This window comes from Apteryx mantelli, chromosome 1 (assembly GCF_036417845.1).
Source record: "Apteryx mantelli isolate bAptMan1 chromosome 1, bAptMan1.hap1, whole genome shotgun sequence".
Taxonomy (NCBI): domain Eukaryota; kingdom Metazoa; phylum Chordata; class Aves; order Apterygiformes; family Apterygidae; genus Apteryx; species Apteryx mantelli.
The window spans coordinates 160,571,884-160,640,369 of record NC_089978.1 but is presented as its reverse complement, the minus strand read 5'-3'; the positions used below and the strand labels follow the sequence as shown (position 1 = coordinate 160,640,369).

The window sequence follows — 68,486 nt, the reverse complement described above, 5'->3', positions numbered from 1 at the left end:
GGGTAACACAGTCATCTCCTGCCAGTGACCCACACCTCAAGTGCCTTCTACCCTCAGCACCTGCAGCTACTTAGCTTGTGCCACCAGGCACATTTGGCACACTGGTGGCGCGTTAGCCTGTGCCACTAGGACATTTGGGGTGGTCGTAGGTTCCACCTATCCATCACTTAAAAACAAGGGATGCTGTGTATAATATCTGGCGCAACAATATTCCCATCATATCATCAGCAATCAAAAGTAGCTGTTTATAACAGTGAAAAGAGAAAGCTATATGCTTCTTTGTGTTTATACAGACCTGTTTTTGCTTGTTTAAGAAACAGGTGTGGGAGTGAATCCAGTTATAATGTGCGAAACTCTCTACAGCTTCTCTGTTTAAACTCTAAACTGATTATTCTCTGAGGCTACATTGTTAACTGGAACAGCAGCCATGCAAGGAAGGTAAACTGTTTGGCTGGCCAAAGCTTGCATGATCAAATAATTAATCAGCCTCGAAGGCAAAATTGTGTTTCCAGGAACCCTGCTTCTTTGGGATTAGATTTGGGAGTGGAAAAGGTCAGACTGAGCTACCAGCTCTAATAACTCACTATCCCTTTTTCTGTCATTTTTATTTAATTTGCAACAAGAAAAATAAGCTTCTGTCTAGAGCAAGGTAAAGGAGTTTTCTCTTTCTTGTTAAGGCCCATAGGGCAAAATCCTGATGTACTTACTTAAACCTCCAGTAGCTATTTTTGGTTTAGTTTTGGTTTGGTTTCTAGCAGACATCTGCCTGCAGTACAAAATTCCCCCCCTTGCTGATAACAAATTTATTAGCTCTCTGGAGAGAATCACCAGGCTGGATGGTCAGGACCCACTAACTTACCATTCAACACAGTTCTGATCAAGATACCGCTTGTACAGAGATCTGATGAAGCTTCTACTGCTGCTGACAAATGACAGGATTTATAACATGTAAAAGAGGAATTAATCCCTTTGTGATATTTGGGATCTGGAGAATGGGTGCAGTGGGGAAGAGCTCTAAAGCATTTGATCCACCCCTGTGGAGATTAAAGGCCATGTTGGTGATACAGTAAGCCCCTGTTCCACATACCACACTTATGTGATTAGTTTCTCTAAATTTCCTTGGGATGCCAGACTCCGATGACGACTTAGACAGATGTACAGTGCAGAGCCTGTTAAATACAGTAACTAAGCTCCATTTCAGATATCCTCAGCTTCTTTGAAAGCAGAGATACAAATGGGAGAAAACCCTGAAAACCCCCCAGCACACAAACTCATTATGGATTTTCCTTCTGTTCAAGTGACACCTTCCATCTCTTCCCAGCACAGCTACTCCATCATCACCTGCTAGTGGCTGATGGCATTTCTGACACTTATAAACAATTGTAATATGCCTGCCCCAAAAAAGGGAGCTCCCTCCGCCCCAGGCCCTGTTACTAAGAATTTGAATACGATTTTTTTTTTGTCCTAACTTCATAAAAAACTTATTATTCCTTGCAGCACTTCTAAGCTCAATAGACAAAACAGACGAAGACAACACAGGGTTTGGGGGCTTGTGGAGAGAGGATCCTCCTCAAAGTCACCTACCAGGTCAGTGGCTGGGCTGAGAGAAAAGCTCAGCGCAGTCTCCCATTACAACACACACACACACACACACACACACACAACCTTCAGCCATGCACCAGGATTCCAGACTGTTACTGATATGGACACCTCAGGAATAAGTACTGTCTGCCCCTCGCAGAGGATGCCTGTATCGCCTTTAAGGCACCCCCCAAAGAAGCTGGCGTGCAGTGAGCAAGATGGTGAATTACAGTGCATAACATGAACTCCCTATGTGGCTGTGCTTCACCTGCGGGAAGAGTGAGGTAACCTACCTCCCACTCAGGATGCACCCAGTGCCTGCACAGGACATGAGGCAGAGCAAAGAGGATGCTGCAGATCCACAGCTTAGCTTTCCTGGACACTGGTTTTCCCCAAAAGACAAGCCCCAGACGCCACTGTTGCTGACACGAGTCCAGCAAAACCCTGAGCTCAACCCTCAGAGCTTGTGGGGATCTGTGGCCCCAAATGTCCTCCCCTCTATGTATTGACAGGCACAGCTCATAATCTCCCTCACTCTTTCTTTGTTTGTCCCTTAAATGCATATGTCAATGGTTAAGGGGGACAAGCTGGGGTGTAAGAAAAATACTTTAATCCTACAGCTTTAGGTGTGGTCCAACTAAATAGCAGGGTTCTGTACATCAGGTACACAGGGCATCAGGACAACTGAATATAATTTCACAACTGAATATAATTCACAGTGCTAAGCTTAGTTCTCACTAGTACTCTCAGTTCTTCCTTTCCCTGAACAAAGAAATCTTTCCAGTTTGCTTGTTTTCTAAACAAAAAATAAAAACTAAGAGGAGGACTATTTCTAAGCTCTCTATTCACTCCTAGTTGTTTACAGGTATGCTGCTGGGACAGCAAAGTCTGGTTTTAGTGACTGGTTGCACTATGAAACTTCCCAAAGACAGGTCTCAATTTTGCCAAGAAAAACTTTCCTGTACCAAATAAATTTCCACAGTGAAGGTACAAGGAGGAATGGAAATTTTAGGAGTATACTTAAGAAATAGGCATGCACTGCACACTTTCAATTACAGGCTCTGAACAGGCCTTGGAAAAAATATATTGAAAAGAAAAGTATAGCTAACCAGAGTGCCATCATTTTTTAAACTTTGAGAATGGCAAGCAGATTGTGTCGTATCAGGAAGCACCTCTGAGGTTATATGTAAATGCCACATGCACACAGATTGACAAGATGTTTGCTGACAGTAAGCTCTTAGCTACCACTTTTCACTCTTTACAGTTTTAGCCAATATCACTGTCTTTGAAAAATGGAGAGAGAAAGACAAAGCGTACCTCTACAGTACAGCTGAGACTCCTTACCTCTTTAGCCATAGATCAGTAACTTTTCCACTTCCTCTACCTTGCAAGCTTCCTCACTAGCAACTCTCACTCCACTGTATTTAGGAGCAATTGGGAGCCAGGCTGCTAGCAGTGACCTTCCAGTACTTTTCAAAGAAATTTGGGGTTGGTATTTATATGAAAGAGATGGAAACATAGCGTCATCTCTGGCAGAATTTGTAGCTGTACAAATTTATCTGCATTTCTGCCACTCTGCACTGCTGAAACGGGTTGGACACACCTGAGAAGTGGAATGCTGTGAAAAGGTGATTCTTTTTTAATACCTTTAACTATCACTCAAAAAAAACCCCAAAAAAACACGGCAACCAAACCCAGATTGCCTCACAGAAAAATTTACCAATTCATAACAAACAGCAGGTCTTGATCACTGGCTAGAGCAAACTGGCCTAAGTTCACTCATTTGTTGACAGCTCAATGCATTGGTTACATAATGCATAAATCATTATATTTGTTCAGTCTAAATAAAATGATGAACAAAGGAACAACTATTTTCCTCTTTTCACAGATAGAGAATTGGTGCATCAAGACAGTGAGGACAGTGAGTTCATGGGGTGACAGGTCTATGCCATGCTACGAAACCCACTGGGCCTGGTCTTACTGACTTGGACGGAGCATGTGGTGAGTGCAGTTATAGTGCTGCTGGACATACACGTGTGTTTACTGCATGGGAAGATATAAATCCACTTTTTACAGTAAACATGATGCAGAGAGAACATTCCCAATGTTGGATGTGTCCCACCTTCTACCCCCGTATTGAGTGATGTGACCTCATGTGGGGCTCACGACACACCTCCTGTTTCAGGTCACATCATGGGTATGACCCACAGGCCAAACTGTGTGATTAACATTGTTGAGTTGGTAAATGCCTTTTGTGAGGGTCAAGCAGGAAATGCCATGTCACTGTTGAAAGTCTGGCACAAAACAGCATCTCAGAAACTTGTCAGGATGAGAAACCTGGTATTCCAGGATATCCAGGTCCGAGGCAAGACATCTGAGGTCCAAGGCAGAACATGACACAGGTTGGACAGCTCATGTGCCTGTGATCCCAGCTACTCAGACCACTGAGCCTGACAGATTGCTTGCACCTTGTTCTTGGCTGTAGCTAATCAGTGCTAATCGGGTGTCTGCACAACATCCGGCATCAGTACGGAGATCCCAAGGTCACCTACCTGCTTAAGAAAGAGCAAAAAGGTCTCTTCTGTCTTGGCCCACTGACAGAGCCACAGAGAAGCATCCGTCCTCTGAAAGGAGGTACAGAAGCAGAGAAGTCTGGCAAGGCAGTATGTCAGAGGCAATGTTTTCCCTGTGATTTTTATGAGTCTCTGCAAGAAGGAAATTAGAAACTGAAGTCTATACTGTCTCTCATGTATAAATGTGTCCATAATGTGTATGTTGTGCTGTAGGTTAATGATGCAGTTCTCAGAGAAGATTAACTGCTGCTTCAGACAGCCATCAATTTTTTATGATTGCAAGACCATTTCCCTACTATAAATGAATGTTACACTCCCCAAGGGATGAGCTGTATTCAGCATCAGTCAGGTGTATAGGGTGGGAAGATGAGGGTAAAAAAAAGAAAGCCAAAGAGACAAGCTAGTTCCCCAGCTCCTGCACTAGGGAATAGATATATGACTTTCATCATTGCCACTTCTGAGCATCCTGAATCAGGCTAAATATGCAGACATGTGGACATCTGAGTGCCACGCAAGGCTACTGATGGGGCCGGTTCCCTCCATAATGATGCTATAAGCTGTCAATGCCCAATACCAGATAAAAGTGAACTCGCACAAGGTCAGCAAAGGTATCATCCTGCCTTAAGAGGCTGGGACATTGCTCTTGCCCGAGAAACATAGTTCAGAGAAAGCTTAATGCTGTAGTTGAGCCTTTTATCAAACACACCCAGGATTTGGGGCAGATCTCAAGACGCTGATTATAACTACATCAACAGACTAAAGGGATTCACCTTATCTATCTATCCATCCATTTTACATTATCTAAGAAAAGTGGGAAGAACTGTCCTTTGTAGGTGCCTCTGTCTCTTCCTCCCTTTCTTCCATCAACTGTAATAGGGAAACTGATGTCTAACACAGATCAGAAGGATACTTTTAGGTGTTTGAAGTTAGGGGACATGAATCCTCATCTGAAGTACAAGTCTTTCACCCAGTTACTCAACAGTTACAACAGGTGGAGCTGAAAGGATTCCAGCCCCCTTCACTCACAGTAGTCCACATTTTAACCTGATTGATAAAACCATCACCACTCAGTCTGAACGCTTCAGGTGGCCAAGCCAAAAGACCACAATGTCATCGTAACTATATCCTTTGATTGAGCTGTGCGCTGGCTTGTCCTCACATAGTTTGTTTTGACTCTGCGTAGAGCAGTAAGTTATGCCTATGGAAAGAATCTTATATCCTGATAACCATGTCCTTATTTGGTGTTTGGCTAATAAAATCAGACTGCATCAGCAGTCTGCATCTCACATTATTCCGCAGTTGCAAATGCAGTTGCGGTTGGATTTTGCCATTTGCAACTGTGTTGAAGATAGCATGTTGTTCTGTTGCAAGAACACAGGATGGAGGGTCCATATTGAACCCTTAAACCTGTAGCTGCCTTTTGTTACAAAACCCAGTGACCACTATTGAGTTTACCTTTCTGCTTCAATATCTGCATGGTGGGATATATCTGGATTATGTTCCAGTCCCCTAAGACAATTTGAAAATATTTCTTTAATAAAACAAGAATAGGCCTCTGATTACTTTGCACAGAAAATGTCATTTTCCAGACAGAAGTCAATGAGGACCTTTTCTGTTAGACCTGAGTTAGCAGAAGTATACATAAAAGTAAGCTGATGCATCTACTAGTACTGCATCCATTAAGCAGACTACTTAAATATTTATGAGGAGGGAAAATATTCCATTCCTTTAGTGCAAATATACCAGGTCTCCTAACCTTCTTTGTGAAATACTGTAAACATCAGAGGTTAATTTTTCGCTAAATCTTACAAACATACCTATGTAACTACTCTGAGTTGCCACAGAACATTTATTTGTAAGGCAGAATATCACTTAAAAGTGCCAGGCTTGACACATCAGAAGTATCTCCAGCAAACTGTAAATTATATAGATCCTGGACCAACTGTATAGGTTATTTCCCTGTCAATAAAACCCACAGACCAAATATTATCAATTATCTATAGGTAACAATATTGGCAATAGCTGTAACTTCAGTTCTTCAAAAGAGCCAGCCTGCATATCAGATAGCCTGGTATGAGACATTCATAGGAGACTTGATGCTTTTTGGGGCTGGTGGGCATCCACTGCCTCCCTGGACTTCTGAATCCCCACAACATGAAGGCGGCCAGGCCAGTCTTAACCACAAAGGGCAGAGACCACCATGGAGGAGCAGTGTGATTCATTGACTCTTTCTTAAACACCCCAGCAAGGAGGAGGGCAAGTCCATAACCAGCCAGGCCACTTTTGAAGAGCAAATATTTATCAGTGCTTATGCCAATATAGCCACAAAACTGGGTGAAAGAAGCAGTGGTAGCATGTTTCCCCCTGCATTTCTTAGCCATTTGGAGAACAGCAATCACCATCCTTTGAAAAGCTGAAAGGCTTGACAAAGTAATGTTTAAATGCAGGAAAGGTGCCAAGATAAGTGCAGGGACTCGAGCTCTCCATTCATATGCAGAGCAGGTATATTACAGGCTGTAGCAATGCAAACTTCAATTTATCTATTTCTGTGGTCCTGCCATCTCCAGAGTATGGCAGATCCCCTCAAGTGCTTTGAAAGAGCAGTAATATTTTTCTTCTCTCCCAGCCCATTGGCAATAAAATTTGATTAATTTCAATCTTGTTTGTCTGCTCTGTGTGCGTGTGTTTGTATATATAGAAACTTATGCACCTTTGCCCATCTTTTTACATGCACAGCACTGCTCCAGAAGGACACTGTACATCCACAAGCTCATAGGAATAAACAAACCTAATGTAAAATGAAGATATGTAAAAGCCCACAATTTCTCAACTGGCTCCCTTCCATCAACCTAGAGGGAAGGGAAAAACATCATTTCTTGTATAAAGATGACAAGTGTTACTTTCTCCTTTGCCTAATAAAAACAGGCAAATATACAATACAGGGAACTGGGACTGGAAAATGGTTTTGAACAAGCCAAAGACACATTAAACTGCACATGCCACACGAGAGGCAGAGCAATTGCATTGATAATTATTTTCATGTCTCCTAATTCTACCACAAGATACTCATTTCACTAGCTATTATACTAAAAAAATTGTTATGATGCAAGAAAAAGCGGGGAATGGCTTGTATATCCATAATGTGATCACTGCCAATATAACAGAGTATGAAAACAAATGAATGCATTTTCCCTCAAGTATCGCTGTAAAGAGCCTACATATCAAAACTATTTGACTTAGTCTTATGAGGAGAAAATCTATTTTTAAAGAAACAGAAGTAAGAGGCAGAAAAAGCAGAACAGAATAACTTTATGGTCATTTTTAGAGCAAAACAGAAGGCTCAGATGTGGATACCTGTCATATCACAGTGGCTGGTCTTTGTACAAGCAAAGGAAGAAACAGGAGAAATGTGTTTGATTTCTTCTTTGTTGTATTTTTAATTGAACTCCTTCTACTGTACTTTTTTTTCAGGCTATAAATATTAAATCTTGGCTGGGTACTCTTTGCTGGAGCATCTTGGCAAGCTCATGGTGATGTTGCATAAGCTTTTAACTCAAATGGCAGATCCTTTCCTCCCCCAGCTCAAGTTTCAGTGAAGGCGTTCTGAAATTTAGGTCCAGAGTTTGTCCCTTTTGGATGAGCCTGCCTTTGCTTCCCAGCAAGGAGCATAGGAGGTTTGGCCAAGGAAAGGCAGGAAACTGTAAGGTCAAAGGGGAAGAGGAAGAAGAAAATAGTGTGACTGATGCTCTTTTAAGCACTTTAGCCATTTGGAATTCTAAATATAGCAAGAATTAATGAGACAGAACTGTCCTTGAACATTAACATTGTCCTAAAGTTGTCAGTGTCCTATCACTGACCGTCACAAGGCAAGCTCCTGCACTCATCTTCATGTCGCCACACCTAATGTTGGTCTCCCTTCCAAACAGCCATGTTTAAACTTACTTTTGATGGAGCATGTTGATGTACCACCACGATGGACAGCCAGGTTGAACCCAGACAGCAGCTAACTGAGCCATCTATGGGTAACAGTGCAGGGACAGATGGCAGAAGCACATCATTGGTTCTTCTACATCAATTAAGGAAGGCCACAAAGATTTTTACCACCAGCTCATCATTTTTGCCAGCCACTTAGGTTCTCTACAAGTATGAGTCACTCCCGCAAGGGACATCTCCGCTTCCAATCTAGACAGTTTGTGAAGGGCTGAAAGCAAGCGAGGCTGTGGAGTGCTAGCCTTGGGGTGGTCACGTATGCCTGTGAGTCTGAATACTCCTAGGGCCAGAGGGCCGGCTTGGGGGCTCTGCTAACAAAGCAGCAAACAAAAACTTAAGTTAATTTACACTTAACCTCTTTTCTAACAGAGGAGAGGTATTAATGTGTCCATCTTTAAAAACAATCCATAGAATGGATTTTGAAAAAAGCCCAAGTGTCACAATTAACAATTCTATACAATTGCATGTAATGCATCCTGACTGATGCCAATCTAATGCACACATAAATGCCTTTATGTACCCAAAGGCCTCTTCTGCCTGATTTGGAGTAATAACTGAAGAATATCCTTGCAGGGGAGAAAGGGGCAATACTCTTGATGCTTCTTTCTCTAGAACCTCTCTCTGGTTAGTAGGTTTATTCAAAGCTCTCCATGCAAGGATTCAATGTGGCAGCTTTCAGCTCCAGTGAAAACAGTAACTACAGCAAATAAATTTCATGGTGAGTTCAGTCTTCAGTTATCTGCCTCATTACCATGCTTTCCATCTACTGTTCTCTGCAACACTGTAATACCGGGACAAGTCTGCAAGAAACAGGACCAGAAGGCAGTTCCTGTGTCACAGAGTCCAGTCCTTACCATAGCAGCCTAAATGCTCACGTGGTCCTGGTGAGAAAGCCTCTGCCCTGGTCTCTTACTAGAGATGAGATTCAGGATCTAAACATGGGTGTGGATTTTGCACCTGCGGATTCCAGAGCTGTTGTTTAGATTCAGATCCCACCAAGTTCAGGGAAAAGGGACATTCAGCTTAGAGATGGCCCAGCTCTATCTCTAGTTACACCTGTCCAATTTCTTTGCCTCCAGCTGGACTGGAGCAATTGTAGCATTTGGCCTGTTTCATCACTGAACACCATAACCCTGACACTGAGGAGATGAACAAACACGGCAAGGGGGCCAACACAAGGCACTGCTCAAATACCAACAGATACAATCTGTAGTGGTATCAAAAACACATCTGTCCCCAGGCAGGTATTAGGTGACGTTTTTAGTATCTAATTAATCTGAATCCTTTTCTTTTGACTCTAGATCTGTAATGGGAAGCAGGGCAGAGACAAGAGAGGTTGAAAAGGAAGACAGGGTCTCACCAGGGGTGGTCCGTGCTCTTGATTTGCAAAATCAGCTAGTATTCTCCATCTTTACAATCCAGTTGAGAGAGCACTCAGCATTAAAGATGGACTTTCGTATGTGTCACTACTGTGTAGTTATCACTGAGGAGAAAATGAAAGTACAATAATGAGCAACATACCCTGTAGCCTTGGAGCTAATTATGCATCTTTCTTCACAAAGTAAGTGGAAAACACATGAGCTTGGAAGATATCCATGGAGCATTTAAACATGCGCTTGTCAACATGTCACGAATACTGTGTTTTTACAGTTGAAAAGAAAACACAAAATGCCATCTGATTGAACTTCAGAATAATTAGCACGTCGTAGCACACAGCCATGACAAGTACCTGTCAACAGCTATCAGCACAGCAATGACATTTTTCACTCTGAATAATAATGTCATTTTCCACTTTTGAATAGTAATGCTATTTTTTTCTTTTGAAAAAAGTAGCATTATTTAAAACAAATACAAATATATCCTCCATAAAACAAGATTTCATTCTGCTAAGTTAACATTCAAACAGAATTATTTCACTGATTTTGTAAACAAAGCTCTAATTCCAAATGCAAAAGCAAACAGCTCTAATTCCACATGACTCCTAGAGGAAAAGGATGCTGCCTGTGGGAAGGTGCTTTCGTTAGCCAATGCCTATATATTCCCAGCATGCTTTATCTTTACGCCAAGATGTATAACCATGAATGCTCTGGACTTGTTGTACTAAGCTGGCTATTTCTTGTAGAAAACACACCAGTGTAAAAATATACCAGAGAATCAGGATACCATGGGTGATTTTCAGCAGTTTTCAGGCAAGTTAATAATGACAGCTCTGCTGAGCTCCTAGAATAGTCTGTTCAAAGAAATGTAAGAAAATGCCAAAAAATGGTCTGTGAAGTTTTATTAAAGTTATAAACTGCTCCACTGGTCTGTTTTCTGTAAACAAGTTGGTTATTAATAGGCATGATTTAAAATACATGTTGAATTGCACATAATGGCAAGTACAGTCTCACATTTTTTGGGCAGCTGCATACAATTTTATGCTTGTTGACTATGACTTTAATCAACAGGTCATATGAGCTTAGTCAATTTGGTCTTTAGGGCCCCTTAAAGGAAAAGATTGTCTCTTACTAGCAACAACAAACAATCATATAAAGACAAGTTTTCAAAGAAAGGCTGGAAGAAGACAACTTATGGTTAGCCTGGGGTACTGGCAGGGGTCAGATTCCCTATCTGATGAAGGTGAGATTGAAAATGATATGTTGATTTGCCTGGCTGAGGATGTGGTTTTCCCCCTTTTCAGCACACTACAGCCGCCTTCTCTTCCCACTCTGCCTGTGCTCTCAAAAGATTCATGTATCAGCACAGCAAGGCACCAAGCCAAGATACTTAAGCTAGCTTTGAGAACCTCAAACATGGGTAGTAGCAATGGCATAGCCATACTGGTTGAGCATACTGCCCGGGCTGAGAAGCAGGGGTAATTTCGAGGGAGCTTGGGTATTTCTGCATGACACTATGTTGTTTCTGCGTGACACTACGCTGTGACACACAGCTTTGCCTTATGTGAGAGGTAAATCAATTTGTGTAGCCATTTCTAACTTGGCATGTCGGCCCACCAGAGTGACAGCTTTTAATGCCAGCTGGAACTAGCTTGGTGCAATCACAACAAAAATCCTCTACTTATAATAACAGGATTAAGTAAGTGATCCATGGAGATGGTTCATCCACAGGCAGAGCACAGAAACCCACCTCCACTGAAATACGTGCCATTATATCACATTCCAGAGCAGTCACTTCCACCTCGGCTTCAGACCACCTGGGGTCAAATTTGTCTTGTCTTACTTTAGTCACCTCAAAGGCAGGTATCTATCTTAGGCAGCTTGTAGAGGCTTCCACTATAACCTGTGGAAAGATACCAGTATCTCTAGATAGCAAGACATCTCACCTGCCGTAGACACTTAACTTATATCTACAGCATCCAAATTGTGCAGAGAGCACAAGACAGCTTAGAAATTTGGACAGCCACCAGCACAATCATATGCCAAGCCCAACTTGGGTCTTGGCTGACACCATAATAGTAACATAAATAATACAAAAATCTGCACTGTGTTATAATTGTTCCCAACTCTGACTCATCTTAGTGTGAGAGAAGCCCCTCTCCCTCCAAACTTATACCACTAATGCTGTTGAAAGAAAAAGGCCGTTTTGCAATAGGAGAACTTGAAAGGCTCAGTAGGATATTCTACTAAATTAAATCTTGCCTTGAGTAGTTATCATCAGGTTTGATGATTAGAAATGGATGTGGATCAGGTGGACGAAGCTGGTACTCTGTGCCAAACTCTCACATCGTGTAAAATTCAGATACAATTTTATTTAAAATGTAACAACAAAGATCTTCAAGGACATGGCATGTCTTTCACTGTCTCTATCACCTGGAGCACTAATCCATAAATCTCTACACTTCCACCCACCACAAAGAAAAGGCCAAATGCTACCAAAAGACCACATCTGTCGAATTTTAGGCTCAAAAACAAGTATGAGATCACAAGGAAACAAGCTGCTGAAATTTCCAAGAATTCTCCACAAAACTGCAAGATCCAAAGAATTTCCATAGTGACTAAGTTGCTGTTGCGGTTGTCTGAACTGAAGTCTGCTGCCCTAGAACAGAGGTGGACAGTCCCACCTGCAGACAACGACATCTTCTCTTTGAAGCTATGGGACAGGGCCACCATCTCCTTAACTCCAGGTAAGCAAGAAAACTCCTACATGTCCCATGTTTTAGTGATGGAAGACTAACTCAGGAATGAGAACCTCTGCCCTAAAGCAGATGTGCTGATTACAGTTGGGTATTATCACATGCAATAGTGATTTCTATTTTGTTTTTGGTTTAGAGCACTGCAGATTTAGAGATTCACACCTTATGGAGTCAAAAAGTGCATGTGGAATGGCTTTCAAACAAACCAACTATTGAGCTGCTGGGCAGTGGAGACAGTCATTCTCACTCTAGATATCCTACCCACAATAATCTGGAGCTGCAAAGAACTTGGCAGTAGTGTTTGGGTTTAATTGTTTGTTTCATAACCATTATGAACTGGAAGTGAAGACACAGTACATCACCCTTAGAACTAAAATTATAAGAAAGAGGAGGCATTGGAATTCCACCAGCCACAGTAGTTATCACTTTTTCAGATATTAAGCATTGATTTTTGCCCTCTCTTGAGGTGAAATGGGCTGATCTGATCTATCAGATTAGTTCTGTCACCAAAAGGGGGTGAATCTATTCTCTCTTCCCACCCCATCACTTCCTCTGTATTCCTCATGTGACTGCTTGATGGCGATTTCAGTTCTCAGAAAATAACTTGGGGAGGCGATAAGAAGGGCAGAACACAGCCCCCCATTACCAAGTTGTATTTTTCATGTTTTTGATGCTTAACCTATTTCCCTTTGAGGTTTTTTTTTTCCTTCCTCTTTCAGGAATAATCCCCAGAAAGAAGGGGAGAAGGACTGAAGAGAAAATTCACCAGACTGAATAATAGGTGAATGCAGGACCAGCTGGGGAGAACCCTCTCTCCACAAAAGTGTGTCAGCAGTGAGCTCAGGATTTAACTAAGCTTGTGGTTTCCAGCACAAATCACCCTCCAGAGACCATTGTTATAATCTTTCTGTGTCCACCATGGTTGATGCAGGCAACCAGGACAGACACATGGGGGACTTCTCTGCAGCTGCACACAAGAGCATCTGCATGTAGAGGCAGTGTTACACACAACCCTCTTGGATGACAGGATAATGCCATTTCTGCATACCATTGCAGTCGACTCAACTCACCAATGCCACTGGAGGAGAACAGAATACTCTTTTAGCAACTATACAAATTGTGCCTTGCAACATCTGGGCAATATCAGAACGACTCCAAAATGGAAACAAACCACCTTGTACATAAACTGCAGGGCTAACAATAGCTTGCATAGAAAGCAAATCTTTCATAAATGCAAACACTTTAGTTTAAAACATTTCAGTCATTTTGTATTTAAAAGAAAAAGCAAGAGAGGCTTTGTCTATATTTTGCATTGCATGGATTTAATGAAAGATGTCATTTTAAACCAGTTTAGTTCAACTGTTCCAAAAATCCTGGGAGGATACTTAATTCAATTTTGGTATGATTTACAGTGGTTTAGTTTAAGTTCATCCCTTGTCATTTTGGGCTGCTTACTGAGAACCTGAAGGACATACTCTTGGCTCAGTGAGGACAGGCTGAAAGCTAAGTTCTCTGGCAGCAGTGCTGCAGCCCAGGAAGCTCCACGCCCTTCCAGAAAGCGCAATGTGGAGCCACCACTTGAAGGACAGAAATGTCTGAGCATACTGGAGGTGTCTCTGGGGAACAAGCCCAGGAAGAAAACTTTGCAGTTCAGCCATCCCATCACCCTCCTCCCAACTCATCCCTGGGAGCAGAGAGCACAGCACAACCTGGGAGTGGGAAGCTTTGAAGAAGGAAATGTTGGAGCCTGGAAAACACCAAGGAACTATAAATCCATTTTGGGAGGCTTGAACAAACCAGACCCCAAGAATAGGAACTCTAAGCATGAATTTGTTAAGAACCCATGTCAAAGGTCCCTTTAATTTGATATCCTGCCTCCCAGGACTAGATGATGCTTCCTGTAGGTTATCCTCCCAAGCTTCCAGCCCTCAGTGGTTTCAGGGCATCCTGCACCATAAGGTACAGCTAGAGCACTATTTTATTAACCTCCCACCCTGCGTGCATATGATTAATCTCTTTTTCAACATAGTTATATTTTTAGACTCTATAACATCCTGTGGCAGTGAGTTCCATTTAGTTGTGTAATGTGAGAAAACAACTTCCTTCTGTGTTTCTTTTTAAACTTGCTTCCTGCTAACTTGACTGTGTTAGCCATTGCTCTTGTATGATGAGAAATGGTGAATCATTGCTCCTTGTTTGCCTTTCCCACAACTTTCATGATTTTAGGACTGATAAAAATGTTTTCTAGGAGAACTCCCCTAGACAAGTCTAAAATGGCAAACACTTAATAAAAAAAACAAAGAAAAGAAAGAAGAAGATTAAAGCAAAAGTAAATATATGTCAACACTGACTTTTAAAGATCTGCAAGATTTAAATACAGGTTGGTACCATTCCTCTTGTTATAAGAAAATCAGTAGCGTCTCACATCTCCTGAATGCATCTCTTTTCTTCTAATTTGTAGGAAGCAGTATGTCTAAAACACAAGCACCACTTTAAGGTGTTTCATGGCAACTTCCCCACCAATTTTCTTTTCAGGTTGCTTTGATTTGCACCATAACTTTACCTTCAAAGATACTTCAGAAGCTACCCAGATGATGGTTCATGTATCTATTCAAGAGTGTCAACCTATTCAAGAGTCTAGCTCTTGCTTTGACACTCATTTTTCATTTTGATCCTCATAAATTGAAAGGCATGCATGCACATACATAGACTTATTTCCTCAGCCTCCCTTCTGTCTCCCAGCCAAGCAACTGTGCTTTAATTGGCCCAAGACATTAAAATGAGACCAACAGGTGTCTGAACACAAAGCCCACATCTATTTTCCATTGTTCTCTTTTAACATTGTGCCTGTCGGATTCATTAAAAAAAGCACATTTAATGAGGTTAGCAGCATTTCTGCTTTGCATCCTCTCCCCTGGCAGTAAGAGCTGTTCAGTGTGGTCTGGCGGGAAGATTATGTGCTGAGGTGGCCCAGTGAGGCCTCCCTCACCCTGGGCCAGCCCTGGGGCACCCTCTGCCCACCAGACTTCCTCGAGCAGCAGTCCCCGCGCCTGGCTGAGAACCCTCAGGAAGCACCATTCATCTTGGATGTGGCCACCTTGCTACCCTTCCTTGCTTTCAGTTGACTCTGCTCCAAAACATCCCTTTAAGGAGAGCTTCTTGCTGCGCACAGCCAACATGACACAGCCTAAGGACAGGAGGAGAGAGGCGTGGAGCAAGGCGAGAGGAAGGCAGCGGCCGTCACAGCCACCAGTTCCCAGCCCCACTCTCTAACGGTGTTAGAGAGTTGTTCACTCAAGGAAATAGGCCAGGGCACGTACTTGGGATAAAACCGTTGGATGGCCATGAGTCAACCAGCTTTAAAGGAGAAACTAATGGCAAAGTCTGAGGAATGATGGCTCCAGGGTAAGAAGGAACTAAAGTCTATTGCTCAAAGCAAGCGTTTTGAACTGAACACCAAATTCTCACTGTCAGCTCCATGGTGCTGCTCAGGAGCACAGGAACAAGGGGCAGAAACACAGGCTCTGCAGCCTGCAGACAGCCCTGGAAATGCGCGTGCCTGATCCCTCACAAAGTGCTGAGCCCACGGCACTTGCCAGCAGCCTCGCCAGGCCATCTTGGGGGTGCAGGCAGGGAGAAAATCCCCCTCTCAGTAGGCGGGCACCAGCCTGACCCGAGGGCAGCCGAATCTGCAAATCTTGCCAGTACCCTGGCAGGCGCAAAACACAAGTGATTTGTAAGCTGTAAAATCCAACTCCAACAAGACAATGTTCTTTTTAATTAGAGGAAATACTGCCCTCAGAAAAAGCAAAAATGTGTGCAGTCGGTACTATCTGTCTGCTACACAAAAGAAACCTCAAGGAATCTGGCTGATGCTATAAATGTGCAATAAGCAGCAATTTGGATGTGTGGTGTTGCAGTGACCAATGCAAGTTTAACAGTTAAATGCAAACTTAAGCTATTAATTTGAGGCCATTATTTTTAGCAGTCATGTAGCTAAGGGAGAAAAAGGCAAAGCCAAGAAAAACACAAACAAGGATGGTGCCAGTTCCCCCATATTCCCCTCTGCCACCTCAGTGCTGACCTGCTGTGACCTCAGCTGCACAGCACTTTGTCACAGCACTTCTGCACCGGAGGGGAAATGACTACAAGTCATGCGTATTTATTTTCAGACATGCTGCTGGTGGTGTGACAAGCAAGATTAGGAGCCTCCTCACATGAAACAGTTACACTGAAACACTAAGCAGCTTTCACTTATGTCACGCCATTTATCTGTCTGGGATCTTCCTTCCTTCCACCACATACTGACCCCTCAGTGCCATCAGAGGAAACATTTGCCTGGAGAGTCCTTGAGTCACCCCATCCCACAATCCACGAACACAGGAACGTAAGGGCACGCAAGTCCCAGGACTGGAAGAGTAGCTCATTTAAGACTGATTGCAATTCACTGTTTCTGTTTTGCCTGCGTCACGCTGCACGGCAAACGTGGTGTTCTCACCCTCGGTAGTATTGTCCAGCCAGTACTTTACACTGATGTGAAAAGGGAAGCCAAATCTTTAGGCTGAAAGTGTTACCACCTGTTTTTGAAAGCAAGCAATAGGCACAGCTTGATTTACTCTGTGTTTAACCTAGAGTAAAACTTGCTTGCAAGAAAAAAAGTGCTCACTGCTGCAGCAATAGATGACAGAAACAACAAGCTGGTCTTAATCAAGTGGGTTTGTGAGGACGTGTCCAGTTCAGCTCCTGTTAAAGGCAGCTGACACCAGTCCAAAGGCAGCAATGGACACTGGTCGGGGCCCGAAGTGTCCTGCTGCAGCCAGGGATAGGGTGAGCAGCAGAGGTCGCTCTGGCAGAGGGCAGTGGCCATGGTGCAGCTGTACTTTGGGATGTGGGACAGACACGGCTTGCAACACCTGCAGGCCATCCAGCACTATGGGGCAGGCTAGGCATCCCCAGCCATCCTGAGCAGGGCCAGCAGCTTTGCTAGGGGAAGGAAAGCACTCAGAGCTCTCTGTCCTGGTATGTATCCCCCTATGGGTCAGCTTAGTTCATCATTTTAAGAGGCAAAAATGCTATGGGAGAATGCTGTCAAACAAGTCTAAAAATAGGAAGATTTCACAGGGAAAGAGAGAGGGAAAAAGGGTGATTAAATCAAAAAGAAGTCCTATGTGCAAATTCAAATTCTGCACAACAGAACACGCGAGGAGCATTTGTCTTACCTTACTTTCCTCCAACATAAGAAAAACCCCAACCCACACCAGCTCTGAATTTGGCTGGAGCGTGGAGCAGGGCCAGAGGGGCAGCAGCTGGATGGGAGCCCCGGTGATGTGGCAGCCCCTGGGCCTGCAGGACTCACCCCTCTGTGGGTGACAGCTGCTGCTCCCTCCAGCATGACCCATCTGCCAACAGCATCTCACGTCCCGGGCACACAGCTCCTGCAGCAGGGTAACCCTGTACCTACCACGGGGGTGAGAAGGATCCATGCCAGGAGCCACAGACCATGCTTCTCACAGAGATGAGGCAACCATCAGTGGCTGGCCCTAGGCCAGTTTGCTTTCCGGTGCCTACCTTCCCCCACAACCAAATCAGCTTCCTCCTCACAGGCAACAGCACAGCTGCCGCATTTTACCATGCACTTCTGCAATGCCTTCACCTCTCTCCACGGCCTGAGGCAACACTTTCCCTGATGAACGCCCAGGCCCTCGCTCCTCGCCCACCTCTCCCCCTGGCAGCCCCCAAACCAGGAACACTGCACTGGCCCAACCAACGCCTCCAGGACCAAAATCTCTTTTCCCGTTTTGTGCATGCAGAAGGGAGACTAACAGTGCAGCAGATTCCTTGGTATCATCTCTTCTGGTTTTTATAGGTTTTTCTTCAGAGGTCTAATAGACCTTGGCAAGGGAGGAGTCTTGCACCAGCCTGCACAGAGGATAACTGCTGTGGGGAAGGGAGACACCCTCAGGGTCCATTTTGAGGGAGAGACAGAGGCAAGGTTTGAAAATAGAGCAGCATCAAGGCACTAAGATCACAGAAACCCACGGATGAAGACATGGGGATGATGCATGTGCCCAGCCTCAGCCCCACCTGCTTTACATCTCATCCCTGATCTCCTCACTGTCCCTGCTGCTCCACCTCTGACATCCTCCTTCCCACAGCCCAAAATCGTGCCTCCTTCCTAGGCCTGAGCTCCCACCACATTTCTTTCACCAACTGCCTCTTCTGACTCCCCCTCTTTTGCCAGAGGCCCAGCTTTTCTCCTCTTCCACCCCTTAGTGCATCCAAGCATTTATTTGCACTTTTTTTTTTTCCTAAAAAATAATTTGGTCACCTCTGTAGTCATGTTGTGTTCTCCCAAGGTCTAAAACAAGCTCCCTGAGAAAACAAAATTGTCACAAGATGTCTTTTTCCTCCTTCCTACAAAATGTTTATCAAGGACTGAATTCAAACAACTTCAACAGCCATCACCAATCCCTTCCTCCCACCTCCACCTCCCTTCTAGCTTTTTAACTTTTCTCAATACTGGTTTGTTTGGGTTTTTTTCAATTTTACTTCAGCAAAAGGGCCATGGAGGTGCCACAAGTAGATGCTGGGTAACAACTGAGCATTTGAGACGCAATCAGAGGCAGGGACTGAGCTCCAGTCTCATAGAAATTGGTAAATCTTACTGTTAAGAAAAGCTGTTTTCTTTGTTCATAAGGACAGGCTGAACCCCAGGAAGCCCTTTCTCAAATGATAACCATTCTGGACTATGGACCATGCCCAGTAGCTATCCCAAGGCATTGAATTTCATGGCAATGGGAAAAGGGGTATTGATTTCAGAGCACTCAGAAGAGTCAGTCTTCAGAGAGGAAGGGATCCTGAAACTTCACTTGTAGAGCTGCCACTTCACCACAAATATGGATTCATACCATATTTTGACCTGAAAGGTGTCTATCAAGTCTTACATAGAAGATTCAGTCATCTGGCACCTTCTCCACACCCTTGCATCGACACGACACACATTAGCAGCGCACAACCACAGCTTTTCTCTTACACAGCGATCCGTCAGCTGGCATGTGGCACCACAGAGCAAGGGCTGCGTCAGGGCGGCACGTCGTGGCTGGAGACACCATTGTTAACAGTGCAATGTCTTCCCAGACCAAGAGATCTCCAGCGCCCATGGCATCTTCATGAGATCCACCTTACCTGAAACTGCCCTGCCCCATCAGGGAAACTTCACAGTTGGAGTCTCCTGCGCTGGGACTCTGGGCAGGCAACAGGTCATGAAGGAGGGATGGCAGGATGCAAATTTGTATACAAGATTCATATGAAAGTTAGGATTGCCCCAATAGGTCACATCAAGGGGGAGAGGGATAAAAGGGGAGTGATCAGTTTGGGGGGGGGAAGGGAAAAAAAGGGTGGGGGAGAAAAACCTTAAAAACAGCAATTCTTGGAGCCGTCAGTGAACTCTAATTCCCTGCTGAAGTTTATGAAAATTGGTGATTGTCTGCATTTTCATCTGAAATATCTTAGAATTTTGACTTACACTCTGGTAAGAGTTCCAAGAAATGTTAATAATTAATAAAGAATAGAACATGGGATGAATATAAATGCTAGTTAATTTATTACATTTTCTAGTATATATTTCCAAAGCATACATGACCAAACGTATGCTTAATTTGATACAAACATTAAACACTTGGCTTTGGCATTTAAAACAGCCTTATGTGATGTTATCATATAATATATGTATCATCATGCAGAGATGATACTGAAATACACACCAGAAAATGTTTTTCTTCTGGGGGGAAAAAAGAAGAAACCTTAGGAAGAAAAAAAAAAAACACCACAATCTCACAGTTTTAAATTTAAAGTAAAAATAAAAGAAAAAACTACTAAATTATAAATAAGTCACTAGTTTAGAAAATGCACATTATTAATGAGGACATGACCCAAGAAACAGGACAGATATGTATATGGTCCAACCTTGCAAAGCCAAGCTCATACCTATCATAATTCCTACACTCCAGGGTCTGACTTTCTTACAGACATCTTTGAAAATACTGCTATCCCTGTGCTTAAGTATGAACAACTACATAGCTGAACAGCTCATGAAGCTGTACTCCTGTTTTTTCTGAAGCTATATATGGCAGCTAGTGCAAACACTGTTAAATATTAGTGGAAGTTGGATCCCTAATTCATTCTTTAAGTATGTCCTTTTTATATCTTTAACAGGCAAAAAATGCACACAAAAAAACCGCTAAACCCAGTTTTCAGCACAATACCTACCTTCAAAACTCAAAAGATTAAGCAATCACAGCTGGGTTTATCAAAGTGGCCTTTTCTGGCCTTAAAAAAAAAAAAAGTCTTCTTGCTATTACCTTATTTCTTTGCTTGGAAGATCCATCAAACTGAGCATCTGTTTGTGCAACGTTCCACATATTCAATGAACTGGCCAGAAAAGTAACACCACAGATTGTTCTGATAACATATAAAACATGTTTAAAAATCCTTCAGTTACGTATGAGTTATAAAAATAACTTAAAACACTATTATAGAAAACTCAGTAGTAAAAGATGAATTTGTTACTGGGTAGAAATTTAGGCATAAAGTCTTCTGCCCAGGGAGCTGGATAATTTAACTCTTATTCACACTGCAATACTGAACTCCCAAGAACCATTAGTAATCTGTAACCTCCTACTAAAACAGAGGGAAATGAAGAACCAGATCAAAAAGCAGGTTCATTTCCATTACAAAGAAGCACTTTACCATTTCTTGATAAATATATATGCAGTTTATCCAGCACAGGAGGAATATTCAAGAAAGTAAGTCTGTTTGTCATTTTTAATGGAAATCTGTTTAAAAAGTATTGTTTTCTTAATCAAATATAAAACAAAGCATACGTGGAACTGAATATAGCTTTAGGTCTTGTCTACCTAGAAGATTTTATTATTGTTTTTTGGGAGGTTGGGTGGGGTGTTTTTTGTTTGGTTGGTTGGTTTTTGACTGTACAACTCAACTAACCTGAAGGACTGCCTCCATGCTGCTGTGTTCGAAGTGGCCACTTCAGACCGGAAACAATGCAGCATATGATAGCTCATGTGAAAAGGAAGAATTTATTCAAATTGAATGAAGCTCTACAAAGTTCTTGGCAAAATAATTCTGTCAGTTCCAAAGTGGATTAATTATAATCACATAAGCTGCAAGATAAAGCTAAAAAGATCACATCTTTTTATATGCATGGTTGTGACTATCAGAAAAAAGCTTTTCTATATTAACAATGCCTTAAAAGTATTTTCCTGACTTATCAAGAAAAACATTTTCACAAATAAATATCTCTAAAATAAAAAATTGTGACAAAGTCAATTTGGAAGCCGAGAGAGATGCTATTCTAGATGGTACTAAACCTTTTTGCAAGGGTATTTTCTTCCTCATGATCAAACATGTAAATACAAGCTCCCATCCATAGGCATGCCTCACCTATGTGACTGTGATCTGATAAAAAGTTTGCTCATGAAGAGAACTTGCAATTGCAGCTTTATAACTTAGTACACAGAGGCACTATACAATTATCTGAACTTGCAGCAATACATTTGAATTAGGAAGCTCTTTGTACAGGTAACAAAAGAGGGAGGAAAAGAAAGTTATTGTGCAGCTGTGCTAACAGTTCTTCCATCACTGCCCACCAGGAAATGCTGGCTGCAGGCCGTGATTTCATGAAAGCATTCGGTTAAATGCCCTGCCAAGCAACAGCTCAACAGTCAATATTCCCATTGCATTGCTGATTGCCATCCAATCACCGCAAGTGACTGAACTCCCACAGTGCTCTTCTCCATAGGATAGTGGAGCGCTTTGGCTAAGATTTAAACATTTCTGCAGAGGTCTGATGATGATTTCTCTCAAAACATTCCTTCTGAATTGCACAAGTCAGCCACAGCGATGAAAGTCAGTCTCTGGCAATAATGACAATGGGGGTCTTTAACCTCAGCATCCAGCCTGAAGGGTATTTCCACCAGAACGCTTAGTCACAGAGAGTGTGGTAAATATCTTAAAAGAAAGAAACAAGAATATTTTTAGTATGTTAAAATGAGTCTTCTGCAAAATTAACTTGGGCATAATGCTTAAAACCACAGCCATTTCTTACTCAAAGTAATAAAATAATAAGTGAAAAACATGCATATAAAATCCTTGCCACTAAATAGCATACACACAAAAATACCCTTTGTTCTCTTAATTTGCCTTATGGTCTTCTTTTTGCAGTGGAGAAGAAACAATTAAGGGATGTCAGATGACTTTATACCACCTTTTGTCTTACTGCCGTTAAGTCTGCACAGCGCGAATGAGCTCAGCAATAACACTCTCTAGTCTACAACTAATGAGCATGCATCTTTATGGCTCAAAGATGACTTCTTCTTTGGGAAAGTGAGGTTAACCTCAGGCAACAGCATTTGAAGAGAACAAAAATTTTGCCTCTGTACCATTCCAGATATTACGGAAATGTGGAACTGATTGCTGATCTAGATACTATATCTGGTTTTTTTTTATCTTCTGGACAATAGCTAAGAAACGCTTGGCAAATCTAGTTCAAAAAGGTCCAATCTTTACTGTTTTCAACTTATATTAAAGAAAACATATGCGAGAATAATTACTGTAAAATTTATAAGTATCAAAATTCTAAAAGAAAAACAAATTCTACCAAACCTTGTTTAATATTAGAACTTTACGGTGCAAATGATTGCATTGTTTTGCACACATATAATATAGAAAAGAATACAGGAAATCAAAACCACTTCTGTCTAAATGGTTCAGTTGCAGTAATTAGCTATCATCAAAGGCATCTCTCAGGAAGAATAAACTTAGCACAGAATAAAGAATGTGCACATTTCAGTTCTGCAAAGAACACTGAAATATCTAAAGATAATGGGGATCTGAAAGCCCTACAGTCCTCTAAGTAAAAGCTTTACTACATTAAGGCTGCTAGCAGCTCTTTGGAGAACAACATCAATAAATGATATACCTCTTCCACTTTCTACAAGCATGTAAAGCATTGTGCACAAGTCAGGAAGACAAATACATGTCTAATGTATATGGCAGAGGAACAGAATATATTTAAACTATGGTGCATGGTTTGAGATAGCGTTTCTAACTCCAGCTCTGATCTACAGGCTGACAACATATGGGAATTTTCATTTTTCACTTTGAAGTAACAATAAAGATGAAAATGTACAAACTTTATCTGCTTCATTCTTGGCCCTATCACAAACTCCGGGCGTGCTAGCCAGTTCCAACGGCTGTGGGGACTGCACAGCTCCCTGACTCCAGTGAGCCAGCTGGGAGCCATTTGGTAATTATTGGAAACATGAATTTTTGACAGAACTTGTTAGTTATTCAAGTGAAGACAAAATCTTAGATCCAGTAACTGGAAAGCAGTCATTAGTTAACCCACAGAATCACCCCAGCTTTCAAAAAACACTTTTCCTTCATCATAGATGCTCAATTATACATGCCTGTATTACAAGCAGTGCAGTAGAGTCTGCGGTGAAAGGCAATTCTCTGTAAGGCTGAGGTCTTACCACTCTGCATTCACTGGTATTTGTATTTTTACCTTGCAAAAAATTCCATTTTGACTTCAGACTCTGCAGAATAAGATGCTGCTCAAATGAGGAAAGCAAACTTTGGCTCCAATTTGTAAGCAGAGAGAAATGGGAACCTCAGTCTTACAGTCCTCTTTAAGTTGAGTAATACTGTGTTTCACATGAAACTCTCTGTGAAATTAAATGGTCCTAATGCCAGTGAAGATGGCAGTACTTGACTTAACAATACTGTCACTTTCTTGTTGAGATCAAACTTCCTTTGCCTTAACCTTTTCATAGGCCTAAGATAAAAAAAGGTGATACTATCCATCATTCTATTCATCCAGATATGCACAGTACCTACAAATGCCAAATTTTTTTAAGTATTTTTTAAAATTAAAGACTACCATCCTCGCACTTCCATTTTTGTTGACTGTGTAAGAGATGAGATTAAGTAACAGTCATCAAAAAAACCTTTTGAATATTGGCACTAAAAACGATCACTGTTCCCCCAAGCTTTTAATTTGTGTATTCCTCCTGAGCCAGTTTCCTCCTCCTGCACCCAAATAAATATGATTAACTGAAATTATCTACCTAAATTATGTCTAATCATCATTCTATTCAGTTTCAATTTTAGCAGCTCAGATGTCCAGAATAAATTATGACTATCATCCTCTCTTCACACTGCATATGCTAATATCCTACTTGAGTTCCCAGGTTTGAATGCCTCACTCAGACTTTCACCTCTACAGGGCCTCCAATAAAATAAGAACTTGCTGCCCCCACTTCAAGGGCTTCAAGGGCTTCCAAGAACACCATTATAACATGATATTATAGAAAAAGGTAGAATCTTTACTGCAGATGATTTGAAGATGACTCACATTGATAGCAGTTCTTTATATTATGGAGCTCATGTTATATTGCTCACACTGTATCACTTTGGAAAAACAAAACAGAGAAGTGAACTTCACTTTTGCAGACTGGCATCCTGGTGCTATTCCACTTTGTAGCTAAAATATATGTGGGTTAAAAACAAGATTCTGTACAAAGACCTACTAACAGAGGTCACACAGTTTGCAGGGATCCTCAGCTAATATAAACTGGTCATAGCACCACTAAAATCAGTGGAGCATCTCTGATTTACACCAAAGAGGAGCTGTCCCTCACCCTCTAAAGGGAGCTCAGGTCTTCATTAAAGAGGAACAGCAAGACAAACACAAGAAGAAATGCTTGTGCTGTTTCTTGTGCTTCATTTCAAAAGTGAAGACAGAGAGTGGGTAAAGGAGAGATCTCTAAAAGGGCAGAATTTAATGGAAAAATCATCATGTAGCTGGTCCCATTCTACAGCACCAGTTTATAGGCCTATTTTGAGTAGCCTACTCCTATGAGCTAAAAAATAAGCTTTGACAATCAATTTAATATAAATAGTATTTGAAGCCTTTATAAATGGATTTTTGAGTGGAAGGAAAATTCTGTAGTCCCCAGTAGAGAGAGCACTGGATTAGGGGAGACTATAAACATTAAGCAAATTAATAAACTAAAAAAAATCCCAGGTAAAATCCTAGATTAAACCCAAATGTTAATTTTCCAATTATAAAAAAAAAAAATCACTTTTGTGCTTTTCCCCCAATCACTGCCCCTTCCCCATACACTTTAATAAAATTCTGGTATTCAGGTTTCCATCATCTTATCCCAGAATGTTACAAAAGCTGGGATATGAAGGTGACTTTCTATACCAACCTCTGCACAGACTGGATGAATTCCTATGGTGTTGTCCAATTGTGCTTTTGTCATTCCACATTTAATAGCGGCTGCAAACCCTTGGGTAACTTCTCCAGCATTTGGACCAAGGACATGGAAACCAATGACTCTCTCCTAAATAACAATCAAATTGAAACACACTCATGCATTCAGTTCTCTTTAGACAAGCTATAAGTTTTCTTTTTCTTTTCTTTTTTTTTTACTGAAAGTATGTAATTTCATCAGTCCCTGAAATATACCACAAATTAACATAACCACACAAATGTAAATTATCATTAGTGCCAAGAGAAGGGACACAGCAGGTATCATTTTGTCCTGTCTCTGCAAAGGAAAAAAATTCAACTAAGAACTTAAGAATCAGCTTTCTTACAAAGTTTTGTGCAGAAGTCATCTGTTTACAACAAGAGCATATAAATTTAGCACACGGTATGATCTATGCTTGATTATCACGTATGTCCAATTTGCAAACATGTATTTGAATTTTATTCAGGCAAGCTATTCCACTCATTTCAACAGACCGCTTGCCTAAGTAAAGATGGGCATGTGCACAGAGATTTGCAACATCGGGGCCCATGCTAGGTGGCTATACAATACATATCTATTGAAGAACTTTGTTCTATCAAAGAACAGTTTAATAGCTGCTCATGTAAAAAGGGTCATAAGCTAAAATTCTGGCTAACCAATGTGACAAGAGGTGCATTCTAAATAGACTGAAGACAGCTCTTTTTGCAGCACTCACTGTCACTGGGAGATATTATATCTAGAGATTGGCAAAACAAACTGAAAGATATCAAGTTACGATGAAGATATTATCACTTCATGCTTTACTTCTCTCACGTCTGTATTACTGTTCAACTGAAAAATATGTAAAACTGCAGCACATATCCTTACTGAATACTCAAGAGAATGAGTTGTGCTGACTTGACTTGCTTTTCTTAAAGAAAGCTTGTCTCATTTAGCAAATGCCAACTACCATGGTCCTCACTGGCTTTCACAGTATTAATCTGATTTTGCTGAGCACAGATCTAGCCCAGTCAGTATCAGAAGTTATCTGCTCTTCCTCCAAATGCATATAAGGAAGTATGGATACCGAGTACATTGTAAGGTTATTTTTCTTTCACTAAGCATGAGGACTGAGAATTACCTTACAGTTTAAAGAAGAAAATCTAAGGTTAAATAATAGCTAAAATGGAACTATCCTTACTTCCCTTTAAATGTGTGTACATATATAAAAATAAAAACAAAGAAATGAAACTGGGATAACTACGGTTTCCACTATTTAAATAGTTAGTGAACAAAGTTTTCATCCTGAATAATCTTCAGCTACACCTCTAGATGTTTAAATGCATTCCTAATTTTCAGGACAAGAAATGGAAACAAAATTAATGAAACACTTCAAAGCCCCATTAAGTCTTTCCATTTTCTTCAACTAACTCTGGGTTAGGAACATTAGCATGGCTTCTAAAATAGCTTCCACACTAGCGTAAACTCCTCCAGAAAAAGGAGATGGGCAAAATCAGGTTGGTAGACTTTACAAAATGTGTGACATGCTGATCAAAAAACTGCAGGAAGATAAATCAGTATCTGATGATAAAAGAAAACAGGTAAAACAGATCTAAAATTTTAATAGCACTGGTAGTTCTATGTCACTATCTTAACGAGAATACATTCTTATCAGCACAGTAATTATTCAAATCCAACACAGTTTTTATTAAACAGATGACAATCATTCAGAGAGGGACATACCAATTCTTCTAACCAATCTAATTTTGCTTTTGCTTCAGCAGGTACTATACATTTCCATAACCAGGAAGTTTTATCCTAGTTTTATCCTAGTCCAAGGATAATCCTGGCATTATCACTGCAAATGAGATTTGTGCAGGCAAGATAGATTAATCTTGTTAGGATGAACTCGAGAGTTTTATAGACGTGCATTTGTAGAGGTCACAAGATGTAATGGGTTCTGAGTAACCTTAATTTCAGAGCAAAGAATTCCCCAGAAAAGAACTGCCAGGTGTGGAGAGAGGGGAGTAAGATAAACAGATAAAAACTTTTCACATGTTTTATATGGGTTGATTCAATCACTTTTCAAAGTTAATGAACAGTCTTAATGATTTATAGTAATTATTTTACATATATGAAAAAATATCATATGTCAATGGCAGTTTCAGAATTTTGTATTTTACTAAGAGCCATTTTTCTATAAACAAAAATACTGGCTCATTATAAATACGCAAAATTTCAAAAAGGTAGAGAAATTTAAATTCACTTGTAATTTGTTAAAAGTATCCTATTTATAGCTGTGGTATCAGTGGCCCCTAACATGAACATGTAGCTGCTGTTTTCTCTGTAGGGAAAACACACACTTACATTATCTTGAATATTGCAAATTATCTTTGCGTAGCATTTGTTGTTGTCTCTGGATGGGACGGTCCATTCCAGTGGCCAGAAGTAACTATGGTACACCTGGAAATACAACTCAGAAGTTAAAAAAACATTAATAATTTCACAGCACAGCATATGAGCTTCCAAAAGCTGCCAGGTTATCCTAAATTTGCATCATCTACTTCCAAGGCAGAGCTTTACTACTGACTGCAATTGCAGCAGACTTAGGATGATGAGGCTTTTGAAATATCACACCTGTAAAAACGTTCACCAGTCATGACACAGCACAGGGATGAACCATTAACTAATATCTCTTCATTAGCAATCAGCATACACACAGAATTTGGAACACACAAAATCAAGGTGAGAATCTTTTCCCTTGATGGCAGCCAAATAAGGAAGCCACTATAAAATAAGCATTAGTGTCATCCAATAATTAAAAGAGAAGCCATAAGCATATCGCACATGCAGGCTGCAGTTCACCATGCCCTTGCTAAAGCAGACAAATAGAAGCTTCCCTCATGGAGAGTTGTATTGTCGCTGGGTCTACCTGGAATGAAGGGAAAACATTTCTTAGCACGCTAAAAGGAAAGAAATAGCCACAGCACCTTGGTTTAGGAGAGATCAGGGAACGCTTTTTCCAGGTTCTCTTGGATTATGTATCACTGCAAAATGGAAAGGAATGTATGGTACACCACATTTTCTGGCTGCACCAACCTGCATCACTGGACAGATTCCCAACTGAGGACAAGTCTGCCCATCCACCTGCATAGCACATATCAGAAAATGACTGGGTCTTTTAAGGAACAGTTATACCCAGAACTCCCTACAGCTCTCATTATAAACTAATCTCAAACTGCTTACTATCTGAGAGAATTTTTTAATTAATTGCAACTCCAGTAATAATATGTCCCTTCACAAATAAAGAGAAGACAGCTCACTTTTCCATATTAATAGGGTTACAAAGCATTTATAAACATTCTGTTACCCAACACTGAAATGTAGCAGGTCTGGATGACAAATGCTACTCAATAATGCTACCAAAGCGTACAAAACAAAAGAAAAAGCCAATACAGTGACATGATAAAGAGGTCAGAATAAACTAAATTAGGATTTAGCCAGAATATAAATGTTTCCAGATACTTTAAAGCACATTTTCAAAAATGACTTTGGAAATGGCAGATGCATTTTCCACAACAAGAGTCCAGTGCTTCACACGTAACAGCAAGAATTTGACTAAGTAACAAAAATTTGACTGTGCCCACTCTGTGGGCAGAACAGAATTTCGGCCCCTGCCCTATAGTCATGTTAAAAGTACTTGTCACAGTGATTTTAAGTAACGTTTCGTTCTTTTCTCCATAGTGCAGTTCAGAAAGTGTATTTGAATAAACCTAAGAGGGAGATAAGTTCTCAAATTTATGAACTGCGACTTTTCTGATTATTTCTCCAAATCGGGCTCCTCAAGGGACCTTCATGGGACATAAAAGAAGTTCAATTTACTGTCAGACTCCCTTCTCTCCCACTTTTTATACTGTGGTCTGTACAGTATTTTGCAAGAACAGCCTGAGGCAGTAAGTGCTTACATACGTCTAATTTCACTCCTGACAGCTATCCCAGTGAATGAAAAGGGACTACTCACATAAGTAAAATTAAGCACGTATCTGCTTGCATAGTCAAAATAAACAGCAAAAATGAATGCAGCAACATTATTTGACTTTATAAAGGAAAAAATCACCCTGGCAAGGAATTTGCCACACCGTAGCTACAAGAAGCTCAGCTTTGACATTAAAACCAATTTATTGCTTCCAACACATACCCACCTTTAATTTATCCCTCCAGTATTTGTAGAGACAAAGAAACCTTTTTTAACAAATGTTCCACCTACCAGCCCAGTTTGCCAAAAAAAGAACATTTTTGTAACTAGAAATATCAGAATTGGGGACTATTTTTAGAACATGTTTAGGGACTGCCTAGAAAGACAAAAACGTACCTGGTATCCTCCTGCCCTTAAATCAGAGCACACAATGCTGTTTTAATCAACTCTTAATGTTATTTTAAATTACATATTTGGAAATTAAAATCTAGATGAAAAGAAGGCATTTACCTCAATGTTTTCCTCCCCAAACTTCTCCACAGCACTCTCTTCAGAATACCCACAGGCTCCATACTCCAAAGGAGTGAACACTGTTGTTGGAACATTCACATAGTCACACTGTGCAGTATTCAAGACAAAACAAAAACCACACAATATCATTAATATAGCAGCACACTGGCTAATACTTCAGCAGTCTAAAACACAGGAAGAAAAGCTGGGTTATTCATAACTGTGAAAGCTGCTTTTTTTTTTTCTGGGTCCTGCCCCTCTCAGAGGTGTTAACTAGAGCACTAACAAAAAGACGGTTTAAAGCCATATGACATTAATATGCATGGATTAAGAAGGAAAAGGAAATTCAGTGCTCTGCTTTGCAAGGTATCAGATCACAGGTCACACTGGAGATAAAAAGTAGATTGTTTAACTTCTGCAAAGCATACTATTTTTAGCAGAAAATGCTACACACATAACCACCATCCAAAAACCATCTTCTTTATAATCAGCTGCAGCCTAAGAGATGCCAAAGAACCAAAGACATGAACTAGAACCGTTTGTGGGGGGGGACAGCAAAAACTAGAGCTGGTACTCTGTGCCTCATCACATACCATGGAAGCCAAACGCTTGCTGCTGACTTCACTGGAGCTTTAGAGTGTTCCAGTGGTTCCTTTTGCTTACAAGCGAATATGTGGAAAAGAGGAGAGGGGGAGATGCTCTATCTATACCTCTATAAGTATGTGTGTGTGTGTGTGTGTGTGTCATCACAAGCTTATATTGCAAATTATATCAGTTATACAGAATCATACACAAAACCACTGAGGTTGGAAGGGACATCTGAAGATCATCTAGTCCAACCCCCCTCCTCAGAGCAGGTTGCTCAGGGCTGTATCCAGTTGGTTTTGAGTATCTCCAAGGATGGAAACTCCACAGCCTCTCTGGGCAAGCTGTTACAGTGCTTGACCACTCTCACAGTAAAATTTTTTTTTCTTATGTTTAAATGTAATTTCCTGTATTGCAGTTTGTGCCCATTAACTCTTATCCTGTCACTGGGCACCACTGAGAAGAGTCTGGTTCTATCTTCTTTAATCTCCCCATCAGGTTTGTATACTCATTGATAGGATCCCCCTGAGCCTTCTCTTCTTGAGGCTAAACGCTTCCAGCTCTCTCAGCCTCTCCTTGCATGTCAGTTGCTCCAATCCCTTAACCATCTTCATGGTAGTTTGCTGGACTCACTCCAGTATGCCAATGTCCCTCTTGTACTGGGTGGTCTCACACAGGTGTGGTCTCACCAGTGTTGAGTAGACAGGAAGGATCACCTCCCTAAACCTGCTGACAATGCTCTTCCTCCTGCAGCCCAGGATGCCATTGGCCACCTTTGCCACGAGGGCACATTGTTGGCTCATGGTCAACTTGTCCACCAGGACACCAGGGCCTTTTCTGCAAAGCTGCTTTCCAGCCAATGGGCCCCTGCCCGTACTGGTGCTTGGGGTTATTTGTCCCCAGGTGCAGGACTCTGCATTTCTCTGTGTTGAACTTCATGAGGTTCCTCTCAGCCCATTTCTGCAGCCTGTCAAGGTTCTTCTGAATGGCAGCACAACCATCTGGTGTATCAACTACTCCTCCCAATTTTGTATCAACTGCAAACTTGCAGAAGGTGCACTGTGTCCTATCATCTAAGTCATTAATGAAGATGTTAAACAGTATTAGCCCCACTATCCACACCTATGGAACACCACTAGTGACTAGCCTCCAGCTGGACTTCGTGCTGCTGACCACAGCCCTTTGAGCCTGGCAGTTCAGCCAGTTTGCAGTTCACCCCCCTGCCCACTTATCTAGTCCATACTTCTTCAGTTTGTCTATGAGGATGTTATGGAGGGAGTGTCAAAAGTCTTGCTAAAGTCAAGATAAACAATATTCACTGCTCTCTCCTTCTCCACTGAATTAGTCATTTTATTGTAGAAGACTATCAAGTTGGTCAGTTCTAATTAATTTTGCTAATTAATTTCTACTAATTTTAATTTCTACCAATTTCAACTCTAATTAATTTCTTTTGTGATTGAGGATCAACTAAGATGCTGTTTACTATTTTCTCCTCACCTACACATACCACTTCATTATGCTTCATACAATCACCTTCTCTGCATTTATTAAAACAGCAGTATAAGCCAGGATCCCATCTAAGTAGTTACTCATTTCTCGGATTCACTGAAAGAGATGATGCTTTCTTTGGCAGTATAAAGATTTTCATACCTTGAAAGACAGTTATCTGGCACAAACTGTAAATTAAGACATAAACCTAGTATTGAAAAAAAAAAATCCTGGCTCCTACAGATTTCTTAAAGCGCGTCTGGCTGATGTAATGATGTTATACACACCGATTCAGAACTCTATTACCGCAACACCTGCCAACCAAAATAAACAACTCAATCAAGCTCTAAATCTGGCTGACAACTGAGGCCGATATGAGTACAGCCGGCTTTACAAGAGAAAACCTTTATGCTTATGTCCTATGATTATGAAGGTGAGATGAACACCCACAACAATGGGTGCTTGGATAATAGTTCCTTAAAGGCACTTTCCTTTCTTCCTGGTTTAAAGATACGGTGTAAAGGAGTACCAGATTACTCCTATTTGGACTAACACAGCTTGACTGCAAGCCACAATGACGCTAGTATGAAATGTAAGCAATTAATTGACGAATTCAATTTCTCAGGTAGAAGAGTGTGTTGATCTATTGGTATATTCGATCTTTCTTTGTCTCCATATTTAATTTGCAATATAACTCATTATGTACTACAATGAAAACACAAGAATGGGAAGTAAAAATATTAATGCAAATAACATTGAAAGTTAAGAGCATCACAAACCCCTTTTACATCCTGCTTAGGGAACGCAGGTAAGAGTTAGTAAATTGTCTGTGAATTAGAGTTAATGAATTTAATGAAACTGGGGTGATTGCTGACATTTACAGCGAAGGTAGTACTGTTAAAACCCAGTTAAATGATCTCAGTTAATTTTATTATCACTATACTCAGAGAGAAAAATAAAATCTCTTACTAGGAAAAAGAGACTATTACTGAATCCAAAAGGCATTAATTTCAACCTACACTATAAGAAGAATATATCCACAGTAATGTCTTTGCGAGGGGAAAATTAAAGTGATCATTGAAGCTAATCCTTAAAAGCCTACTAAGAGTTTTCCATAAACAAACAAATTTGCACACTGCACTTAAAATTAGAGCAATGACAGTGTTTCGTGGCAACTGGTTACTCACCTTAATGGTTGCTCCAGCATAAAGCCTTTGAACTAACAATCTTCCTGCCTGGATTGCCACTGGTGTGAGTTCCAGCTTGTCCTGTAGTATATCTCCAATAGCATAGATATATGGCACATTTGTTTGCTCCTCATCATTGACAGGGATTTTTCCTGTTCTACAATTTGCATTAACAAGAAAAAAAGATATAAGTATTCTGTTGTGAAGACTGGAGGGGTAAATAACCTTTGCAGGAGAGAAAAACTCGTACTTGAAATACAAGGGAAAGAAGTTGTGTTCATAATCTTACAATCTTGGGCAAGAATGTAAATCAGTGCAGATTAGTGTCTCTACTAAAGCTACAGAAATTTACACACTGGATAAGGAGGTAGCCCACGAAGTTATGATTCATCTCCTGAATTAATTCTTTGGTGAGGCAGAAATCCTTTCCTCAGCATGCTTTACTACCAGCTGAGCTGTGTATTGGCAACCTCCAGGAATCACAGGAAGAGACACTCTCCCACTCAAGCTGTAGAATGAAAGAATTTCTCCACTGCTGAAATTCCAACCCACTGGCTGAAGTAGTTTCTATAAACTTAGCCTTCAGGCTTCTACATAGAGACAGGTCATGCTGCTAGATACCTTACTCAAGGGACAGTCAGCAAGCTTTTTAGTGTTAAATGTATGAAAGTTTTTAATTATTAATATTTCCTACTTTATTAATAAATTAAATAGTGCAGTAGCCACTGCAAGAAACACATGTGACAGGGACACCTACACAGACAGGCACAGAAACAGCCATACAGTTACTTAAGAAATTAGAGGGACCAGTGGTGATTCCCATATTAAAATTCAACTTTCTTTTGCTCTTGCTAACAAATATACAGTCTATACTAATAATTTTATGGTTTATTCCATTAAGCTGGTAATGGTTGTCATGGTGTCAGGAAGATTCGTACTGTTCTACAAGACAGCATGGGTCTGCCAATTTTGGGTGAACCAAAATTTTCACTTATTTATAACACTGCAACAATTCCCTTTAGCAACATCAGCCACTGTGATCGTACACAAGCTGTTCTCTGCACTGCTCCCCCACAGACTAACAAGTTAAGTTCATGGTTCCGCTCATTTTCTTCAAGGAGAGCACAGTCTGGGTCCCTCATGTCTAGATATTTTAAAGTTACCAATATTGAAAATGTTACCAGTAGATCCCCTCCCTGGCACAGCCACCTCACAACATCAAACATGAAATACTTCTCTACCAGAAACAGATTGCTCCCTGGGGTTGCTCTAAGACTGAAAAAGGAACTCCTCTAAGAACCAAAACACATCACCAACTCCAACTATGAGTTTAAGGAATGCTACTTGGACCTTATATTCCAAAATAAACATATAGCAGCATTTACTTTAAAAAACTGTAAACAAAACCCACCACATTAAAAGCATTCATTTCATTTGTATGAACAAATGATTCTATATCCCAAGAGGTGGTAGATATAAAAACAAGGACCTAAGAATAAAAGAGTACAGGGAACAATTGACAGATCCTAAAAAGCCGAGTCACTGGAACAAGCTGATAGACTGCGGTATGTGAACCTAGACAGAACAGAACAGATGCTTTTGACTCTTGGCATTTAGGAATTGACATTTCAACATCAAAAAAGCAAATGTGGCAATACTGTGTGACAAAGCACAGCTATCTGCTACATAATCTCCTATCCAAGTATAAGTAAACAGGGGAAAAATAATTTCCTCAAGGCAACTGAATGTGCATGCGGTTCCACTGTCACAGCAACAGCAAATGACACAAGCTCAGTAGTAAGTGCTGTACAGACATCTGTCCTTACTTTTCATTGATCTTCACTCCAACTTTGTCCAAACCAATTTTTCTTGTGCATGCATCTCTTCCGATTGCCAGCAACACCTGCAAAACAGCAATGCACGTATTACTTCCTAAAACCTCAAAAGTGCATTTGCATGTTGCTATCTATTATTTTCATCACATATCAGTAGCTTTGGCTTAGTCACATTAAGATAAACACGTTCATTACCCATTATACATTTCCTAGAGTTCAAGACAAGACACATCCTCACTGTGATCTAACAGTACCAGGTTTAATTTCTAAGATTAAATATAGGCAAATATCTTTTCTTGGAAAAATACCCCAAGAGTTTTCTAAATAAATCGGTTAGGGTCAGATTATTTTATTTTATTTCCTCATGCTTTTCATACTGAAGTGTTATACCATATTCCTACCAAAAAGATGACCATGAACTGATCTATAAGTAAAAGCCTCTTTAGGAAGAAAATTCAGGTGCTTAGACAAATAAAAAGACTGTAAAATGATTTTTGCTGTGATCAGAAAACATCATCATTTACTTATATAGGTTCTCAACCAAGTGACCGCCAGAGAACATGATCTCCACACAAACCAACATTTGTTCAGAATGCTGGACAGACCAGGCTAAATTCTTACTCATCCCACCAACTTGGCTACCTTAACAAGCACAACAAATTCAAATGTATGCTAGCACAAAGGAAAGGTGCTCTGTGCTTTGCAGTCTTGGACAATTGCCCAGGTAATTACACAGTGCTTCGCATATGACAACTAGGAACCGTGCTGAAGAAGTCTGAGACCTGCTTCAAGTCTCTTAGATGATCAAGCATGCCAGATCTTCAAAGCTGAAGATCTTCAAATGAGTCACACACAGCTTCTATACTGAGTGAGAGCATTTCAGGGAAAGATGTAATAGCAATGAGAAATCAGAAATTTCCTTAAAGAAAAGATAGTACTGATTTGTAAGCCAAAAAACTTTCACCACCGTGGACCAGAAAAAAAAAAAAAGTACTAAAACACTGTGCAACAGCACTGCTGTTATTGTTTAACTTTCTCATAGGCAGCGAGGCATATCCTTGTTATGGAACAACTGGAGCATTATACAGGTGGACGAGGTCACTGGCACAGAGTACTTGCAGTCTGAAGTCCCAGGTTCACAAATGCTTATCTTTATGCATTCTGAGTAGCTCAAAGCAATTTATTCACAACTTTTTTCCTTTCAGCATCAAGGCCTAAGAAAATGAGTGGGGTGATTCTGTGATGGAAACAGTCAATTACACATATAATGGCATACCTTTATGCACTCACATTGCACACACAGTGCAATTTTACTGTTTTAGGTGTGTAATAAAGTTCTCTCTGACTGACTTGCCACAGGGCATTAGGTGTTTTCATGAAGATGCTGCATCAACAACAGATCTTGAGAAAACATGACAATGGGCTTAGCTCTTACAGGGGCCATTGTTTTATGCTAGCTCCAGTTTCGGTTACTATGAAAGCTATTATAAATCATTACTTATAGTTTACGACAAATATCTTCTTGGAGACAAATCCTGCAACAAATTTCACATGACCAAGCTTCTCTACATCCCAAAGCTACAAAACAGAGTTTTCAAAAGCATGCAAGTGATTTGGTAAGGCACTTGGGGCTTACATGAATGGATTCTGGGACTTCTCACACATTACCTGTTGATTGTGTGCTAGTAGCATATTGTAACGATTAAAAATAAAAAAATAATTTCATCTATGGATTAAAAACAACCCACAAAATCTTAACATTAAATGGAAGGTATTCCATGTTCCTTACATATGTAAAGAGTTTATTATGAAGGACTCACAGTATTGTATTCCCCTTCAATTATTTGGTCCCCCACTGTGGATTGGGCTGTAACTTTCAATCTTCCAGGAGTTCCTTCCTCAATCTGTTCAACCTATGGTGTTTGAAAACAAGTTTTTAGTTTCAAATAAGATATGCAAATATATCCTTGTCCCACCACTTACCATTGAAAGTGAGCGTTTTTCATCATGACCTAAAATTCAAGCATTCAGTCTAAATATTGTTACCTTTCTCTAGATTTCTGATTACTTGCATATTTAAATATTTTGTTTTATCTCTCTGCATTTATTCTTATAACCAACATAATCATACCCAGTTTCTAAAAGTTGTATTGATGGCTAGGTTCTTGTCCAAGCTCACAGCATAAGCTGCTAGTCCTGTTTTTGAGGACAGAAGAGGTGAGAGGAAAGGGAACTCTTGCAAGACTGCGAAGCAGCATCAGACATTTTCTTCCGCTGCACCTAGAAGATGAGTGTGCCTTCCACGCATGGAGGAGCCACAAACACAGTCCAGCCCTTGGTAGGACAGGTCTTTGCCCTGTTTGAATGACTCAGTCTGACACATAAAGCACCCACTGTCTTGCAGGAGAGGGCAGCAGCTGGCTCTAAATGGTTGAAAAACACTAGCAACTTAAAAAACTCTGAAGAATCAAAATTCCACAGAGTCAGCTGAAATAAATATTCCTAGTTTTAGCCATGAATACAGCAGCACACTTTTGCTCCCGTAACTGCAGTGGATTACAGCAAATCAAAAGCAACAAAAGAAGCAGATGCAAATCTTTTTGCGCCCATGCTCTTTGTTGAGAGCAACACAATCATGGTTTGTAAAAAAACAACAAAAGCCAACACCAGAAAACAAAAAGCAGAAAGAGTGATGCCACTGGCTTTTTCCAAACGCTTATTTTTCCTGATAGATAATTAACAAAACAAGCAAATGGAATTTGAAGCTACATAGGTGGGTTCTCTTTTGTTCTATTAATTTTCACTGGCCTGTGAGGAAGGGACTGTATATCCTCAAGTACAGTCCTTCTCTCACTGCCCTGGAACTGCAAGGCTCCTAGCTGCTTGCTATGGCTGGCTGTACATACAATAGATATGTGTGTTTAACACATAACCATTTTGTGAAACTTTTAGTGTTCATTCTATGAAAGAAAGAATGTGCACCTCAACAACTGCCCTAGTTCCTACTTCATATATATTCAATGTTTGTCGACAGAAAAAGGAAAATTTCCAATCAAATTCTGTTTTCCCTGTACTTTTTTTAAATTAACCTCCCCACACCTTTTGTGCTGTTCTACCAACTTCAGAAGATCACCATGTTGAACTGTTCCTATTCTAAGGCAGCATTATTTGTAATAACTCATTTTCTGTCTTCAAATGTCCCACTGAAGGTTCATTAATAAGCACAATATGCATAACTTCAAAAACAACATTGGAAAAGAAGAGAAAAGGTGAAGAGAAGGTGGAAAGAAGAGAGGGCCTGCTAAAAACATACCCAGCAATTTATGTTCAAGGGTACTCTCAACTAGAAACAGGGCCAAATATTTTATTCCCATTGAAATCAATGGCATAAAGTGAAGGGACTGGGTAAAATACACAAAAGTGCATTTTATGACTATGGTGATGGACTCCTCTCTGCAGAGTGCATCTTGAGGAGACCACTCACCACCTAGCTGAAATGTTCTGCTTCTTCTAAGATCAACTTCCTCCTTCCCCATCCCCCAGAAAAGACTACAAACAGCTAAATCTGAAACATTTAAAAGATAGACACCAATCCCTGCTTTTCATACAGCATGGCATTTCCACAACATAAACATGAATAAGAGCATAAAGTTTCTTGAAACATCCACTTTGACCTCTCATAGCAAATCTCATAGTTTTTGAGAGGGGTCACATCCACAGAACAGCAACTGGCAAGTGCATTTTTTAAACTATTACTGATATGGCTAAGGGTGAAAAAGAATGGACTTCACTCTATTTAATGCTTTAATCCCCTAAGTGTTAAACTCTAACACTCTGGCTTAATGTCAAATGGAAAATTGCTTAATACATTTTTTCCTATTTTATAATAATTAAGCACTAATCATTGTGAAAAACCATTAAGAAAAATACTGTTAGCACCCTCTGAAGTCTTTGATAAGGCAATTTTACATTAAGCTCCAGAGCTTATCTAATCTGTTTTCAGCCTGAATTTGCCTATACATATACATAACTAACTGCATGAGTACCCCTACTGAACTCAAGGAAAATTAAGCAAGTATTCAAAAATTCTGCCAAGTAAAGGATATAGGTGCATACTTATAAAGCCCATTTACTTTTCAGAATAGCCCACTTGGCCTGGGCAACCTAAGCAGTATGTGCTGGTTGAGAATTTGAGAACTGACAATGAAAAATATGACTATTTGTGATGCACTGACTCTGGTCCTGCAGGAAATTATATACCTACTTAATTCTGAGCTTGCAAGCAGTCCCACCAATTTCAGGACAACTGCTGAAATGTAAGTATATTCAGCATTTGCAGAATCAGGACCATCAACTGTAACAAGATTTTTAATGCACGATATGCTGAGCAGTCTAATTTTGATAAAGACAATGAATTCTGAAATCTCTGATGATTTTAATAAGGCTAAATTGTGTTTCTCATTATATAATTTTAATAGACTTATTCAGTTTAAAACAAACAAAAATTAACCTATATTGTAGCAGATTCTATATTGTGAATTCAACTTTTGTATTCAGTAAAATAATCTGTATCTTAAAACATTACAATAAGTAATCAATCACATTAGAATCAGTAATCATTCAGTTGCAGTCAGGCACCACTTTCAGCCTACCTTGATTGGCACAAACTGTTTAATGAAGTTGATTCCATGTTCTTCCATATATTCACCAATTTTGTTTGCAATATCCTGGTCAAATCCTCTTAGAAGAATGGACCTCACCATTACAGTGACATCTAATCCAAGACCTGCAAGAAATCCTGCACATTCCAGGGCAACGTAAGAAGCTCCAACCACCAGGGTTTTCCCTGGACAGTAAGGCAAAGAGAAAAGATCATCACTGGAAAACAAGGAAAAAAAGAAAAGAAAGTCAGAGACAACCAGAAGAGTATATTGCTCTTTATATTTTTCTATTTCGTTTGTTTTTTTTGTATGAATAGGACTTTATTCCTATTCCTACTCACTAAAAAAAACCCCAAATTTTTTAGGAAATTCAGCTGAAATACAAGACCAATACATGGCAGATTAAAAAGTTCTAATTAGGAGCATAAAAAGAAGTATGAAATACTGTGAATCACGAAAAATGCTAACAGTTTTTACAATAACAAATGATAAATTGTTGAAAAAATGTCATTCTTTTTCTGAATCTTGCTGCAAATATTTTGCTGCAAACTTTAACTGTTCAGAGATACAGCTCGCAAGGAAGAGGCTCCGTATGTAGAGAAACACACCATCTTCACTTTTTTGAAGACATACTTTTGCTAAAGCATTATACACAGAGCCAAACATACCCTGTCAATAAAATAAATGAATGCAAATCAGCATAGCAGGCAGAGCTAGAAGTACAAAATTATGGAAAACGTTTTATCTGCCTGCCTTCCATTTCTTTCAACTGCTTCATCAAGATATACCATACTTTGGAGCTAGACTATGAAGCCAGGGCTTCTCAGGGAAGCAGGGAGGGATGGAGGTGTCGTGCTTGCTCAGCAGAGACTCGCTATAGCCTGGCAACTAAATTCTCAAAAGCTTTAAATCTAAAATGAATGTCTTTCAGTGAGCCACCGCAGAAGCTAAACAAGATGCTCTCTGCAAATGTTGCTGTGGAACAAAATAGCATGTGATAGTGCAATTAAATGTTACATCATAGTTCCTATTCCCCAGGGAACCTAATTAAGATTACACAGACAGCTTCAGTCTGATATTCCTTAGCTCTTTAGTTCCTGACCCTGCCACCTTAATGTTCTTTTAAAGCAGCACCTTAGAGGTGATATTATCTGTTACATCCAATTTCACTACTACTTACTAGCAGGGAAACATACAGTATGGTGTTTTGGTTTCACAGGGATTATGCCAGTCATTTATTTCATTGCTATAGGTTTGCAAGCCTGTAATTTCAACCTCTGTTTCTACATTAAGAGGTAACTTAAAAGTTAGCCTGAAATGAAAACACATTTCATCTGCGTATCACAATTTCTTGTCAAAACCATGCTAACTTTGCTTGGTTATCAATTAACCAGACATTTGAAACAAGTTTTCCCAAAAGTTGAGTTCATTCCAATGGCTGGGAAGAATTTGGTTTGAGCTTCAAGACTGCCAAAACGCATGAAGACAGGTACATTTCAACTGGCTTCACAACAGGGACTGCTTTGGAAGTCCCTTTTTCCTTGACACTTGAGCAGGCAGGTTTTCTCCAAGCAGACAGCATTCTTCATTATGAACAAATCTCAGTATGTGAACTGAAACAGACCATAAAGGACGGGGAGAAAAGGTGCATAATGGCTATTGAGACTGAGCTGATGAATTAATTTTATGATGGGCATACATATAATTTACAGCATTCTCAGTTACTGCTGTTACCAGCTAAAAACAGAACCGCCCTAGCCAGCTGCCCACAGTCCTGCAGTGTTTACTAGACACCAATGTTCTTGGTACCTCAATATCTGTCTATTGCTATTCTCCTCTGCTTATGTTCCTTCAAAGAAAAGTTACATAGAAAAAAAAAACAGCAAGCAAGCAGCCCTGTTCATACTTTGCTGTTCTCTCTTGCAGGTTGAGCATTTACACACGATGAATTATTTCATATTCCTCCCCATTTTTACCTGCTAATGCAGTACTCCTTGTCTCCAGGGATACCCAGGTAACGTGGTCTTTCACCAGTGGCAATGAGAAATCTCTTAGCTGTGTACAGTTTCTCAATTCCTCTTTTATTTGTTGCCTGTGGACAAAGTAAGAGTCCGAAGTGAGTACTTTCCAGTCCTAACAAGGGAAAGAATATTCTATCTGAAAAGCATCTTTATTGATAAAGCACAACAGGAAGACTGAGCAAACATGGCTAGGCAGTACCTTAACTGTGTGTGGTCCAACAAATTCTCCATACGCATTCTCATATGTGACTTTCTTCTCTCTCAGTGCCACCCGATAGCCCCAGTTCAGTGAGCCAATGTAATTCTGAACAGACTCCGTCATAGCCATCCAGTTGTGTTTGACTGTTACAAATAAAATAAAGATGTATCTTTCAGTCTGTGAGCCCTTTTTTTTCCATAGGCACCTTGTATTCCCAGACAGATCTTTTTGTCATGACCCAGTCACCTTTGTCTTATTCCTATTTTACTCCAGGGTAACCCTGCTGAAATTTGAAGAATTACAGCACCATAGACAGCACAAGAGGTCACAGCGAATCAGATCATATGACTAATATGACTTTCCTCCTGCTGGCCATTTGAGAAATTTTTCCCTTTTATTAGCACAGCCACAGTCTTTGAAACATGAAACATTTAGATTTATCTCCTTATCAATATTCTTCCATGGACACATGCTGTGAGCAGGTGTCACTGCTCAACAAATGAAGATTATGCATCTCTGAGAGGTGCTTCTGCATATTCCCCTCTACAGGATTCTATACTAAATAAATCCCAATCCTATAAACATGAACATCAGAGCTAAAATAAAGAAAATTCATCTGTCTATGTAGTAGTGAGGGAGACTGAGGGAAAGGAAATCCTTGTTTGCAATTATAAGAAAGTTTCTGTTTCTAACAGAGGACAATCTGGGGTCTTCCCTTGGATACTGGGTTACATTCAGAAATGGAGTAATATTTTATTGGTTTTATCTATACACCAGTCTTATTAAATATTGGTATGATCATAAGCTATTAAAAACAGATCAAATGCTGCAAAGCAGCAAGCACTGAGACCTTTAAATCTGAAAAGCACTTAAGTTTATGTACAGTCTCTCTGAAGTTGCCTCACCTTGTTAAAGCTGGAACATGCTTAAATGCATCAAGCACCTGAGTGTGAAAAAAATCTCTGGATTTTTGACACAAATGACAAAACTGCAAAAGAAGTTATCTTTCTGTACCTTCTTCTGTAAATTGCCATCCAAATTTGCGTGAATCTTGCAAGGCTTGTCCCAGTAAAGCTGCCTGGTGCATCAATTTTTTAGGTATACAGCCCACATTTACACATGTTCCTCCAAGACCTAAGTGAAAGGAATAGAATGTGTTTTCCACATTAGTGTGCCTGATCCCAAAGGAGAATCAGAGTTTCTTAGTAAATAATGCTCCTTTATAACAGGTTTGCAATGGAGAAAAATTTACCCCATGATGTTCCCAGAGGTGTAGGTGTGACAAAGTCCAGCACCATCACTTTCTTGTCATATTTGGCAGCCTCCTGCAAAACAAATTAAATAAGACATGTATCTAAATATTAGAGGGTAAATGGAGTAGATGATAACATCATGCATTGCTGAAAAGCTTCATGACTTTTAATTAAGTGATAATGAATGATTTGCAAGGGCACAGCCAGACAGTCATTAATCTTCAGAATTAATCTGTGCACTCAGTAGGAAAAAAGATGAAGGGGAAAACCAGGCATTCATCCTGCCACAAACAGCACAGCACCAGTTGGTACACAGAGGACTCTGACAGGGAATCAAACCTCTTCTCTCCTCCATCCTGTCATTTTGTTTACAACATTTCCAAACATGCCATTTACTTTCAATATATTTAATAAACTCTTCATTTATCCAATTTTCCCTTCAAAAATAGTTTCTGGAACATTTGTTTGAAACCACATCATGCAATGACATAAGCACTCATGTGGCCAAGTACTACAACTGTGTTTATCCAGTCTTTTTCCCTGCAGTATAGAGGAATGCTCAATTTTGAGTTCAATCTGCAGGTGTCAGGACCAGCTCTTGCTGTTCAAACTAGTCAACCTGTGATAAGCTGCTCTGACTGTCAGGATATGCAGATGTCATCATTACCAGAAAAGTGATGGTTTATTTCAAGATGTTTCCCTAAGATGTCTTCCCCTAAGAAGTTTCATTAACAATTCTACAGGCAATGTGTGTACATGATACTGAGAACTGGAATTTCTATACTGGCTTCATTATTTCCTTTGCACTTTTTGAGAGAAAGGCAAAAATCACTGGCAATAACTGGTATCTGAGAAAATCACTTAGGTAAGCACTACATAGCTGGGAAAGAACAACAACAAAATCGCTAGTGAAATGTAGAAAAGAAACTGATGCTTGGAGTAACCATAACTGTGTTGCATCACATGATGAGCTCTTAGAGATGTAAACAATTGCAACTATAGGCACAGGAGATTACCCTAAGGCCTTGGCGTTGGTTTGGGAGGAGCTGACAGCCTTCAGCAGTATATTACTAGCAATACTTGTTAATCCAAATAGTTGACAATCAAAATTTCAATTTTAAATGTATCTTATTTCATGCAAAATATAAATCATGTATTTCAAACAATGCAGACTGTGGACAACTTTGGAAAATATTAATGTATTGGGTTTCTGCTTCAAATTATAGTTCAAGGTTGGCCAAGAAGCTCATTTCTATGCATTAGTAGAACCTCTGAGAAAGTTCCTCAGAGAGGCACCCAGGGACAGAGATGGGTGCTCCCTTTTATGACAACTCTTACACAGGAATCGAAAGAGCTCTACCAGTGTTAGTTGACCAGCTAGAACTCACAGATTCCCAGCTAACACTAGTCCTGAGGTGCTACATGTTCACATAATACAGTGCAGCATTGTATCGACACATCAGTAGAGACCACGAATAGATATAATCACTTCCACACAGTGAGATGCCCACACTAACAAACCCTGCCTCACAGGCTTTCAAACCTTCCTGCATTCAGGACAGTGCTGCATGAACACAACAAGATTTTTCAGTGCCGGACCTGTTCTGTGTGAGCTGATATTGGTGGCCTGGTGCTTTGGTCTGGGTCTGTGGTTAGGTTGCACAGAGTTAGCTTGGCAGTGCTTGCGCTCACTGTGGAGACATGCCCCCAAACTAACAAGCTCTGAGCACAGACAGAGAGCAAAGGGAAGACATCCGATGCAAAGCTGCACACGTCATAATGCAAGGCATGGATTTGATCAACTTAGCTAAACCGGTGCAAACTTGAGCGTAGGTATCTGGAACTTGGTATAAGACCTGTGTAGTTGGGGGGTTGTTTTGTTTTGCTTCGCTTTGCTTTTTAAAGCCATCTATGTTAATTCACTTAAAAAAAAAAAAAGAATAAACTAAGTATGAGCCAGCAGTTTATATTTGTAAGACAGTTTCACTTCAACTTAATGAAATCGACTTTAAATACACACATTACTACTGATAGTGGTGCTGATTTTATTGATCTACCATCCTCTGCTCTACTCTGCAATCTCTTGTCTGCTTTCTAAACTAAACTGAAGGAATAAGGCAATTCATCTTCCTAGCTACACACCTCTTCTGATCCACAGCTGAGAAATGACGCAACTAACACCACTGCTGTAGCCTTGTAGCCTGACATATGTATACAGTAAAGCAAAGCAGTCTCCTTAAAGCAGTTACAGCAAGCTGTTACTCTTTTCTACTCTTGTTGCTCTCTTTTGTCTTAAAACATCCCCACTCCATCAAAATTTGTATCTATTTATCTTTGCAGGTTCTCCTAATTTTTCTAGATTTTATCTTTCATCCTAGGCCATGACAATAGTGCCCCTATTAATGGGAAACCAGCAACCCACCAGAATAGATTATGGACATATTGCACATTACGATCTACTACCCAGCTCTGCGCTCTCCCATTATAACAAAAGTTCTTCCAAAGAGCCAAGGTTTATATCCAACACTACAGTGAAATATTGTCTCCTCATTTTCTTTCACTCCTGATTTACCTCCCTCATTTCTCAAGAACAACAGGAATGTCTCCTGTCTGGAGAAACAATCCAGTTTCAGGTCTTGAGCAATGAAATAGCTACTTATTCCTAGGAATGCCCAGCTCACTTCTAAATAGATAATTCTGCTATAACAAGAAGAGGTAAAATGTACCTAACTACTGATGTAAGGGAGAGTTACTGAATTACACTAAATTTCAGCAAATTTCAAATATTTGGGATAACAACAGCTCTAAGAGTTGAAGAGAGCTGGTAAATTCTGCACTACTTCAAATTCTTTCAACCAATTCTAAGTATGTTTCTAAAAGGAATAGCTCAGCTAAAAATCATAAATTACTTGGCTACAGGCAGGAAGTACCAGACCCTAGAAATGAAGGGTGGGATCCTAACTCTACTTAATTTATAGGTAAAGTCTTCATTTATGTAGCTGTGTAGACTCACAAATTACATAAAATCTCCCCTATTGAAAAGCACTGTCAGAAATAAAAACAATATACACAATTATTTCTGAGCAGATATTAACATCAGACAAAACTAAAAACCTTTTGATGTCAATTTTGAAAAGTTTTTAAAGCTTTTTCAGTTATTAGTTGAATTTTAATTTTATTTCAACTACTAATAAAAGTCACTGTTGAGATAACTACATGCTGCTTTCTAACAACATCATCTCCCACTAGTGGGGATACTGGGGAACCAAGCTTCACTTTATTGAGATATATCGCATGACATTTTTATATTTTTCTTCTTCAGAACAGATAGAAATTAATATTATTGGGGTTAAATTCTAAAGAACTCCTGCTGATCAGGAATAAATGTAATGCCCCTACAGTGTTAAAAATAGGCAGATCCAAGCTGATCAGGATGGCACTCACCTACTTACAAGAAAATCACAACTTTTTTCTCATACCTTGGCAGCAGCCAGACCACCTGAGCCCCCACCAATGACAATGAGGTCAAAGTCGTAAGAATGGGGGACCTGCATATGCCCATTCATTTCCAACAGTTTCTGAAGCTTGCCTTCTTTATGTGCCTGAGGAGAGCAAAGCAAAAGGGGTTAGGGAATATTAAAACATTACCCATGGTGTTCAAAAAATGAGTATTTTCAGTAGCAAATATTGTGACAGGGGAATATAGGTGCATCTGGATTTCCTGAGCTCTGCTCTTAATTAGCATCCTCAGGTTTCATCTTCCTAATTCATTCTTGGATAGCTCAGTACCTATTATACCAAATTATGAACTTTCTTGTTCTTTGGAGGCTTGAGTTTCCTTGCACAGCTTTGTTTTTCACATCACCACACCTTCAGTGCCTCCTCGTAATGTACTCCAGGATGAGATACATACATGCTGACACAGGCATTCCATTAATTTATTTTATTCATCTGCCCTGGTCTTTCCTAATTAGTGTTTTTTTCCCTTCTCCTGCATATATTAGTAGGAAAATACAGCAACATATACACCGCTGTAATAATCTGCAATTACCAGCCTTACCAATGAACAAACAGAACTGAATGAAGAAAACAATTTCTAGAAAACTATACTTTGTAACCTGCCTTCGTGTATTTTTGCTTTGGTTTAGCATTGTAACTAACCTTATAATCAAACGGATCAAAAGAGATCACTGACGTTTCACCAGGGCTTCACTTTTTTTTGCATTTCATAACTACTACGACAGAAAAACACCCCCCAAGTCCTAAAATGCATTTTGATAGCCATATGCCACAAAGCACATTTCATTAATCTCCATATAGCCTTTCGAAGATCAGTCTTTGTACTCACTTTGTGGAGCTCCAATTTATCCAGGCTTCAGACCTCAAGGTCTGGCAAAATTCTCAGTGCCTCTCAAACTGTGGGACAACATTTGGAGTGAGTAAAGCGCAGATTCCTCAGCTGATGTAAATCAGTGAGTATCAACTGAGGTCACAATAAAACTTTTAAAACTAAAAAGTGAATAAATAAACATTAAGCAGCTAGTCACTTTACAAATCCAGTCACTTTTATTCAAGTGTTTCTACCTGACTGACTAGGCACTTGATTCAGTACTACTGAAGATGGTTATGGTAAAGAAAATTAAAGAAAGCAAGTAAGCTCTCTCTCTCTTTTGAGCTTACTTTCATTTTGTGTTTGTGCTCAACCCATTCTACTGTTTCCTTCCTCTTGGGTTAAATTATCCCCTCTCTGTTGTTCAACTGTGTCTACACTAGCAACTGCTGCCAGTGCAGCCACATCACTGACAAAAATCCCCCACCGCTCCATCAAATTACACAGCAATGTCAGCAGAAGTTCAGATTGTGCATCTGTCTGTAGAAAGTTACATTTGTATTAGTCTTTCATAACCGTGGATAGCATGTTAATTGTACAAATGAAACATAGAAAACATCTGGGGTTGTTGTGAACACGTCCAGAAATGCCTCAAGTCTTCCTTCCTCTTCTCTTTCTCCTCCGCAACCCCAATAATAGACCCCTATGATTGAATCTAAGTTTGTGCTCAGTTCTGCTTTTTACATCATGGCCACTGGCCAGGCTCAAACTTCCTACTGCAATCAAAAAAAGTCTGAAAAAGAAACACTTACTGTATTATGATAAGCAGTTTCACTTTATTCATATTTATGGATATAAACCTAGAGAAAGTGTGCTATTCTTTTCCAAAACACACCTTCTTATTTGCTCAGTGGCAACAGCCACCGTGAAGTTGAAGGGCAAAAGTTAGCTCCTGCACAGCCATCAGATACAACTACCAAGAGCATCAGCTTCATGATGCATATACCATTTCATCTGTGGTTCCCTACTCTTTGGTCCATCTTCATTAGTTCAGCATACTCATTCTTCATGAAAATGCACTATCAGTTTTAGACCACACTAAGTAAATTATAACCATTCCTCTGAAGCCAACTCCTAGGAACCTATTCCAAAGCAGCATGGATCTTGAGCTCTGCTTCCCATTTAACAGGGGAAACTTGTTCATGACCCATGAACCAGGACTGTGACTCCATCCTGAGAATGGATCTCCTCCTTTCTGCTCCCAAGTACTATAATTTGTTAAAAGAAAGTCTACATTCTCATTTTTAACGTCAAAACTAAATGATAGAGTTAAAAAAAATTATCTCCCCCTACCTTTAAAGTTTTCTCATGATCTCCTATGTGCTTCTCTTGTACAAAAACAAGTGGCTGTGAAGTTTCTGTGGCTAGTTCACAGGTCCCTTCTTGCAGCTTCTGTGCATTCTCTGTGAAATAAAGGATAAAAGAGTGCAGCGTCGGCGGAGAGGTCCTTTATGAAGGCTGCGCTCCTGAAGTGAGATTGGCCGGGGGAGTGGCCTTTGCCACTCGGCACTCTTCCTCTTCAGCGGCATGCCTGTCTCAGGGCAGCCTTCCCTAAGGCAACTGATGAGTCATTTGCAGAGTTAGGATGACTTGCTATATTTTTCTCTTTAATGAAATCCCATATGAGGATTGGCTGGGATTTCAGTACATTTTGCCAATCCAACAATATGCTTGGAACGAAGCAAGGAAATAAGATTCACTGTGCTTAAGCTTGAAGATTCAGTCTTAAAAGAAGGTTAAGATTTTTACTTTTCTCGTCCAGAAAGTGATTTTTTTTACACTATTGTGCTGTCATTTTCTTCAGTCAAATACCTTTTAAAACCAATTAAAAGTTTTGATGTTTCTCCTGCAGGTGGTTCCCTGGAAATGCTTCATTCAGGTCAATATACTGATATGATAAAAGTGTTTTTTTCATGCAAAAAAAACCCAGAATTTTTTCTGCCACAATGTATTGCTCATACTCTTAAATTGCCTTAATAATTTTTTTCAAAAGTCTGAGAAAGATCTGTGTTTCTTCACTGGGCATATTTGTAAAATAAATACATATTTCCAACAGAAAAGGTAAAATACATTAGTGGAAGGAAAAAAATTAACATCTCTAGTTCTGGTGATACTTGATTTGACACGGCATGGAAAGAAAAGAAAATCTGACACATGACTGGAAGCCATTATCAATTCTGCCTTCTTCCACATAACTCTGAGTTACATTAAACTTAATTCCCAATAAATGGGTCAGTACCACTTGTTTGTACTTAATCACATACATATTTTGTACTGCACAACCAGCATTAATTGAGCAAACTCTTGACTGACACATGCACATACTTATACAAACAGCTATACTGAGTGTGCACACATTCCTTGGGCAGTGAGCCCGCAAATGTGAAAAGCATTCACACACATACGCACACAAATGCAAAAGGGCAGAGTCATTGAAAATTGGTCTCTAACCTTGTTGTCTCAGTTTCCCTCTCTGAAACATGTTGATAAAATTCCTCTATCTCACAAAGTTATTGGAAAAAGTAATTTACTGATGTTGGTAAAGGGTTTCAAAGATCAAAATGGTTATTCAAAAATTATGTAGCAGTATTAGGGATGTATAATTCTAAGCCTATTCCAGCTTGTGGAAAGCCTACATGAATTCATATGTGTATATATCTCCCCAAACGCCTGCGCACACACACACACACCCCTGGGATAAGCAAGAACACAGGTTTTGAACACTGATCACAATCTGCACGAGGGAGGAACCTCTTCTTCAGTACATTAGCAAAGCTACATTCCTGCTAGTACCTAAAGCAACTGAAGCCTTATACTTTATTCCTGTAACAAGTTTCAACAACCTCAGGAATGTTCACATAAAACTGTATCTTAAATTAGATAAAGATCTAGCAGTTAGACAACACAGACATTTATATAAATATCTCTAATTATCTACAGGCAGACCTCTGTTAGACATTCATAGCTTTAGCATAGCCCCAAAACCCAAAGGCAACCATAACCTCTGACAGAAACTTAAAGAGCTTTGTGGGCAGGCTGTTAATGTTTGGGGCCTCTCCCTTGTTGTTTCAGGCAACCTGCCACAGACAGAATGACAAAGCAAAAAAATACTTTCTGTATCATGTGTTTGCTCATGTGAGCACTCAGCAGAATCCCAGCCATTAACGACAATTACAGTAATCTTGGTCTTGGTGAATCAATACTTCCCAGAAATCCATTAGAAGATACCTTCCTTCAGACTAGGACTGATAAGCAGAACCTGGATCACTGAGCAGCTCTGGATAATCCTCATAGCTGGAACATTTAGGACTACTCTCTGGGGAGTATCAGCATGACTTCAACAGATCTGTAGTGACTTACAGCCATCACAGGAAGATCCAGCTCTTACTCTGCACTTCCGCTGTCTTTGAGTTCATTAGTCCCAATCGACAGCAGCTGTTCTGTGCTACATCCCCTACTATGTGCCAAGTGTTCCTTCACACAGGGAAAACTGAGCTAACAATTCTTTACAATCAAAAGGGGATGAGCCTACTATTTCACTCCACTGTTTGCTTCCTCTTCCTGGCAAAATACCCTGTCTGCATACTTGGCACCAGCTCTGCCATCCAACAGACCCTTACATGAGCTAAATCAACTCATTAACCTAGGAGAAAACTAACACAGAAAAACAAAATGTGGATAGTTTTCTACCAGCCTAGCAAACTGAATCAGCTCACAGAAGGGTCCCATGAGTATCAGAGCCAATACAAGGGAGAGGGCATGTCCACACAAACCAGATGAAGAGGAGGAGGAGGCAGCAAGACTTCTCCTGTTGGTAGCATAACCATTGCCAGATTTGCTCAGCAGCTTGTTAAAACAGCCCAAAAAATGCCTTTCTAGAGTTTATCTGAATCCATTTCTGAAGCAGACCACACTAAGCCACACTGGCACTTCTCTTGAGGGTTAAAAAATACAGTGCAACAACATGGCGCTTTAAATTCTCACCCTTCCTTACTTGGAGAGAACTTCCTCATGAACCAAAGTTCTCACTCCCACTAGACCCTACCTCTGAACTTTAGACTCTTGGTTGTGTAACTTCTAGCATGGAGAGAGGAAAGGAACCCTTGGTTTCAGAAGGCCTTGACCAAAGAGGAACACAACAAACCCTACAGAATAATCCAGACTAGCTTTGTGAGCAGACTCATTCCAGGATAAGAATGACCTTATTCTGCAAAAATATCCTCACAGGGATCTAACAGGCTATGTAGACAGAACTTGGGGATCTGCAAAAAGCATGCGGCCTTAAACTACTCATTGTGCAGATCTATAAATGGTGCTTCAAGGCACAGGTCTATGCTGATTTAGCTAGGATCTGCATATCACACAGCAGTACATTATCAACAAAAGAGAACTTCACAACATTTTTGACAAAATATCTAACTAAAAACAGCTGTCTTTACTCCAATAGCTTGGAAAATGCCTCTAATTTTGGAATGCTTATGAACAATCATGTGACTTGCTTTACAGTCTCTTCAGGCATCTGAGAAATGCAGGTTATTTCATATGACATTGAAGGTTTAGCTTATGCTTAAACTAGCTTTTTAGCTGGAAAAGCATTTCAGCTTTTCCTTCTCCCACTTTTGCTCATTTCTGCCCTTTCACCACGTCATTGCCTCCTCAGTTACATAAATTCAAACGTCTGGAAGTGATGGATAACAGAGCCGTTATATGATCCAGATTACAATAACACCAACAACAAGGAAACAAGCCTTTAAAATACGTATGTCTCTAACTTGGATCACATCACAGATCCATGCTAAGAGGCTGCTTTGCAATCAGCTCAGCTGACAAAACTGCAAAGGAATGGAAACTTGGGGCAACAGGCAAGAAAGGATGAAAACCTTTTAAACTGACTTTACTCCTAGAGGTATCATAATGCACCCATATCTCCAAGAGATTCAGGATCAGAATTGAAGATTCTGATGATGAGAAATTCAAAAGTGATATGTAGAAGCTGTACTTCCAACGCCTTGATATAGGTTAGATCTTTAACCTACCTCACACGCTATTTTCTACTGCTAAAGCAGCCTTACAGCTAATCAAGAGGGACAACTGGGCTGGCTATTGTAGAAGCTGTGTCAGGGCTTGCTTAGATAAGGGTTACATGCAGTGTGCTCTAGTGATCCTGGCCAAGAACCACTGTTACCTGCAACAGCATAAATTAACACAGCCCTCTGGCTATTTTCATTCATTCCAAGTGCTGATTCAACACTTGGCTGCCTTCAGAGGAAGTATAAAGGTGGATTAGAGGTACATCTGCCTTTTCACCTGAACGCAGCCAAAGTCTGAGCCCGAAATGAGTTAGTTGGTAATGTTAAAACAGGCCAATCTGACATTATTTATACACATAGAATTCAATGCTCACTGACAAGCACGGTTAATCAAGAGTAAGGCACTGATGTCCAAAGAGTGCTATTACTGAAGGGTGGTATATGTGAGCCTCTGTTCCTACTGTGAACACACAAGATAAAGATATATGAATGACAAGTACCTCTAGCCTTCTCTCTGAAGTTAGCCACTTGTCCTTAAACATGTGTAAAACACCACATGTGATCACTCCATAGAAATCATACAGCTAGCGTAAGATCTTCACTTTCTTTCCTAAGTGTCAAATATTAATAAAGTCCAGAGGTTGAAGAAGCCTACTTCAGGGCATCTTTTGCATCTATATACATAAACAGAAGCCTGCAACAGCTACATAAACTCCTTATGGTTTTTAATTTTAGCCTGCAAGGAAAAAGTTCCATGGCGAATGGAACAATCACAAGGCTTCACCAATATCATAAAAACATGCATCTTCCCCAGGGCTGAAAGGCAATCTCCTGTTTTTTCCTAAACAATCTCACTGTTTGCATATGCAACCATAGAGGAAGCAATTACAGGAAAAGCTAAGAAAGACTGAGCTATTCATTTGGTCCTTAAGACTGCCTGCATGGTTATCTGTTTGGTCTAGCTCAAACGAAAAATAAAGAATTTCCAGGCACTTGAAGAGCTCCCTCACCTGCAGAGTGCATAAACATTAATAGATAAGATTGAATAGTGAAATCATTTTCATCCTTTTCTCCCTGGATCACAGGTCTGTCATATTATTTGCTGGCTTCCTATGCATTCAGTCTTCATGTAGCTACAAAGAAGCACCAAATGTGTAAACCTAGAAAACAGCCCCGATGCTCCACTGGTTCTGCCAATGACTTGCTTGACAGCTTGTGAAAATGCCCCCAAAGTGTTGACATATTTGAAATGATTCTGATAGGAAGTATCTTGTTAGAAAGTAGATGCATAAGTTAGCTTGGCTTTGTGAGGAGCTTGGCTTTATGCCCTCTCCATGTCTGACTGAGAAGTCCTTAATTCCACTGGTGAGAGTTATTTCACTAAGTAATTGTATTTTCCATAGTAAACACAGGCTACTGATAGAAATGGGAGCAGATCCAAAACAGCCCTAACCATACGAAGAGGATGGGATGTGTAACCTGGCTCCCTGATGTCCTTTCCTACACTCATTTCCCTGAACCCACTGAATTCAAGAACAAATGTGACCTGGATGATTCATACAAAGTTTTATTGTGACTCGCTCTCAAATTCAAAAACCCCCAAGCTTCAAGACTGACAAGTCTAACAGAGAATTTTGTTTTCCTAATAAACATAAAGTTTTTTGGACTATATTATTGTTTATATCTATTAGGTATGCTGCTGCAGAGTGCTTTAATTGTAGCTGTATTCTTGTTAATCAGCTTTTAATATCTTAGCACCTAAAACTTCTTCCATTTAAATAAAGCATAGCTTGAATGGGATGCACATCAGGACATAATGTGGAATGACTTAACCTTGCACCTAGTTAAAAGAGCATACATTTACAGAAACTGGGGTGCTCTACTTTGGCACGGATTTAATGTTAACAAAGTCCTGGGCTCTAGTCAGTAGTGTTACTCCAACATTACTCCAACACACCTATCTCCTTTAAAAAATATATATTTTTTTAATTGCATCCATTTGAGTAAAAAAGTAAAAAAAAATGTAGATATAAATTTTCTTTGGGTAACTTTTCAACCTAAGTGTTAAGTTCAGTTATGTATGTAAAAAAAAGAAGTAAGCTGTCAGGTTTTAACAGAAAGAACGTTCTCAGCAAATCAAATGCAATTAACATAAGAAAAAGGCAGAAAATGACAGAAATCTTCATAGTTCTGTTTTCTCAGCGGACAATCCAAATCTACCGAGAACTTTTAAACAAACTCCTACATAGCAGAGCAAGAATTAGAAAACCAAGACTAGCCAAAAAAGAAATACTGACAGTGAAACGATAAATGCGACATCAAATGAAAGATAAATTTTCAAGTGACACCTAACTGCGGGCCTGATTCAAAACCTTCTAGACCCAATGGAAAAACTCCCATACAAACTAAGGTCCTAAGTGACAAAATTCACCCCTTCCAGCTCAATCTCCTAATGAACCTCTGGGGACTGACTCAGCAAAGCCCTTCAACCTGCTTTTCACTCAAAATGAGCCAGCAGGTGGAATGGAATTGTTGTGAGCAGGCTACAACCCACGACCTTTGCATCAAAGAAGAAGGTGAAGAGCTGCTAATTTAGAGCAAGAAGCTCAACACTGAAATATCTCCTACTCATTGGCACACAACAAGGCACCCAAGCCATAATCTGTGACATCCTGATAAGTCTGCAAGAGAGATTCTAAAACTGGCCTCAGTCTCTAATTCTGAAGAAGCTTGACCACCTCTGAGTTAGTGATTAATCTCTCCATTGAAATCCGTAAAAATTGTGCATGTATCAAGGCACATCCTTAACTCATTTGTGGAATCAGGGCCTTTGCACTGGACAGTCAAGGCTTGGTATGGCATGGAAATAAATATATTTGAGTGGTGAATAAAGGAAGAGTCTGTAGCTGGGAAGAGGTACTGGGCAGCCCTTTAAAAAAAAGCAAAAGAATGAAAAAGTTTATGGCACTGCTGAACTTGGAAAAGACAACAGCAGACCGTAACAACCAAAATCTTGACCCTGAAAACAGTTCCTCACTCGTGGGCTCTTTACCTATGCAGATCCTGAAAGCAAAGGAATCTGACAAATCAGTTGCACTACAGAAACCAAAGCAGCTGAACTTGTAAGATATGGTAAGAATTGTGCATTTTTGAACAAAAACTGAGGTATTACCTTAGTACAGCGATTGCATGTTGTTCTAGTGCAGATCACAACAGGGTTCTTACCTATGTAGCTTTGTATTTTAAACATCAGGTCTGCCCCTGTATTTTTAATATTGGATTTAATACTGTTTCCTGTGCTGGAAGTGGTAATGGCTTTCCTGTTTGTATTCCATCTTCCATGATGGCAACCTTCTATGATATAAGAAATGAAAACTAATTGAAATAAAAAATGTAAAATGATACATAGTAGAGATGACAAAATGAAAAAAAATGCAGAAAAATTGCAAAGCGTCCTTAAATAGTAAAGTATCTTAAAAGACAGGATGTTTAGATTTAACAAGCAAAAGAAGGAATTCCTACTTCCAGTCACATCTTTTCCTTGCACTTTCTCAATATCCATGCAGCTACAAACACAGTCCAATTATAATACAAAAAAGTATTTGACTTCATTGATTTCAACAGGGACATCATTATACTCCATGGATTGTTATGAAAAGTCCTACAAGAAATGTTTTTGCCATAGAAATTATGGAGCTTGAAAGCTCTGGCCTCACTCCTACCTCTGAAGTTTGAGGCTTGCTTACAGAATTTCCTAATAGCTCTCACACCATCAAAGCCCTTGGCAGCATAAGACAATTGCCACTTGTCCTAGAAAGTCTCCAACCTTTACTCTTTTCTTATGTAATCGTGGCATGTTTACAGTAAACCATATAGGATTTAGCCATGCTGCTCTAATTAGCATTAATAGGGATGTTTTCCATGAGTATAACATCACATGCTAACCTCAAAAATTTCTAGAGCATCTACAAAATAAAGTCCCCTGGCTTAAACAGAACTAGCTGTATAAATTGGAGGTAAACTTCAGAACACCCCTTTTTTAGTAAAGAAATAAATAACTAATACTAAATTAGTTGCGTATCTTTTGACTACTTCCATCATCCATTTTACTTCATTGTGAGCTAAATTAACCAGATTATGAAAAACCTAAACATAAAACTTCTTTGTCCCTGAACTATAGAAAAAGCCAGTAAAATTTCATATAAAGCTTTATAAAATGCAATGCTTATGGAAAACATCATCTTACAATACCAGTAATTTTCAACATGGATTTTTGTCTACTTCCTTCCAATGTCACTATTGCTTTTGGATTTACCCATATTAACGCAATGCTTTGTCTAATATGGATCAAAACAACAGAAGCTGATTTCTGGTATGACTAAGTGGAGTTGTATCATATTCACAGTGCTATCCTGGCTCATTCATTTGGGATGACCTGCAAAAGCTGGGTTTGCTGCTTTGCCCTCGAAATTCCTGTGGCCAGCACAAACCTGTGGCTACTATAAACTGTGATTAATACTCTCATGCTACATTTTTTTCTGGTCAGTAAATAAACAACTGTCTGACAAGGGGAGGAATATCACCAGGCACACTTTAACAAGTATAGCACCTGAGGCACACAGAAGTGGAACAGAGTATTCAGCAGAGCTGGGAACAGGATCCGGATCTCCTGCTACAGTGCCATTAATTAGTCCCTACTGCCACTGGCCATGCCTTTATTGCCTCTACCACAATTAAAGCCGCTTATTCATTCCCACCCATCTCTTTGTAATGAGGGTTTCATTTTAGTCACACGGAACATCAAAAAACATAGGAAAGCCTCTCACACAGGATCAGATTTTTGCCAAACAAGTCAGTATTAAAAGTGAACATGGTTAAAGTAAAGCAAGCTTTTTGCAGGTGATCACCCAGAATCTGCAAAAAGTTTAAGGCAGGCACTGCACTGTGAAAGGTACCTGGGTGCTTGGCTTGGAAGCCTGTGATTTTTTCAAGCAGGGCTTTCTAAAGAGGGGGAAAAAGCACTGATTTTAATCCAGAGCAGTCAAAGTTTCTGGGCCTTGGAAAACAAAAGGACTAGGGTGGAACAATTTAATCCTCTTTGCAGCAACCCAGCACACAATGACATTGCATTTCTGTGAGGTGAGTGAAGTGAGGTAACCTAACTGATCATGACCCTCAAAACTTCCTTGCTACATAACTAATACAACAAACCAAACTGATGCATATGGATTCTGACAAAGGCCTAACTGGAAATGGTTGTAAAAGATGGGCAGGAAACAGTAAATACATTACACTTTTGTGAGCTAGAATTACAGAAATGTTTGCTTTGTGTAAGGTCGTGAGAACAGTGCAGGAGTGAAGGAAGTTAAGAGCTTCCTTACTGTCATACTGGGAACGCAATGCCAGAATACACAAGAGGTGACAGTGTAGAATCATGCTTTCCCCTCTGAGTATGTGAGATACCTCAGTTCATTACTGAAAACCAGTGCAGGTTCTTAAAGAAAAGCTTAGTACTAGACTAGAATAAGCTACTATTATTTTCTAGCACGAAGTAGTAGCATCAATGGAAGAAACGGGCTTGTGGCATTACAAGGGAGACAAAAGTCTTATCTGTGACACTGTGTTACGATTCTAACAGCAGGAGATATGAATGCAAAGGGAGGAAGTAAAGATAGCAAGCAGATGAAAGAGCTGGGTCAAATAGCATTATGACAGCCAATGTTAACAGGGGTCAACGACTTCTAGTGAGACAAACAACCCGACTACAGGCACACCAGGCTCCCTCACAGAGAGACACACAGTGCCATAGGTTCACCATGAACAAGACTGACCACGTTATCAATAGTACAGCAATAGATAGTTCATATAGGATGACAACATGCTAAGGAAAGCAACAGCTGTGAGCTTCTTAGAAGAAAAACATAAGGTAAAACTCAGTTGAGGATCAGGAAAAAGACAGACATAGCTTGGTAAGTTAAAGGATGGCTCTGTGAGGAAGATACACAATGTGACACCAGGAGGAGTGTCTGGCTAACAATTGCTGCTAATGCAGAAACAGAACATACAGTAAGTATTCAAAGACATGATACAGACATTCAGAACGAGGAAAACCTGAAAAAGAAATGAAAAAGAATTTCACAGGAAACATATGAGTCAAGAAGCTAGAACTGGAAGAAGCAAGATTTAATCTACAGGCAGGAAGCAGCTGCATTACAGGCAGATATCAAAAAAAGCACTAGGCATCACCCATGAAACTTTCTCAGGAGACAGCAGGGGTAAAGTGCAATCGCTTTAAACTGTCAGAAAAAGGAAAATAAGATATCAATTCAATATACAGAATAAGCCATAGTGGTTGGGATATTGCATGATTTTCTTTGGTATTTGGTTCACTTCCTGCAAGCACAACCAAACAGATAGCAAGGTATCCTACAGGAGGACAACCAAGATGAGCTTAATAGAGGTACAACCTTCGGACAGGAACGAGCGGTGAAGTTGTACCGATCCCAGTATCTCCAAAGAAGCCTTGAATATAGAGAAACCATTACACTGGACTGCAGGAAAAAAAAGGGGCCAGTACTGTACACTGTGAGGGATGAGCACTGTTCCCATTCACAGCCAAAGTCAAGGGGATGGCATAACTGTAAACAAGGGCAGAAGAAAAAACAAGGTGGGCAACCATGGCTCCACCTCCATGAGGTTCAAGCCTGCTCTACACTACACAGAGTGCTATGACACATTTGTTATTGTTATACCTGAGCCGTTCACATGCAAATTATATTGGCAAAACATTTGCAGGAAATATTACAAAATAAATAAAAGTGTGCAGGGCCTCATTACTTATGCCTTCACCACACGAAAATGTCAATACAACTTGATCACCACCAATGGTAGTACTCCAGCACAGAACTAGGACCACCAAACTGGATCCCCCATTATATCTTACAGTTACGCTGGATTCAGAGACTCTCAGATTAGCACAAAACATCAGCAGTAATGATTTTAACAATACTTTGTTAGTTCACTTTGTAGAATCCAACCCAAATCTCATTCCAAGTCTATTAGAACTTTCCAGGTCCATCAGTGAGTATGTACCAGGTGCTGAGTGCCTCATCCCAAATGGAGCTGAGCAACCTTAAGTCATATCAAAGTCAAACAGAAACACAGCATCTCACAAAATTCATCTAGCATGAGGATCTGGGGAAAAAAAGGCAGCACTGGAGGTGATACCAAGGCAGAGTGCTGCAGAATAAACTATGTTTTATATGGCAGGAGCTGCAACTCACACAATCTTAATTCTGAGATGTTTAACTTTAGTCATTTATTCTGTAGTCCTGACTTCTTTTCATTAATCCTTTTTTTTTTTTTGTAATAAAATGCATGTTTATCAATAAAGAAAACTAAAATAATGCAGAGATACATTAACAAAAAGTCAGGAAAAAGATTATCCTTTATTTCAAATTTTCATACCTTTACACCTACAAAATGTGTCATAAATATGGCATATTCAAAATACTTTTGGTGATGTAAACCAAATGCTATTTGAAGATTGTAAGATAACCTTTATAAAAGTACAAACTAAGGTAGAATGTCTTCAACAGCTGTGGTATACAGAATATATATAAGCATTATATCTTAAAAATAAATTATTTTTTCCTGTGCTAGCCACCATTTTCCTTGCCGGTTTTGCTCGCTACCAGTGTTTGCTTTATTAGACATCTTTTTGGCTCTTAAAGTGAATTAATAATTCTGACTTTGTAACAAAATTTATTATTCCCATTGACAAAAAGATGGAAGGGTGGGAATAGATCCAAAAAGGAATTAAGAAATTCTTAAAGGCATGAACCACCCAATTTCTTCCTCCTCCTAGTAAAAGAACGCACAAAAGTTTAAATATACCTTGTCTGAGAGGTGTATGCAGAGATAAAAGTAGAAAAACTGCTCACTGCTATGATTAGCTATAGAAAGGGATTAATTTAAGATTGTCCATGATTTAGAGTCAGCTAAACAACGAGTAGTTAGCTTTTTTTGAATTCTGTTTCAGTTCTCAAATAAATTATGTATCTCTATTTGCATTCTTACAATTATTTGCTTTTAGTCTTCTATTTGACCTCTTCTAACACCACCCACAACTCCTCTCATCGCTTGTTCTTGATGGACATAAGAAAAATTGACTTGTTCCTTTAGGAAACAGATGTTAGGTTTGAGGTATTAATTTACTTGTACATGACCATTCCAGGAGTGAAGCTGCCTAGATTCTGCAATATAAGACTTGGCATCATAGTTTAAACCAACTTTACTGGAGGATTAAGCTAAGACACTGCCAGAGTTTTCGAATGGGCAGCAGGGAGTAGTACTGTCTTAAACTGAGAAACCAAGATACAGCAGATCGTGTAGACTGCAGCCCAAACAACATGTTCTTTTAAGTCATGTTAGCCTAAATGAGTCAGCTTCGCAAGGCTGAAAAATCTCATTAAGATGCTGGCTTCACTTCTGAGTTTGTCAGTGGGTACACGGTCATCCAGAGGGATACCCAAACTAGGTTTGGGTATAACCACACTGCAGTGTTTATCCTGCCCCAAACTCTCTACTACCACACCTACATTGCTTTCAGCATCTGACTTAAAGCTAAATCAAGTATTGCTACTCTTAATAGTAACCTGTCGGTTGGCAACATGAGGTAAGGAAACATTCCCTAATTGCTCCCAGGGAGCTGCCTTACTCTTCAAGTACAAGGACAACTGGACTCTCTTGATGGCATATGCTTGGGCAGTTTGACAGGCTTTTCTTTTTTCTTTTTCTTTTTTTTTTTCTTTTTTAAGTCTTCCCCAGTTAGGGTAGAAGAACATCCAGTGCATCCAATGCCATGCCCTTAATTGAGACTGTGGGATTTTATGTTCATATAATTAAAAAAAGGTACTAAGCAATATGCAGCCATAACAATAAGCATATTTCATGAGTTCTAACTGGTATAAACCTCATTTTTTTGTATTTGCCATGTACTGCTGTGCTCCCGCCTTGTGTAAACTCTTACTGCACAGGCATCTTTATTCTTTGTTTGCAAAGACACTGTGACAATTCCCTGTAAAATACTACATACTATCTTAAAGCTGCCAAAGTGCTTTACTTTGGGAGGTCTCCAACTATTATGTATAAAAAAATACCTATAAACATGTACCCCTTTCCCAAGCATAAGAAAATTTCTGTAATCTTTAAACAGGCAGAGTTGAAAATGTTCCTTCAGTAGTAGATGCCCAATGAAATACTATGTACTAAAAGCGCTTTTTCATTTATACTGAAGTGCTGTGCAGCCCTAGATGCATGCACAGTTAAATTTTCAGCCATTCATTACTTCAAGCTCATTATTTCTCCTCCTCATCAAGTTTTACAGAGCCGGTGAGAGCACTGTTAATCATAAGTCCAAAGAGCACCTGAGACCGAAGCTGGGACTCTGAATGGGTACAAAATGGCCAGGTGAAATACAAATTTCCCATTGTTGTCACGGCAAGCGTCTCAGTCCTCGTATTATGCAGAAACCGGCTTCCACCCAGCTCCAAACCCTTTCGCCTCCACAGGCCTGCGCGCCCCAGGAACCCCGCTCGCTGCTGCTTGCACGCACGCATGGCCAGAGCCCAATATTCTCACCTGCGCCGAGTAGCAGCTTCCCTTGGTGGTGGAAAGGAGCCTATTAATAAAGCCCTACCTAGCCTCACTACTACCTAAATTGGCCTTGATTACAGTAGCTGATCCGGTGTCAGAGGTGATATTTCAGAACGATGTAACATACAGGCTCGGGCGTGTAGCTGCACTAGGTGAAGGCATACCTGTAAAAGCGATAAATTTTTTTTTTTTTTTAAAGCGTGGGGCACATGTGCCTAGAAAGCCGGCGGGGAGCGGCGTTAGCCCGCGCAGCCCGGCGCAAGCCCCCCTCGCTGCGCGCTGCTGCGCGCTCTGGGCCAGCCGCCGGGAGCCCGGCGCCCCCCGCCGCCCGACACGCGGCAGCCGTTAAGGCACTCGGCGCGCACCCCCCTCCCCCCCGCCCCGAGCGGCGAGGCGAGGCGGGGCGGCGGGCTGCCTACCTGCTGCGCGCCGCCGTTCCGGGCGGCCGCCGGCCTCCTGCCGCACGGCTTTGCTCTTCCGCAGCGCGCTCCCCATTGCGCCCCGGGGCGGCGCCCCCTGGCGGCCAGCGCCGCCGAGCTGCCCCGACCCGACCCGACCTCCCGGGCGGCCCCGCTGAGGCGGCGGCGGCGGCGGCGGGCGCGGGGCCGTGCGCAGCGGCGGCCGTTGGGGCGCGGCCGTTGGGGCGCGAGGCGGCGCCTCGCTGTAACGGTCGCTGGGGAGGGGGCGCCCCTCCTCCCCCCGGCATCCCCCTCTTTCGTCGTACGTGAGGCAGGTGGGCGCCTGGGAGATGTCCACCAGCGACCGGCTGCTGCGCTTAACGGCCGCGTAACGGTAAAATACTGCCCGAAATAAGGGTTTTTTTCTCATCGTGATGCCGTGCGGGGCTGCTCGCGCTGACCCGCAGCTCGGCCTGGCTGCTGAGGCCACGGACCGTGCATACAGACAACGCGACTGTGGCGACCTAAGGGATGCTGGCGTTGGAAAAGAGCATTCAAAGGGTGTTTTAGAAGAATTTTCCTTGCTGTGAATGATTCCCACTTAGAAATCATATAAGGAAGGAGACACTCTAATTGAAAGATTAACTACATCATGCAGAAAGTCTAATGAGGCTTATCACATTGCTCCCTTCTGGGCTCTGGATATTATTTGTAATAATTTTCATATAGCACTGCCTAAGTTGGGACCCCTTTGTGGCAGCTGTCACACAAAATATGTGGCAAGAGAAGTGCCTGCCCTGAAGAATTTCTGGCATAAACAGAGAAGACAAGAAGGGTTAAACAAAAGCCTACGACCCTATAAACCATCAACAAAACAGCACACGAATACCTGCTGTTATCATCAGCTGAAGTTCTGACCTTTCTTCATGTGGAAGCGTGTGACTTGTTACCAAATAAGGCAATTTATCTAATCAGTATTCTTGCTTAGGGCAAATGTTGATGTTTGTTTGAAAGGTTTAGAAAAGACGCTAAACCAACTCTTAATGTTTTGGTGGATGAATCTTCTTTTCAGTTGCACAGATTGACTACTGGGCTGTATCCTGAGCGAATAAGGAGGATGCTGTGCGTGGAAGGGAAGAACACCTAATACTAAAGCATTGCAACAAAATGCACACCACAGACTCCGACTCAGGAGCTCTTAGTCCAATTCCTAACATGACTGCAGGGCTGCTCTGTGGCCCTGAGCAAGCTACTCACGCCCTCATATGTCCCTCTATGTAAACTGTAAATATTGCGTTGATTTAGCTTATAGCCCCCTCAGAGTTGTGATTATCTTAGTACAGGACCCCAAACCACTTAGGCTCTTAGTGCTCTGTCATAATAGCAATAATGAGTGACCAACAGAAAGAAAATAACTGATAATAACTGAGTCTTTGGGTTTAAAAGGCATTGCTGCCCAGTGCCTGGCTTTTTTCACAGAGGACTTGAGCAATTCCCATTTCTGATGCTGTGCTACGATTCCACTCTCCAGTGATATATCCAGTGCCAGCTGAAGCTTCTAATATAAAGAATTATAACTTAATTTAAGATTATAAATGGAAAAATGTCTCTGAACTCGCTATGGGAACAATCACTCAGATTTTAGAAATGATGTCTTCAATATAGGTATTACAGATAACTGTAATAGCAAAAACTATGATGATAATGAAGCTAATAATTGTTACAGGTATTCAGGGATTATTATAGCTTCAGAATTAAAGTTATTAAAATCATTCTCAGCACAAGCGAGAGAAGGAACCAAACTCCAATATTTGCATCAAATGGGGACTGTCATCTGGCAACTCAATCGGTTTGAAAAAACAAGTTTAAAAAATAGCTTGGAGTGCTGCTGCTGTCCTTGATACTGTTTGCAATGTTTGCTTTAGCTTTTTGTTTTGCAATTATGTTCTAATCACATTTCCTTCCATTAGGAAAAGGAAAAAGATCTCATGTTGTTGTGGTGAAGATCCATTTAAGCAATAGAAAAAATTTCCAAAAAGAAGTCCAACAATTAAGATGTTACCAAGTCTGAGTGCCCAAAAGAGTGCATCTAAAAATCAGAATTATCCAAAATCATTTGCAAATTTTAAGTATAGTGATCCAAAGGCTCTGTCACTACAGCACAAAATCTTGATGCTGCACCCTGTTAAATCCCTGTTGGAGTCTGATATAAGTCTGCCAACTGAAGTCACTGGGAGACTGAAAGCCTATTTCAGCACTTGATTTAAATATGCTTTGGACTTGACTGTTAGTTCCATCTACATGGAAATTTAGTGTGGATGTTCAGAACTGCTGTGTTAAAAAGCAGGACAACAAAGACTGTTTCATTAGAAATATCTGTAGAACAAAGGAAATTTTTGAAAATCTGTCACATTGCTTCATGTTTTGAATAGTGTACTATTATATGGCATAGACCGCATAAACTACCACTGTTGGTATTAAGAGATCAGCTGTGATAAATTCAATTAACATGTAAAAAATCTATAAAATACCTGAATTGTTAATAAAAATAGTAACTAAATTAAGATATTAACTGATAATGTTCTTTATAAAGATGAAATGTGAGGTATTTCACTCTATCTTCAAATCTTGATAAAGGTATTCTATAGCAAATGTATTTAGTGCATCATTGCTGCTGCTGAACCCTGTAAAAGAACCCTGCCATAATCTAAACAGTACATCAATGGGATCAGTTCCTTAGTTGTTCCTGAGATAACTGATTCCTAGCTCCCTGTGACTATTTTAAGAGTGATCATTAAAATAATACTTGAATTTCTGTTCCCACCAAGATTTCTCAGTCCTTCTATATATAAACTGGGTGGAGGGCCTGCCTCAGTAAATGAAGAGCCCAAAGTGTCACCTTCTTCTAACTTACAGAAGTCTTAATGCTGAATGCAGAATCACCTAAATCTTAGCATTAGTAAAGCTGACACAGTCCTTGTGTTTTCTGAATATTAATGTCATTGAAATACCTATCATTTTTGCAAGCTTAGATTCATCTTACCTTATTTTAGCCACCTAAAAGTTTGGCCTCTCATAAAAGCTCTTGATCTAATCCCCCTTCTGTAGTCATCGGAGAAAGATGGGCCTCTCCAGATGGCAGCTCATCCCTTCTAAAGACAGGAACTTCTAAAGAGCGAGCCTCTCCATAGCCCTTAGATTGCACAAATTCAGGTGAGAAGAATTCAAGTTTTCATGTTAAACTTGACAGAAGAAATCTTTGTCTCTGCCTACACTGCAAAGGTGACAGTGTCAGTATCTTAGTGACAGTTAAGATCCACCCAGTGCAACAGATTCTGGGTAGCTGACTAAGAAAACAATTTTTAGTGTTGCTGTTGACACAATTGTAAGGTACACAGGCCTTCAACTCAGTGCAATTTGGCATCCCATATAATCACCTCTACAGGAAGGAAACTACAAATACTGACAAATGCCACAGCTTCTGAACACCTCTAATACTCTGAATCTATTACAATGATGTAATTCAAACACATAGACAAAATGTGAGAACACGGGCTTTACAACAAGAAACTCTGACAATAAAGAGCAGAATTAGTTCTGCAGTCCTCTATAGTCCCTACTCCATAACTCCCATATATTGGTACTCAAAGTCTTAGGGCTTTCATAACTGAAACTTTGCAGTCACAGCTGAACTGGGCAACGGTCTCTGCTTCCTCATTTCCCATCTTCACCTGACCGGCCTTCTGTGCTCCCTCTGTAATACCCAAATCAGAGCTGCAATGGAACCCAGCTTCCCCACCCATGGGAGATGTAGGGTTTCATTGCAGAGCCATTGAGCGGCTGCTTGTTCTCTTGCACAGTAGAATTAAGTAAGACATCTTTCACCATGCTTATGCTACTGGGTAAATTCAATCCCACATATAGCTGATAATAGTAGAAAAAAAACCAAAAACACATAACAAACACAGAATGCAGCTGATAACAAATAAACCCATGTGAATGATACTTTAAAATGTGTCATAAATATAGCTATAAAAAGTTAACAGCTAAAATGTTACTAGAGGTACTGAGGTTTTTCATTTTATACTTTGTGTTATTTGTCATATGGTTTGAAAAGCCAAATGATTTTATCCTCTTCCATTTAAAATGAGCATTGATTTTTTTCGTGTGTTTAGAAAAGAGCCAAAACCAATGCAAATTTTTTTTATCCAGGAGGCTATAATTGCACAATTGCAAAGCAGGGCTCCTGTCAGATTGCATCTCAATAAAACTGTGGTATTGCTTTGTTGAAAACAAAGCAGAGAAGATATTGTTATAGTTTCACCTCCAACTGTTCCTGTATTATTCATGGCCAAGTTAGAGGCCTCTGCCAAGATCTCTTCTAATCCTTCAAATCATTCTGTTTGGACCATCTTCTTACACATTTACTTTGAAGGTCTTTGTTGCTCTTGTGGAATGTTTATGCTTCATGTTTTAGACATGTTTTAACATATAAATTACCGTATTGCAAGTCAGTTCTGCTGTGGGTACATTTCAAAAGGATTGCTGCTGACTGCATTTAACCCCACCTGGCTAGGATTAACTATTACATCTAAACTTTAAGTGGTATCTTTGGATCTACTTGATTGACTAGCTGTTCCACTGGTGAAACCTATAAGAAGTGATTTTTCTTTTATCTAAGGGAAAAAGACTTATGCATTCATGCACTGTCCATCTGTCCATCTTGGGTCCCCCAATAACTTTTGAAACATTGACCAATTTTAATCAAATTTATATGCCTCAAAATACTAAATTCCTGCACACTTTGTGAACAACAGTTGAGCAATGGAAGAAAGGAAAAGGCTCAAAATGATTTCAGCTCTTAGAGGTTGCATACAGGAGCTCAGTCTCAAGAAATCTTCAGGAAGTGGCTTCATTGGTCTCTTGTCATCTTTGATATTCTTACCTCTCCCATTCTCTTGGTATCTAAGCAATTCACAGTACAGCTCAAAGTAGGAAGGTAGTTACTGATTCAGCAGATGGGGAATTGAGGTACAAAATGATTAAAAACTTGGATTTTCAAAGGTATTTAAGCACTTGCCATTGAAATCTAATGGCCTGGATTTACATTAATTTGCCCAAGGTCACACAAGAAGTGTGCAGTATAACTGGAAACTGAACCCAAGCTTGCACCTTGCATTTTTGGGCCATACTTCCCAAATGAACAGTAGTCTTTTCAGAATCACATTGCGCCCAGCTCCCTCTTTGGCTGGATATCAATCTGCTGTGAATAAACACATCCTCTGGTCCTCATGGTGTGGATGTCAAGAGCTGGCAACTATTACAACTCTGTCTCTCAGGCGTACCATCTCAGTACAGTCCCTGTATATGACACCTTTTCAGAGCTGTGGGACCACACAGTCTGAAGCCCTCCTGAACACCTAGTTCCTTAAAAATGTGGCTAAGTTTTTACAATTAAAGTGGAAATACTTTCTAAAAGCAAGGTACGCTTGAGTAGCTAAAGAATTTTCAACACTAGTAAGAGCTACAGGTCTTTGGAAAAGTAAAAAATGTCCTGAACTTCATTTCATTCCATCTGATCTCACCCTACTGTAAGTCTTATGCTTGGTTAATTATCTGTAGATAATTTCTTCTGGATTTCCATATTCAATCTTTTTTCATGTAGTATTGCCTGTCTGTGTAGCATCTTTCAAGTATCTTTTAA

At 40.2% G+C, this 68,486-nt stretch overlaps 1 protein-coding gene across 5 annotated transcripts; it reads right to left on the bottom strand.

Moving 5' to 3' along the window:
• Positions 1–19,856: 19,856 nt before the first annotated feature.
• On the bottom strand, positions 19,857–49,134 carry TXNRD1 (thioredoxin reductase 1). 5 transcript variants are annotated; one of them, XM_067308552.1, is made up of 15 exons: positions 48,991–49,029; positions 47,656–47,723; positions 46,787–46,909; positions 43,307–43,379; positions 43,069–43,188; positions 42,055–42,197; positions 41,811–41,926; positions 39,826–40,051; positions 36,994–37,086; positions 35,165–35,241; positions 33,339–33,495; positions 30,079–30,186; positions 27,960–28,055; positions 25,569–25,703; positions 19,857–22,302 (listed from the first exon to the last, which is right to left on the bottom strand). In XM_067308552.1, the coding sequence occupies exons 3-15, from the start codon at positions 46,871–46,873 to the stop codon at positions 22,240–22,242; spliced, it is 1,494 nt and encodes a 497-aa protein (XP_067164653.1). In that variant the 5' UTR covers positions 46,874–46,909; positions 47,656–47,723; positions 48,991–49,029; the 3' UTR covers positions 19,857–22,239. The 5 variants fall into 5 exon arrangements, 4 of the variants coding, with proteins under 4 accessions (XP_067164653.1, XP_013802698.1, XP_067164681.1 ...); XM_013947244.2 differs by lacking the exon at positions 47,656–47,723 and having other exon boundaries at positions 48,991–49,134; XR_010886105.1 differs by lacking the exons at positions 19,857–22,302; positions 25,569–25,703 and adding an exon at positions 28,583–28,639 and having other exon boundaries at positions 27,996–28,055.
• Between the last annotated feature and the right edge of the window lie 19,352 nt (positions 49,135–68,486).

Bases quoted from the DNA above. Each gene is read 5' to 3' on its own strand.
- TXNRD1 (XM_013947244.2), bottom strand. From the start codon at position 46,873: ATGAATGGGCATATGCAGGTCCCCCATTCTTACGACTTTGACCTCATT. The intron at 43,189-43,306 runs GTAAATTTTTCT...CCTTTCACTTAG, and splicing joins ACCTCTGGGAACATCATGGG to GTCTTGGAGGAACATGTGTA. The intron at 41,927-42,054 runs GTACTGCCTAGC...CTTTGTCCACAG, and splicing joins TTGGACCACACACAGTTAAG to GCAACAAATAAAAGAGGAAT.